Source organism: Dendropsophus ebraccatus, chromosome 6 (assembly GCF_027789765.1).
Source record: "Dendropsophus ebraccatus isolate aDenEbr1 chromosome 6, aDenEbr1.pat, whole genome shotgun sequence".
Classification (NCBI taxonomy): Eukaryota; Metazoa; Chordata; class Amphibia; order Anura; family Hylidae; genus Dendropsophus; species Dendropsophus ebraccatus.
The window spans coordinates 99345431-99417519 of NC_091459.1; positions in this window are offsets into that span (position 1 = coordinate 99345431).

Below are 72089 nucleotides of genomic sequence, written 5' to 3' on the forward strand. Positions count from 1 at the left end.
TAATAGAAAGGATGGGTAATGCCAGGTACATAACTACCCTCGATCTCACTAGGGGCTACTGGAAGATCCCCCTCACTCCTGAGGCTAGAGAGAATACTGCATTCTCCACCCCTGATGAGCTCTTCCAATATGTAGTGATGCCATTCGGGTTACATGGAGCCCCTGCCACTTTTCAGAGGTTGATGGACTTGATTCTGCGACCACATCGTGATTACTCCGCTGCCTACCTCGATGATGTGGTCATTTTTAGCCCGGATTGGGAAAGTCACCTCTCTAAGGTCCAGGCGGTGTTAGATGCCATAAGTGATGCAGGGTTAACCATCAATGCAGAGAAGTGTGCACTAGCCTTAGAGGAGGCCAAATACTTGGGCTACATTATTGGGAGGGGGTTAGTGAAACCACAACTAAATAAAATTGAGGCAATACAGAATTGGCCTCAACCCCTCACAAAGAAACAGGTCAGAGCTTTCCTGGGTATTACGGGCTATTACCGAAGGTTTGTGCCGAATTTTGCTTCAGTTGCAGCCCCACTAACTGACCTGACAAAGGGTGCGAAGTCCGCAATGGTGACATGGACTCCAGAGGCCGAGAAGGCTTTTCAAAGCCTTAAGTCTGCCTTGTGTCAACAACCTGTGCTAGTTACCCCTGACTTTAGGCAAGAGTTTCTAGTACAGACAGACGCCTCTAACACAGGGTTAGGTGCTGTCCTCTCACAGGTCGTGAATGGCGAGGAGCACCCGGTGATGTACTTGAGTAGAAAGCTATCCCCGGCCGAGAAAAACTACGCCATTGTTGAGCAAGAATGTCTGGCAGTGAAGTGGGCCCTAGAGTCCCTCAGGTAATACTTGCTAGGCAGAAAATTCAAGTTAGTGACAGACCATGCCCCCCTAACGTGGATGAAGATTAATAAGGAGAGAAATGCAAGGGTGACTAGATGGTTTCTGTCCCTACAAAACTTTAATTTCAGTGTGGAACACCGGCCAGGAAAGTTACAGGCAAATGCTGACGCCCTATTAACCCTTAGGGGACACAGCCAGTTTTCATTTTTGCGTTTTCGTTTTTCCCTCCTCGTGTATATAAGGCCATAGCGCCTGCATTTTTCCACCTAGAGACCCAAATGAGCCCTTATTTTTTGCGCAACTAATTGTACTTTGCTATGGCAGATGTAATTTTTGCCTAAAATGTTTCGGGAAACCAGAAAAAAATTATATGTGTGGTGAAATTGAAAAAAAAAATGTTTTTTTTTTTATTTGGGGGGGGGGGGGGTTGTTTTTACTATGTTCGCCCTGGGGTAAAACTGACTCGTTATATATGTTCCTTAAGTTGTTACGATTACAACGATATGTAACATGTATAACTTTTATTTGATTTGATGGCTTGTAAAAAATTAAAACCTTTTAAAGAAAATATATGTTCCTTAAAATCGCTCCATTCCCAGGCTTATAGCGCTTTTATCCTTTGGTCTATGGGTCTGTGTGAGGTTTCATTTTTTGCGCCATGATGTGATCTTTCTATCGGTACCTTGATTGCGCATATATGACTTTTTGATCGCTTTTTATTACAATTATTCTGGATTTGATGCGACCAAAAATGCGCAATTTTGCACTTTGGGATTTTTTTGTGCTGACGCCGTTTACCGTGCGAGATCAGGAATGTGATTAATTAATAGTTTGGGCGATTACGCATGCGGCGATAGCAAACATGTTTGTTTATTAATTAATTAATTTATTTTTATTTATAAAATGGGGAAAGGGGGGTGATTCAGACTTTTATTAGGGGAGGGGATTTTGTGTTATTAAAAATACTTTTTTCTTTTACTTTACACATATACTAGAAGCCCCCCTGGGGGACTTCTAGTATATGCACTCTGATCTCTCATAGAGATCCATGCAGTATAGTTATACTGCATGAATCCATGAGATCGGTGTTCTATTACTTTTGGCTGCTGCAGCCAAAAGCAATAGAATGCCGAGCCGGGATCAGCGCCATTACGGCGCAGACCCCGGCCCGGGATGGATGCGGGGATCGCCCCCCCCGCAATCGCGCCGCAGGGGGGCGATCCCCCCCCACTAGACCACCAGGTATGCATATCAGCAAGTATTTAGAAGCAGCTGTCAACTTTGACAGCTGCTTCTAAGTACTTAATTAGCGGGCACGGCGATCGGACCGTGCCCGCTAATAGCCGCGATCCCGGGCTACATGCGGCACCCGGGATCGCGGCAGTTCAGAGGGGGGGGTCGCCGCGCGACCCCCCTCTGAACTCCCATAGCGGCACGAGGACGTTCAATAACGTCCTGGTGCAGCTATGGGTTAAGGGTACACTGTCTGTGGGGACAAAATGCTCAGCCCTCCGGTCTGAAAAAGGGGGGGGGATATGTAGACATGTCACTGGTAAAGTGTTTGAGGGGGTGTACATCTCACCTAGACTGATACATAACGTGAGGTGGTAATTAATTTTCCGGGCCGGATTTACTGGAATGGCGGATAGGTTGGTAGTGGCATCTGCCATTCTCTCCCCCTCGATCCAGTGTGGGTTTTGGGATCAGGTGAGCTCTGATCCTAATCAGCCTGAGAAGGAAAAAGGTGGGCTTAGTGGCAGGGGAGTGCTCTCAGCCAGGAGTGAACAGCCTGGATGCTGTGTTTGGTGGGAGCTGGGAATACAGCCGCTGCTGAAGCCTATTCACACCCAGCGATGGTGCTTATCCAAGTGTCAGACAGGTGACCTGTATGTTAGTAAGTGCCCAGATGGGCAAGACCTTTTTGTTTGTTTTTAAAGCACGGTGTTGCTATATTTTTGTTTCTGGACTGTTTATGCTGCAAATAAACGCCAAGCTTTTATTTTACAAAGCCAAGTCTGCTGTGAACTGTGTCCAAACACACCATCCCCCGGGAAGATCCCTACAATATATATTAGTTAAATCTTTGCAAAAAGGTCAAACTCCCTTCAAACAAGAGACATGTATTATGAAGGAAAAACATATATTTGTATAGAAGAGGAAGGAATAAAGAAGTTTGGATACATTTGGAAAATATCCAATACACAGGGAACAGAAACAATGATGTTTTGTGTTACTGGCTCTTTTAACTGTTACCTTATAAAAAAGGAAAAATGGGTTTTCATATCCTCTATTTAAAGTAAATGTATTGAAACCTAAGAGGTGGCGAAAGGTGTCAACTTTCACCATGTAAAAAGGTTTATTTTTCATGGCACCTTGAGGGTAGATTTAACCTTGCTTATGTAGATGCTGAATGACTATTTATTATCTACTCCACCTAGGCTTAAGCCAGAACACTGTTTCCTTCATCTTACAAGTTTTAGAGTTGAAGTGAGGTTAATTTGAGGGTTACACCAAAAAGTAAGGTTAGTTGTACTGTATGTGAGGCTCGGGTCATTTCTTCATTTAATGCATCTACTGTTACTAAAATAAAAATAATGCTCTATACATTTACTATACAATCAAGTTGAAACACGAAATGTAAATTAGGCTTCCAGTGAATCAAGGAAATATTTTTTGTACATTAAAATTATTTGATCAAGTTACACTATGACAGTGATTTGACCGTCTATCAGGGCTCAGCAGCATGTGGCCGGCCCTCTGGTAACAACCAGCATGCGTCTGGCCCTGTGGTGACAACCAGCCACCAACACCCTGATGGCGTCCCTAACTACCGGCCAGCCAGGTTGCTGGGACGCACGGGCTAATGTTTGTTGCCGAGGCTGGGGCTTCAACCGCCCCCAGCCGAGCGGCTTCGGTGTATGTAATTGTAATTATGCTAACTGGCGGCCGACACCACCAGTCAGCTCCAATATGTGCTGGAGGGCTGGATTCCCAATCCCTAATCATGTCCTGGGGCTGGGACTCCAGCCTCTTGTTACTGACTCAGACCCCTGACCCTGATTTATTATGTTGGGTCTGTCTTGTCTTTGTTCTGTGTTCACACTTATACAGGATTAGGGATCATCGACCAGTTGTCCGCTGCCACCTGGGGCTGTTGAGGCAAATGGGCAGGGACAGCAGGGCTGGTGCCAGAGTTAGGGCTACACCTTTCCTTTTGTCATCCTGTTCCATATCCTGACACAGTCATACATTTACCTATGTTCACACATACTATTTTGGTCAGTTCTTCTGTCAGTATTTTGCTCAGTATTTGTAGCCAAAATCAGGAGTGGAACAGAAAAATTATTATGGAAAGATTTGGTTCTGGGCAAAAATAAAATTTGGCATCAGCATTTGTACAACCATGAATTTTATTATTTATTTACTTCCTGAGTCCAAAATTAGGCAATTTTTTTAAAAATATTTATTATTTAATTTAATATTTATAACTTATTATTTGCAGCTGTGGAGTCTGGGTAAGTCATTCATCTGGCTAGAGAAGAATATTCCTCTAGAGAGCTGTCTTTCTGACAGCTCTCTGCTCCACCCCTTCTCTCTGTCTAAGCAGGAGGCAGGCGATAATACGCAGCAAATGTGGAGAGTAGAGAATAGTGCAATAAGGTAACCACTAAAGGTCCCCATACACTTTAGACCTGCACTTCTCAAAGTGTAAGGTGCGCCTCACTGCTGAGGTGCAGGTCTCAGGTTGTTGAGGCACGGAAACATAGACAAACACACAGCGCCTGTCAGCAGTGGGGCAGCGGCATACTTGCAAGCTCTGAATGTTGCCTGCCTGCTCACTTGCCAACATGTCTGCTCGCCCGCACCACTCACCTGCTCACTGTTTCTGTCCATTTGCATTGATGTTCCTATGCATATACATGAATATGCATAGGAACAGAGGCCTGATAGCTGTGAACTTCCCTGAGCTGGGGGCGGGGGGATTTGTTAAGGTAACTTATTTAAAGTGAAACAGGTCGGCCAGTAGCAAAGGTTAATCCTCCTGGGGGCCAAGGTTCGTTCTGTCTGTTCCACCTTAAATGAGCTCCCTTAACAAATCCCCCCCTCTCTTCTGCTCTGAAGCTTTGGGTGTTCACAGGTCCGGTGGTAAGTGAGGGCAGGGGATTTGTGCAGACAGTGCACACACATCTCTGCCCTCTGCTGTCTGCTCCCACATCCCTGCCCTCTGCTGTCTGCTCTCCCATTCCTGCCCTCTGCTGTCTGCCCCCACATCCCTGCCCCCTGCTGCCTGCCCCCCAATCCCTGCCCTCTGCTCCCACATCCCTGCTCTCTGCTCCCACATACCTTCCATCTGCTCCCTGCTCCCACATCCCTGCCCTCTGCTCCATGCTCCCACATCCCTGCCCTCTGCTCCCTGCTCCCACATCCCTGTCCTCTGCTCTTACATCTCTGCTCTCTGCTCCCACATTCCTGCCCTATGCCCCCACATTCCTGCCCTATGCCCCCACATCCCTGCCCTCTGCTCTTACATCTCTGCCCTCTGCTTCCACATTCCTGCCCTATGTCCCCACATCCCTGCCCTCTGCTCCCTACCTCCACACCCCTGCCCTGTGCCCCCACACCAATGCCCTCTGCTCCTACATCCCTGCCCTCTGCTCCCACATCCCTGCCCTCTGTCCCCACATCCCTGCCCTCTGCTTTCTGCCCCTGCATCGCTGCCCTCTGCTATATGCCCCCACATCCCTGCCCCCACATCCCTGCCCTCTGCTCCCTGCCCTCTTCTCCTTGTCCCCACATCCCTGCTCTCCGCTCCCACATCCCTGCCCCTGCACCCTGCCCCCACATCCCTGCCCTCTTCTCCCTGCCCCTACATCCCTGCCGTCTGCTCCATGCCCTCTGGTCCTATATCCCTGCCCTCTGCTCAATGGCCCCACATCCCTGCCCTCTGCTTTCTGCCCATACATCCCTGCCCTCTGCTCTCTGCCCCCTGATAATCTTTTAACTGTTTTTCTCTTCTGGCTTCAGCATCCACCAATGGTGAGACCCGAGCAACAATGTTGTTTGGCTGGTGAGGCCCGAACTGAAAAAGTTTGAGAAGCACTGCTTTAGACTATTGACAGCCATACCCACTGCTTACGGCGGGTTCAGCCATCAATCTAGCGTATATGGGGCTGAACTGAACAACCACCAACATAATGTCAGTGGTGATAGGGGTTTGTCGTGATGAAAAGCACAGCTGACCCCTTTATTCAGAGAGAGATAAGCCTCAGCGAGAGCTCACACTGTAGCTTACTTCTCACCTTCCCATCAACAACACAAGAAAGCGAATGTACTTGTGTATAGGGAGGATGGGCTGTAGACAGGAGAGATGACTGCCGGATGAACTATTGTTCAGCCATCAGTTATTAAAGGTGTATGGTGGCCTTTACACATAGCATGTAAAGATAATTCTAATGTATTTAAGGGCTATGATACTTTTGAAAAGCATTTTTTTTCCTTGTTTTGCACTTCTTATGGTAATAAAAAAAAAAAAAATTCTTTCAAATTTTTTCTCTACTGCTTCTATTGTTAGCTGTGTGAGCTCTATTTTCTCTCTACACTTGTAAACAACACAAGATGATTCTCTCATGAAACCTCCTTGTATCTGCTCTTTTCAATCTACAGTGTTTATCTAAGATTTGTGAATTACAGCAACAACGGATCCTTTATTGCTGCAGTAAGTTGAAAGTATAGGTGATCAGAATCTGTACATTACTGAGCTGCCGCATAAGAAGGCTGCCGCATAAGAATGGTCAGTTGCCCATTTTTACTAGAAAGAATACATTCCAGTATCTGGTATACCACACAGCTGTACAATTCAGTTCTGAATTTATTGTATTCTATTTATTGAGATATTATGTTGATGGACATTTTGCTAGATTTGTTTATATACCTATAGCTTATGGTACAAACCCGCATAATGGTAACTCTTTCTCACAACATCATTTTGATGAATATTTTACATTGGTATTTTAAGCTAAACAACCCTAGTGTTGGGATTACCCCTAGCTATGACGTACAAGTTCTGGTGCAGATTCCTTACCAAAACACTTCTGTGTTAGGCTATCTTCCCACAATGTCTTTTTTTAGGCAAAATAAAATTCTTTGTTTTTTTTTTTTAAATTACCATATTTTTATAATGACAGACACAAATATTGTATCATGATTTCATTATTATTAACTGAATTTTTGTGTGTATGTTTTTTTATTTTACCTTGAAAAGACATTGTGTGAACATAGCATCAAAGTGTTGCTGAGAAGCAGAATGTACCTCCACTGAAGAGGTTAGGAATATAAAAAGAGATTTAGTGGGCTTGCTTATCATAAGGTTTACTTATCCATCAGGAAGACTGCTAAGTGACTCTGGTATACTTTTTTTGTATAGTTGATGTGACATACATACAGGGCAGTTTCTATATCATCTTGGCAACAGGGCAAATCTTGATAAAAGCGAGAAAAAGGGGCGCTTTTATCAGGAATCGGGTTATTAGGAAGAAGCAGTGTGTGTATTACGGCATAGAGCGGTTTTGCACCCCTAAGAGTTCAACTAAATACAAAATCATCATACAGGGACTCACAAGTGACGTCTTCTTTGATCTGAGGCGCGATTTTCCTTTTCCTCTCCAACCGGCCCGGACCACCATGATGATTGCTTGCAGCTACAATTTGTGTCTTCAGAACCTGCCAGACAGACATCTCAGGCTCTGCACATTTCCAGCAACTTCCTTCCCTTTTCCCTCCTATAGGGTCCAAAACTGTAGTAATTCTGCTGCTTGGTGCTGTAAAGTCTGCAAGGTGTGACCTCCATTACACACTGACATACACGATGCTGGGCGAGCTGGGTGACCTCCATTACACTGACATACAGGATACTGGGAGAGCTGGGTGACCTCCATTACACTGACATACAGGATGCTGGGAAAGCTGTGTGACCTCCATTACACTGACATACAGACAGGATGCTGGGATAGCTGGGAGACCTCCATTATACACTGACATACAGGATGCTGGGAAAGCTGGGTGACCTCCATTACACACTGACATACTGCATGCTGGGAGAGCTGTGTGACCTCCATTACACTGACATACAGGATACTGGGAGACCTGGGTAACCTCCATTACACTGACATACAGGATGCTGGGAGAGCTGTGTGACCTCCATTACACTGACATACAGGATGCTGGGAAAGCTGTGTGACCTCCATTACACTGACATACAGGATGCTGGGATAGATGGGTGATGTCCATTACACTGCCATACAGGATGCTGGAAGAGCTGGGTGACCTCCATTACACTAACATACAGGATGCTGGGAAAGCTGTGTTACCTCCATTACACTGACATACAGGTTGCTGGGAGAGCTGTGTGACCTCCATTACACTGACATACAGGATGCTGGGAGAGCTGTGTGACCTCCATTATACACTGACATACAGTATTCTGGAAAAGCTGTGTGACCTCCATTATACACTGACATACAGGATGCTGGGAAAGCTGGGTGACCTCCATTATACACTGACATACAGGATGCTGGGAAAGCTGGGTGACCTCCATTACACTGACATACAGGATGCGGAGAGCTGAGTGACCTCCATTATACTGACATACAGGATTAGGAGAGAGCTGTGTGACCTCCATTATACTGACATACTGGATGCTGGGAAAACTGGGTGATGTCCATTACACTGCCATACAGGATGCTGGAAGAGCTGGGTGACCTCCATTACACTAACATACAGGATGCTGGGAAAGCTGTGTTACCTCCATTACACTGACATACAGGATGTTGGGAGAGCTGTGTGACCTCCATTATACAATGACATACAGTATTCTGGAAAAGCTGTGTGACCTCCATTATACACTGACATACAGGATTCTGGGAAAGCTGGGTGACCTTCATTATACACTGACATACAGGATGCTGGGAAAGCTGGGTGACCTCCATTACACTGACATACAGGATGCGGAGAGCTGAGTGACCTCCATTATACTGACATACAGGATTAGGAGAGAGCTGTGTGACCTCCATTATACTGACATACTGGATGCTGGGAAAACTGGGTGGCCACCCCCTGTGCTGTCCTCATTGTAATACCCCCCATGCTGTCCCCATAAAAAACACTCATCAGTGTCAACACTTATCAGTAAATCAAGCAAAATTCCGCAGCGGAGAGTTCCCGGGAAGAATCCTGGCTGCCCCAGTGTGCCATAGCCTGTCTATGGGATAGCTTGTGCGCCTCCGCTGCCGCCGCTCTCCACTCACGGAATTGCATTCCGCCTGATTTACTCAGTCTGAACATACTCTTAATGACCAGCTGGAGTGACATCATTGCAGAGTGCTACCTCTACATTCATGAAGAGGGGTGGATGGATTGGTGCATCAAGGGCTTTTGTGCGACCTCAGTGCGCCAAACTGCCTACTTAACATATTAAAGGGGTTATTCATGCTGCAAAATCAGCTTGGGCAGGGTTTTGCTGCTCAGTTCCATTGAAGTGAATGGCGCTTAATTGCAAACCACACCTGAACTGGAGACAAGAGTCGAGTTGTCTCTGAAAGAAAGTGGCCATGTTTTTGTAGCACTGGATAACCCCTTTAATAAAACTAAGGATTGCAGGAGAAGGGTACTAAAGAACATAGCAGCAGTTTAATTACTTCTATCCTGCGGTTACTTTCCCTTTAAATCGTCTACTACTTGTAATAAATTATATTTTGTTGGCATGACAAAATATGTTTCACCAAACCTAACAAACCAGCAAGGAAACATTTTCTTTTTTGTGGTGTATTTATTGTATCATTTTACAGGCCAGCTCTCCTTCCATCTATGATCATGACAAATGCTACATCAACCACTGAGGCTTATCATGGAAATGCTGACCACATCAGTCTTTCAGAACCTAATGTACTCTGTTCTGCTTGGTTGACTGTTCTGTCTGATTAAATGATTTAAGTGTTTGGGATTTATGATCAGGTGTTGAACTACTGTCCTGTGAGCATCTTGTGCTAACCTGTGAAGGAAGAGTGGAGAGGCCTAATAAAGTGGAACCTATCTATTTTTGTTCGTGTTGACAAATAGAGTCACAAGGGATTTACCATGAGCCATTAGAATTCTCCAGACAATTTGTCGGTTCCAAAGGCAGGAATACCCAGAGAAAACCAGTAATGAATACCTCTAAATTACCAATTACTGTAGATTCAATCTTTCCAAGAAGGGATAAGTCTGACTTTTTTTTCCCTATCACCTCTTTTTCCTCTGCGTCCTTACCCCAAATTAATTACAGAGTGGCTTTAACCCATTCCAACCTCTAGGACTTTGGAAATCTCTTTTGCTTCTCCAAGAAGATTAGTACCTATGAGATATTAATTTGGCCTATTGACTTGATCTTGTTCTTAGTGCAGTTAGTTTTTGCTGTAGGAGAGTGATACGACTCTTAGAAAGCAAGACTGCAACATCAGTTGACTGTTCCCTGTGTAATGTCACCAGATAATGTTATACAGCTCATTGAGCAGATTGTAATCTTGCAAAGGCACAGAAATAAAACAGCCAATTAACCAAACCTTGTTCAGAAAGATTTATTTGTTGTACACTCTCTAAATGTTTCACTTAATCCCTATTGACTTTTTTTTCCTTTCGTTCTAACAAATGATTAGAGCTTTTCAATGAAAAAAAAAAACGAAACAGGGCAGCATGAAAAGATTACAGGATGGCTCACAACCAGCACAATGTTACTGGACTGCTTCGTACGACACCTTGCCGCTAATTGGTTTCAAATTAAGAGTCAATGAATATTATCAGGAAAATAATTACAATGTATTTATTAGTCACAATAAATAATTTACAGAGTAACAATACTGAGCATAGATGTCTCGAGTGTGGCTTTAAAGCGACTCTGTACCCACAATCTAACCCCCCCAAACCGCTTGTACCTTCAGATAGCGGCTTTTAATCCAAAATCTGTCCTGGGGTCCGTTCAGCAGGTGATGCAGTTATTGTCCTAAAAAAATACTTTTAAACTTGAAGCCTGTGCCAAACGGGAGTATCTGTGCCCTAACTTTACACCACCCCTCCATCACTCCTCCCCACCCTCTTCATCATTGGGAATGCCACTGAAACATTTTCTCCATGCTGAACATTGCACAGGTCCTTAACGATCCAGCCCATGTGCCGGGCTGCCACAGGTGGGGAATAGGAGGCAATCTGCCTGGAGCATTCCTAATGATGAAGAGGGTGGGGAGGAGGGACAGAGAAGTTGTGCAAAATTAGGGCACAGATACTCCCGTTTGGCATGGGGCTTCAAGTTTAAAAGTATTTTTTTAGGACAATAATTGCATCACCTGCCGAACAGACCGCAGGACAGATCTTGGATTAAAAGCAGCTATCTGAAGGTACAAGTGGTTTGGGGGGGGGGGGGGTAAGATTGTGGGTACAGAGTCGCTTTAAAGGACAACTCCGGCGGGACCTAAAAAAAAAAACAAAGACACACACACACACACTCCTTACTCACCATCTCTCCGGTGACGATTGCTACTTGAATCTCCCGCCGGCCGCGACTTCGTCACCTCTAGCTGGGGTCTTCAGACCTCCCTTACTTCCGGGTTCAAGTGAAGTGAATGGGAGAGGAGAGGCTGCCGGCAGCCTTTTCATTGGCTGTAGTGCATCACATGGCTTCCAGCAAGCTCAGCCAATCAGGGCTGAGCAAGCTGGAAGCCATTTGATGAGATCCAGCCAATGAAAAGGCTGCTGGTGCGCAAGTGCACCAGCAGCCTTTTCATGTCTCATTCACTTTACCAGAAGACGCTGAGGAGGAAGAAGACCAGGACCGGCCCCTGCTGTGATGACATCGTCACAAAATGGCGCCCGGGAGAAGGGGACGGGGTCGACTGTAATTGGCTATGTATTCTTGGGGGGGCGGAAAGGGGGGGAATGGGGCCACACAGCTTATTTACACACATTACAAAGTCATATACCTTTGTAATGTGTGTTAAGCTAAAAAAGAAAATCGCCAGAGTTGTCCTTAAACATTTTAATATGCATGTTTCCTTCTATACATAATATATAATATTTTAAGGTATATTTCAATACTTCTTCAACCATTTCTTTATGGTATGGACAACGATAGGAGTGTAGCTATGGAAGAGACAGATTTAGCAGTCGCAAACAGACCCCAATGCCGAAAAGGGATCCGTGCACATTTTTATACTGGGCCTTACCTGTTAGAAAATATCTGGGATTCACCACAAATCGTCAGTGTACATGTGATAATTAAAGGGGCTATCCCGCCTGAATAACTGACGGTTCATTCTCAGGATGAGACAGCAGTGCAAGGTATTACAACAATGCTACAGAAGAAGATGCAGCTCAGCACACCTATAATGTTGTCAGACCTGCTCTCTTCTCTGACCCAGCTAGGTAATATTGTGTATCACAATGTGGACAATGAACATGCAGTTCAGAGCTGGCTTTGGGGGCACAAACAGCCATTGCTTTGTTTAGATAACATGACAATCAGCGCTGCTTATGTGTGCATGGTCACTTACATTTCAGATATATAACTTCTCCCAATCATGTCAAAGTGACCATGCACATTACAATACTGCTCATCGAATTGCATGAGAAAATTCTGCAGTACCTTGCGCTGCCTTGCACTGCATTGAAGAGGCTGCAGTGTTTTTTGGCAGTTCAAATAAATATTTGGCACATATGATGGGAATCAGACCCCCATTAATCTAATATTCATGAACTGTCTTGAGGATAGACGATGAACTATACGTATATGGCTAGCTGTGATGGGCAGCAGATGTGGACACTCTCTGCTACCAAACCAGTTTGGCTTTAGGCCACATCAGGGAGCAGAGTCTATGTGCCCTCTAGGTCTTCACCCTTTATTTCACTCCAGGATTCAAAAGCTGGACTTCTGCAGTAGAGAACACCAGGTTGCTGGACAAGCGTGGTCCTGCTATGGGTAGTGGCTAGTCCCAGAAACCAGACAGAGCTAGTGTGAGGCAAAAAGAGCATAGTTACAAATTTGGGTTGTCAACAAGCACCATAGTTAATCAGGCACAGGATCAGGACAGGTGACTTTAGATGTAGGTCAGACACTCAACAACAGGAGAGGCAAACAGTACAGAAAGGGTCAGGCATGGGTCAGGATAAACAGAATAGCAGTGAAATAGGAAGGACAGGAACATACCTTCACAAGAACAAGAGGATCCTGCAACACTCAGGCAAGAAGGAACAGGTGGAACAACTCTAAGTAGGTGCAGGCAGAACAGGATTGGTGGAGGCACAAATAGCTAAAGACACACTGGCCATTAAAATCTCAGGCAAGCTGCTGTGCACGCACCCTAGTGGATGAAGGTGGCATTGCGGTGGCAGCCAAAAGCCGTTAGCAGAGTTCGAAAGGATCAAGAACACCTGTGGACATCTGTGGATCCAGGACCAGCTAGTAGTGTGGCAGAAGAGTAGGCAGGAACCATCAGAGTTTTGCTCTTACTGGCAGATCATTGACTACATGAATGTATCAATGCATTGCAATAGCATTGATCTTAGTAAATAATTTATTGATTGCTTATATAAGTCCCCTAGGTGGACTAAAGTGTGTAAAAAAAAAATGTCTTAAATATCAAGATGTAATGTTACTGAAACCATGCAGTGAATGGCATACATAGAGATGAATCTTTTGAAAATTTAGTTTGCGATGCTCGCAAATTTTCACAGCAAGTTTTTATCACAAATACTCACCTGCTCCCCCAGTGTCCTCTTCAATGTCTTCAGCTGCCTGCAGTCTGCTCCAGTCTATACAAATAATGTATGATGACATGAAAGTGATGAATGACTGCAAACAGAGATACTTTATATTGTATACTGCTATAGTAATGTATTGCAGTGTACTGTCATTTTGAAACCCTTTCATTTCTGTCTGCCCATGTCTAACTGTAATAGTGGACCTAAAATGACAGCCAGAGAGGCCTTCATAGAGCCCTTGGGTGCCATTGCATGTAACTTTCATCCCACAGTTGCTTTGCAGTAGAAAAACTGCCATCTGCCAAAAAACTCCCTAGATGCCTCAGACTGTGGCATCTAGGCAGTCAAACTACCAACATGCGAGTGATCTCCAATGCTGGTCACTGACGATGGGTGGCAGCTGCAGGTGGCAGCCAGCACCCGCCAGGTATATTGAATGCTCAGTTTTATGCCTGTACTGCTAGTATAATATTAAGGATTGCTATATGTATGAATGACTATTCTGCCTTGTGCTTTCATTTTCAGACTAGCAGTAAATCACAATTCTACAATCAGCCAAGACCTTGATATTGCAGTGTATCAATATTTAATATCTGTTCAATCATAAATAGTATACTATACATGTGTGTGTGTGTGTTTGTGTGTGTGTGTGTGTGTGTTCATTCAGTATGTCTGCAAAGGATTTTTTGTATAGTATTGTTGTATTGTTGTTCTCTTAGCAGGGATTACTGTAATTCACACGTACCATATCGCAGCTGGTTTTCTGCTGCAGATTTGACTAAATGAATGAACACAGCATTAAATCTGCATTGCAAAATTTGATGGTGCAGATTTGATGCTGCGTTCATTTATTTAGTCAAAACTGCTGTGGATCTGCTGCGGATCCGCAGCAGAAAATCTGCTGCAATACGGTATGTGTGAAGTTTCCCTTAAATACAATTTGTAGTAATATTACAGGCTCCTTTACTTACTTTACAGTATGAGACTATGTTCTCACTATGGGAACATGCAGTCATTTAGTAGAAAGAAGTGGCCGTCTGTTCATAATGACAGACGCAAATAATGATTGTGATCATTATTTGCGGCCGTCATTAACAATAGAAAATGCCTTTCCCCGCTAAATGATGGTACATTTTTGTAGCGAAAGCATAGCCTTAATGCATCTAAAACAGTAGTGAATACAGAAACTAAGACATTCCTAACCTTTTAGCTGTGAAATTAGGAATGATTAATGTGGGAAATGCAGATATTGTTTTCAAACATTAACTAATATGTTTCTCCATGCTCACACTTCAGGTAACATACTATACACAGTTTAGGTGTAATGTGCTGATTATCACCTACATTTGTAATTACAATTCCAGATGAACATTTAGCTTGGTATGTTGGTGGTGTATGATTTATGATTTATTAACACTTTGATTAATTAAGGTTTAACAAGGTTTTAAAGTCTCAAAGCATTTAAATGTGGATTAAGACAAGCAATAACAGACAGCCCTTGAGAGGTGTCAGTAGAAAGTACTGATGGTCTGTAGAGTGCAGGCATAGGCCTGAGACTGGCCTGAGGCCTGGACATCAGGTCACATACTTGTCTTTTCACACAAAATGTAGAGAGGCTGAAAGCTATGTACTGGAATCTGGGGGATGTGACATGCGACTGATGATGTAAAACTGTATCAGCAGCCGTGATAGTTTGACCTAAATTGAGGACTAAATAGTAGAACCTAGGTTTAGTTTGAACATCTCAGGAGAAAACAGCTGGTTCTGTTGATAGTGGCAGAAGTAAAGTGGGTCCTTGAGTGTGGGGTCTGTAAGAACAAGACTATCCTCTCTTAAATTCTAGAAAAAGGTCTAGGAATAGGTTTTAAAGTTACCTAGCGACAGAAGTATAAGAATATAGCTACAGTATCATTTTGGCAGAAAATGTCAAGGAGGTTAGAGTCCCTAAAGGCATGGGAGAGAAAGGTGCCGATATGCAGGGCCGGATTAAAGGGAGGGCACCAGGGGCACGTGCCTCCCCCACTTAGGGGCCCCCACCAGCTCGAACCCTAGCAGAACGGTGCTGCTTACCCAGGATATCAGGCCATGTAATAGGGTCCTAACACAGTAGGCAACAGCGCGCAGAAAGTGCTGTGTTCTCACATTGCGTTATTAACACAAACACAATGTGGGAATACACTATGATACTTAGTCCACCCCCCCCCCCCCACACACACACACACCCCGCTCCTGTCTCTAGGGCCTTGCATCTTCCCCTGTACTGCAGCCTCTAGTGACCATGTGCATAACAGAAGAGGATGCTGGCCCATACAGCCAGGAGCAAGGAGGGGTCTTTTTTTTGGGGGGGGGGGGGGGATTGTTGCCCGGGGACTCCACCAACCTTAATCCGGCCCTGCCAATATGCATCAGGAAGTGGGACATAAGTCTTAAACCAAGTCAAGTCACAAAGGCCTGAGAGGGGCTCCTATGAAGAGGGAGGGATCAGAAACTGGTTCCAGAAGAGATCAGGGGATCGAACAGAGGTGAATGGGAGCTTTTTTCCTATTCCCTGTAACAGACAGCATGTATGGACCCACTGTCCTACTTAACCGGTTTGGATTTGGGCCACAACAGGGGGTATAGTCTAAGTCCATTCTAGGTCTTCACCCTTTATCATGCTCCAGGATGTGGAAGTAGGACTTCTGTGGGTAGATGGCACCAGGTGGTTTCACAAGTGTGGTCCCGGTGTGAGCAGCAGCTGGTCCCCAAGGACTAGACAGAAAAGTTGCAAGGCACCAGGGTACAGGCTGAGTATACATGGTCAGCAGGAGAGTCAGCGCATTACCAGGGATGACATGGGTATCGTAATCAGACATATGAAGCATCAGGGCAGACAGTTTCAGAGGCAGGTCAGGCGAAAGTCAGGCAGAAAGTGTAATCTGAAGAATGATGTCAGGTGACATGGGAAAACAGCAGAAACAGCAGACGGACACCTTCGCTTGGAATGATAGAATCCAACAATGCTTAGGTAGGGAAGGGACAGGTAGAGCCAGTTTAAATTGGTGTAAGTGGCTCTGGATTGGCAGATTGCAGTTGCAGGAGCAGGACAAGTATGAAGTACAGGCGAGAAGTGAACGTGGTGTCCAGCAGTATTACATTCTCTTCCAAGGCATGTTAATTTTTACCTTATTTAGGGGAACTCTGCAGCAGAAAAAAAACAAGCCAAGACTCGAGTCAATTTATTTTATGTTTTGTGAAAACACTTGCCCGTCCAAATAACAGATGCAACGTGTTTCTACAAACATTCATTGGAATCTGAATATGTACTAAGAAAGTTTCAGCTTTATACCTAATTCCTTCCATCACTACCGCTCTGCAAGGAAATCCCACACTTCATTCTCTAATTAATCATTTCAGAAACAGTTTGCATATTTATTCATCATTTCTTTGGAAAGGCTCAATAAATCTGTATAATTGGTTTCTGACAGCAGTGGAAGAACAGTTATTAAATATCTTGACTAAGTAACAAGGTTACAAGATTAGATGAGTCGTTAGTCATTAAGTTGTTGTTTTTTTTTTATTTCTATTGGCAGTGAGAACCACCCCAGCTGCTTCACTAAATGTTTTTAGATTTAATTGAAAGAAAATATTCTGAGACTCTGTAATTTTGGTTTTGCTGAGTACATTCACAGGCACCTAGATGGCAACTAGTGATCTCCTGAGCTGTATTGTGTGAAGAAGGAAAAAGAACATCTGTCATGTAATGTAAGTCCCAAAGATAGCATGCAAAAATAATCATTTTATCATTGCCGTATACGGCTCCTTCTCTGTAATGTATAGACTGTAGAGGAAGAATATACTACCTTACCTTTTCACAAAATGTATATGCATTGTTTTTCTGTGCAAGGCCAGACTTACAGTACAAGACATTCTATAACCCTTTATCTTGTATCTTTATACATGCCCACTTTGCCAAAGCCATAGCATTGTAAAACTTAAGATATTGTGCTGCTGTTATATATATATATTTAAAAAAAAAAACAACAACAACAACAACAGTAAATAAAGGGAACCTGTCACCCCCCGTGCCGGGGTGACAGGCTCCCGACCCTCCGTTAGAGCCCCACATACTTACCTAATCCCGCCGGGTCCCGCTTCTGGAGGTGGTCGGGTGACGGAGATCTCAGCCGCTGCAGCCCGGCGCGCGCGCTGAGAGATGAGTCCAACGCTCATAGAGAATGACGGAGCGCTGGACTCTCCTGTCATTCTCTAAGGGTGTTGGACTCATCTCTCAGCGCGCGCGCCGGGCTGCAGCGGCTGAGATCTCCGTCACCCGACCACCTCCAGAAGCGGGACCCGGCGGGATTAGGTAAGTATATGGGGCTCTAACGGGGGGTCGGCAGCCTGTCACCCCGGCACGGGGGGTGACAGGTTCCCTATAAGCCATTCTTACATGTACACTGCTCCACTGGGGGGGGGGGGCTGGGTACCATTGGTGCCTTTATGGTAGTTATGCCACTGCCTCTAATATGTAAATATTAGCCTTATAACCCCCTCTAGTATGTATAATACCTTCAAATATACCTCTCTATTATAAACATAGCGGCATCTATGAGGGTATTATATACATATTAGAGGGGTATATGGGTAATTTATACATTTTAGAGGGGTTAGGACTTGAAACACTTGTGCAAGCTGGTGCCTGTACCTGCAGCTCCTCGATATAGCTCCCTTGCAGGACGCTCTGAAATGCTGTGTTTATGGCCGGGGTGGGGGGGGGGGGCTTAGTGCTGACCCCTTGCGCATGCTGTCAGTTCTGAGATGCTGTGGTCTGGGGTAGGGGTGGGTTTGGTTGGGATGTTTCTAAGACACTGGGTGTACATGGTTGGGGATATGGGGTTGTCGGCCGCTGGGACCCGCTGGGAGGAGGCAGGGGGTTTATTGGAACACTGACTCATGGGAACACTTACTGCACCATACTTTTAAGGTCTGTTTAGCTTAGGATTTGGAAAGACACACAGATGTACAGTATATGGATATTGCAAAAAGTTAAGGTCAAAGGGGAACTCCACATAAGGAAAAATGAATTCTATTGAAAGTACGTTGAAAGTTATATAGATGTGTCTATACAATGTATTACCATACCTGTACGGTTCTGCCACACTGGTAGCTGTTTGAAATCCAGGAAGTAAAGAAAAATGGCCTCTGTGCCAATTCACATTGTCTCCTGCTCCCACTGCTCTCCCACCTTAGGAGACAAATATTCCATGCCTCTGTCTCACATTGTGATTCAAACAGGGGGAAGGGTGTGATGTCACAAGAGGCTCCTGGATACAGCCTATTACCTAGGCTGCATTCTGGAATTCCAGGTGGTAATCAGGCTGTCTCCTCCTTCCTCACGGAACGGGAAGGCATCGGAAATCAAATGCTGCAGGTTCGAGAACGTTCAAGTTCGATCGAACCTGCAAAATCACGAGGTTCGATCATCTCTAGTCTACAGAACTGTACTCTGGCCCAGAAACTCTTCCTCACCTTCCAAATCATAGCAGATCCACTTCAGGCTGGGGTTTGCCATCAGGAGATGGGACTGTGGAGGTAATCGCTTCATAGCTGTAGCCCCTCTCTCCCCAGACAGAGAATGCAACTATACTGTGCTCACGTCTGCCCTGCTCATTCCTTCATGTTCCCTGCAGTCTCTGTCAGCCCTTGTGTTTCCCATCCTCTCCATTCCTGCTATAATGTGCCTGCACTTACACTCAGCCATTAACACTGCTGTATAGAGAGGTTTCTGTCACTGTCCTCCTGCACAGCTCTGTGATTCTCACTTCCTGATTGGTCCATGCTGAACACCCCCTCTTCCCCATTGCTGTCATGTGACCCCACAGACCTCTGACAGAAGGCTTGCTTCTCTATTCTAGCCTGTTGTACTACACTACTGCATTGTGGGAATCTGCAGTTCCATCCTGCATTTACAAATTGCCGCTGTTTTTTCAGGTTTGCCGATTGCTATACTGCAGTAACTTAATAAATGATTTTTGGGGTGTGGAACCAATTGTCCCCATTTCAATGATTTCTTATGGTAAAATTTGCTTTGGTTTAGGAGTGAATTTGGATTACAAGTGCAGTCCCTGAATGAATTGTGCTTGAAATCCAAGGCCCCACTATAGTATCAACCTGACATATTATTGTGCTGTGATATTGACTGTAATAAGCGGTCTTCCCAGGCTGTGCATATTTTAGCAGAATGACACAATAAATGAAAGTTAACTTTTCTGCTTAAGCAGACAATTTGCGGACAAAAGGTATTTTAGGGATATCTGGGCAGGAGCTGGAGCCAGGTTCCTTGTTTAAGAATTAAAGCTTGGTATTCTAATTAAGATTGCGTGACATGATGCACATTAAAACAGCACTGTAATGAATACTTTAGTACCATTGTTTAGACCTTAAGTGACCTTTATTTTTCATATAGTTGTTTAGTTTCTGCCGTATTTACCTGTTCAGCCGCATATTTTTGTTACAGACACATTTTTGCAAAGGGTTAAATTGAAGAGCAGACATATTTATACATTATAAAGTCCAATAAACTATAAATTGCTCAGGAATGATTAAAAATTAGGCACAGCTAATAATAATTATAATAATCATATTTATTTGTATAATGTCAACAGATTCTGAAGCACAAAAAGTTCAAGCAAACAGTCGGCACAAGCATCCCACAGAAGCACAGAAGCACAGCAAAATTACAGAGGAGCCCAACGTCCCGCAGCAGCAACCGAAACAGAAGTTCCATGAATAGCAAAAGAGAAGGAATCGCCTCACTAATAAGCAGGTAATTACAACCTTGATGCTATGTTCACACATGGAAAGCAAAGATAAGAGAGGACACCACCTAAATGACTAATTTATCACTGATCATAATAGAAGGATTAGGGTGCTACTGATGAAAAAAAAAAAAGAAGAAAAATACAGAACAAAACGATCAAACAGTTATTCAAAAACTAACAAAAAAGGATCAAAGATTTGTGCACGCCTAGAAATTTATAGTAAAATAGCTTTACTGACAAGGTCTAAGACATAATAAAATTTAAAATCAAGCAACTACTGTACCTGCTCAAACAATACTTGGGGAGGTAAAACACACTGTGAAGGTAGCACAATAAGCTACACAGTGGGCAAGGACACAGGGGAAAAAACAAGCATAGAAATAGAAAATAAATGGGCCATAAGAGCCAGAACAAGAATTGTAAACAATACCACCTAGTTGGTGCTCCAGGTTCCAGACACACAGTAAGTACAGAGACTCCACGCATATCGCTGCACAAGGGCAGCTTCATCAGGAGTGAGGGGATAGCAGCAAAGTAGCCCTATATATACTGTATGCAGATTACAGGAATCCAAAGTTTAAATATGGAACATGTACAGAGATGAGCAACAGTCATTTTGCATGACAGAGTCCGTGCCTCTTCCAGCTATGAAGGTTTTTAACGCATTCTATTTAGAGATGGGCGAACCTTGAGCATGCTCGAGTCGATCCAAACCTGAACTTTCGGCATTTGATTAGCGGTGGCTGCTGAACTTGGATAAAGCCCTAAGGCTATGGGGTAACCATGGATATAGTCACTGGCTGTATCCATGTTTTCCAGACAACCTTAGAGCTTTATCAAAGTTCAGCAGCCCCAGCTAATCAAATGCCGATCGTTCGGGTTTGGATCGACTCGAACCCGAACCCGGTTCGCTCATCTCTAATTCTATTATTAGCTAAATCATATATTAACATCACACTGAAAATGTATTGCTATTGCTCAATGTCTCTTATCATCCTCGATAAAAAGTTGCATGCTGGTAACACAAAACCAATACCCTGTCTCGCAAACATAGAATTTATAACAGAATTTATAACATTAGAAGATTATTTTCTACTGTCTGCTTCTTTATTTTGATGTTTCATATACGTATTGTAGATTGCATTGTTGTAAGATGTATAAACATGTTTGAAAATAAGAGTCTTCTAAATATCCACAGATGACACATAAAAATGTGACTATACAAAGGCCTTTGCTAGTTTCTTGCTTGAAAGTAAATTTAACAGCTGTAAGGTAGATTTTCCATCCAATGAGATCATTAGAATTTCCCAACTCACTAGGTCCTCCACTTCTCATCTCTTGTCTTTGCTTCTGGGGCAAGATGTTGGAGCAGGACCTGCCTGCTCAGCCAATCACTGATTTTAGTTTAGTAAGCTCTAATATCTTGTCTTGGAAGCAGGGAGAGAAGCAATAGGGGATGGGAAGGAGCTGCAACTAGAGCTGTGGGGGAACAGGGCAGGTATGTATCACTTCCCAGTTCCCAGTATAATATAGAACCTTTATACTGGAAAATCCCTATCAGAAGGGAGGAGATAAATAAAACTGCCTGCACAAAAAACTGCCTTACATGACTTACTCTACATTTATGAATATAATAGATATTTTTGTATCTTACTCCTTGAGGAGGTATGACTTATTGGAATGTAACATGGCTGTTGTCTGCTCACATTTCAGTGCACAGTTTTTGTGTAAAATAAACTAATAGATGGTGAAAACTTTGACCCAAACATGTATTTTATCTATCTTTTATGTGAGTTTTTTGTATTTCCTCCAATACTTCCTATCAGCTCGCTGTATCTGTGCAGTTTGATATTGGAATATTAGACAGACGTTAGAAGATTATTTTCTTATGTATGTGCCTTTGTCTTAAGGACTCACATTCGTTGTATCTAAGTAATATCCATTGTGATAATGGCAGAATGTATGCATACCATGGTTTACCCACAGCATGTCCATTAACTTTAATAGACTGAACTTAGTCTATTAGTGACTATGTTCAGTTTTTTTATCCCAAACATATACTTTTTCAGGACTCCAAAGCGTAGTCTAGTAAACAACAGGTATTTTGGGGGTGTTTCTGTTCTTCAGTGGTTTGCACTAGGGATGAGCGAACAGAACCGTTACGAACCAAATTCGTTACAAACTTTGCAAAAAGTTTTGTTCGGTACTGAACCGAACTTTGAGTAAGTTTGTTACGAATCTGGTAAAAATAACAACGGTGATGCAAAATTGTACTTTTTTCACAGAATAAACCAGGATACAAGGGATTATTACTCCTATAATCCCTTGTATCTTGGTTTTCTGTGAATATCAAGATGTGTGATGTCACCACTGTTAGGGTGAGACCTTAAATTAGTCTCCTCAGATATATCTGGGTGCTGCCTAATCAAAAATGTATTGTGACAGCAACTTCAGTGTTCAAGCTTATCGAATTTATTAAGGGAAAACCTCAGTTCATATCTTTACAATAAAGGTTGAAAAAAAGGACATTAGCCGCAACAAAAAAAGTTTTTTTTTTTTTTTTAAAAACAGTCCAAAAAAAAAAAGTCCCATCACTGTCCTAGAAAAAAAAAGGCTCATCAGCTGTCCCATCACTGCACAGTTTTGAAGAAAAATGTTGGCGACTCATTGGGATTCTTGGTGTCCAAGACTGTGCACCCCAGTGCTGATGTCTGGTCCTTTAAATATGGGCAAGGGCAGTACATGTCTGTTACTGGCCATTTGGTCAACATTCTCCCAGAAGACCACCAGAAAGTTAGCCCATTCTTGCCACTGTCACTACCCCGGTGCTTTAGGGGGCCAGTTCTGCAAACGTTCTTCTTCCACCAGCTTGCAACCATCCACCGCTTTGACTGCAGTCCAACCTGCCCCGGTGTGAATGAACGGAGCCACAGTGGGCAGGAGCTCCTTCGGGAAGGAGATATATGAATGGCTGACCCCAAGTCAACTAACGGTGGGAAGTGTTGTAGCCCACAAAGGGAGGAACATTGTCTCTGCAGTGCAGCAGGGAGGGCTGAGTCATTCACCTTGTATGGCACATGTGATAAACCTCATAGTGCACAGGTTTCTTCGAACATGTCCTGCCAATTGTTGATCCCTTTTGAGGACGTGACTCTATTTCTGAGCAGGCATGACTATGGGATCAACGACATCATCCCACTCGTCCGTGTTCTTGAAAGTGCAGTAAACAACCTCATCATCGAGGATTCCCAGGCCACCACTCCAAGGCTGAACATCCTCCTCCTCCTCCGTGAATTGTCTGTTTTCAACCATACTGGCCCGGGTGCAATCAGGTACTGCCTCCTCCTCCTTCTCAAATAGTCTGTTTTCAATCATACTGGGCTGGGTGCAATCAAGTGGTGCCGCCTCCTCCTTCTCCTCCGTCAATTGTATGTTCTCAACCACAATGGGTCCATTACAGTACTATTACTGCTGCTGGTTCCACTGTCAAATGTTTCTTTTCCACCCTACTGGATCCAAGGAACTTTGTGTCCTATGTCCCGTGTAATGACTTACACCTTGGCTTTTTTTTTTTTTTTCACTATTTTTGCACTTTGATTTTTTCCACTTTTTTCATTGTAATAGCAACTGCAATCTGCTATCAGACTCCCACTATTGTAGCTGCAATTATTCAACCGTTATAGCAAGGTTCGTTTTAGGTTCCAAACCAAACTTTTCAAAACCCCTTGAAAAAGGCGGATAGCCGAAACGTACGTCGGGGTGAGGGCTGCCGGGGGACATTCCATTTTACCATCCTTACCTTGGTAATATACCATTGTAATTATTTTGGTACTTTATATTTATCGCTTCTGCAAATAACATATAGGTGTGTGCTTTGATATTTGTAGTAGATAGTACATCACATATTATTTTGATTTTTATCACACCCTATGTGGCCCATCTGCACTACCCCCTGCTCGTATGTTCGTTGTCGTTGTTTTTTAACATTCTTCCAGTTGTAATTCATTGTTCCTTTCCTGCTTATTTTTGTTCACATGTGCTTTTAACTAAATAAAGATTTTTCATATTGTGATAATTCTGAGGTTCAGTTGTTCTTCCATCGGTTTGTTAGTTCATGACTAGAACCCAAAATATATATGTATAAATATACAACACTTAGTCCCCCATCCGTATTATGTGATTATTATTATTATTATTATTATTATTATTATTATTATTATTATTATTATTATCGTAGGCTGAGGGAGATCTGCGTAACTTAATTTTGGTGTATATCGAACTTTTCAAAAGTTCGCTCATCCCTAATTTGCACCTACCAAAAGCATACATGGTCACAGGGGTCACAAGTCAGCATTGCAATGCTTGGGGATCCCGGGGTTCTGAGGTTCTAGTATTCATTTAAATGTTGCACAATCTGTCCTCCCCTTCACAGCAAAGGTATAGCCTAATCGCAGTAGTCTCTTTAAAAGGATAATGCACCCTGACAAATCACAAACATTTTTCAGAAGTACCTTGAGCAACATTAAAAAGAGGTTAAAGGGGTACTCCAGCGGGGGGGGCACCTTTTTGCTGGGATCGGGGAGGAGGTGGCTGAGGGAAAAGACGTCCACTCACCTCCCCGGTTCCAGGTCCACTCAGCCAGTCAGTGAAGGAGGCGGGATCCGTTTCAAGTCCGCTCAGATCCTGCCTCTGTCACTGACTGGCTGAGCAGACCTGAGACGTATCGTCTCGGGCCCCTGTCAGACACCAGGAAGCGGTCGGGAACCGGGCACAGTAGCGCCGCAATGCGGGACGCACGCTGGAACCGGGGAGGAGGTGGCTGAGGGAAAATATGTCCACTCACTTCCCCGATTCCAGCAGCGGGTCCCAGCAAAAAAGTGCCTTCCTACTGGAGTACCCCTTTAAAGTGTGGACTTTGCCTTCACATTCTCCAGATCTTAATCCAATCTTATTGAAGCACATGAGCAACCTATGTAATATAAGAGGGTGCAATACCTTGTGTAATAAATTGAGTTCTAATTTCAGCTCGCTTTATCTGTGAAGTCATCATATGCTCACATCATAGGTTTATGAGATGCATTATGTAGCAAATCAATTTATCAAAAAATTGTCAGAAAACTACCCCTATTAATGGCCTCACTAAAATATTAATATATTCAGAGCTATTAGTGGCTGCTCTGCCAACCTACAGTATAGTACATCACTTCTATTCTCTCCTTTTATTCAGTTTATGTTTCCACTGCTCCACATCTGCTTATTTCTATTATGTGCCTGACCATACAATAAAATGTTATAATATAAGGCATTTAGAAGAAGTAAAAATGTATGCCATGCTATATAAAAATTGTAGATGAATGCATAACACAGCAATAGTTCAAATATAGTACAACTGTACATACGTATAAAAAGTAGATAAATACACAAATATAAATGCATGTAAGTAATTGCAATTAAGGAAATAAGATAGGGAAACAAACTTTTTTTTTTTTAAATGTAGCTTAACTCCTTAAAGTGACTCTGTACCCACAATCTCCCCCCCCCCCCCCCCCCAAAAAAAAAAAACAAAACACTTGTACCTTCGGATAGCTGCTTTTAATCCAAGATCTGTCCTGGTGATGCAGTTATTGTCCTAAAAACAACTTTTAAACTTGCAGCCCGTGACAAATGGGAGTATCTGTGCCCTAACTTTGCACAACCTCTCTGTCCCTCCTCCCCACCCTCTTCATCATTAGGAATGCTCCAGGCAGATTGTCTCCTATTTGTCAGCTGTGTGAATACTGAACATGGGCTTGATCCGTAAGGCACCTGTGCAATGTTCAGCATGGAGGAAATGTTCCAGTGGCATTCCTTATGATTAAGAGGGTGGGGAGGAGGGAAGGAGGAGTGTTGCAAAGTTAGGGCACAGAAACTCCCGTTGGGCATGAGCTGCAAGTTTAAAAGTAGTTTTTTAGGACAATAACTGCATCACCTGACAAACGGACCCCAGGACATCTTCGATTAGAAGCAGCTATCCGAAGGTACAAATGGTTTGGGGGGGGGGGTCAGATTGTGGGTACAGAGTCGCTTTAAGGACGGAGTCTAAATTTACCCAATTGACTGCAACAATTTTCAATTTCGTGTTTTTGTTTTTTCCTCCTCGCCTTCTAGGAGCCATAACTTTTTTATTTTTCCATCTACAGGACCATGTGAGGTCTTGTTTTTTTTTCAGGAACAGGTGTAATTTGTAATGCCCCCTTTTAATCTACCATAAAAGGAATGATGAAATCCCCAAAACATTATTTATGGGGTGAAGTTGGGAAAAAATGAAATTCAGCATATTTTGGGGAGCTTCTATGTTTACGTTATGCGCTTTATGATAAAACTAACATTTTATCTTTATTCAGTAAGTTAGTCTGAGTACAGCGATATGCAGATTATATAGCTTTTCTAATGTTTTACTGTTTTATCACCAGTAAAACATCTCTGTTTGCAAATAGGTGTATTTAAAATGGCCGCTTCGTGACTGTTATAGCGCTTTTATTTTTTCACCTACAGGGCTATTTGGTTCATCATTTTTGCGGCATGATCTTTAGTTTATTTTAGCACATTTGTGTAAATCGGATGTATTGATTGCTTTTTTATAATTTTAAAAAAATATAAAATGTAATAAAAAATCAGCAATCTTGGCGGTTTTTACCATTTTTTTTGTTTACACCATTCACCGTGCAGGAACAGTGATGGTTTATTTTAATAGATCGGACAGTTATGCATGCTATGGTGTATTATATGTTAATTTGGTTTGCACGGCACCAGTCTATTCCCAGGCACAAGCCTGGCCTGAAGCACTGGAGGCAGGCCCACCTACCCCCAGTCTGACAAAAACCCCTCCCCTCTGTGATACAGCTCCTTTGATTCTAATGGAGCCATGACACAGAGGGGAGGGGGTTTCGTCCAGCACCCGTCTATTCATGTAAAAAACTGAAAGCAATGTACTTGATGATACATTCACTTTAAAGGGAATGTACCACTAGGTACATCACTTTGTATAATATGTCAAGGAAAAAAATCTCAAAATCACTAGCATACATTAGAGCATCACAGAGCTATAACCACATAAGGTGAGATTTTGAAAAATTTGCTTGGTCCTAAAAGCCCATATTACGTTCCAGCAGCATCCCACAATTCAAAGATTCAACAGATTTACCTTCCAATAAAACCTCCCGCCGTCCCTCCCATTTATATAGAACTCGTGCCCGGCCATTTTAAATTCACCATTATGGTTATCATAGCACACAGTAAGAACTAAAGACTAGTTTATTACCTAGTCCATCATAGAGGTAAGTGTGCGGCTACAAATAGGATAGTCTTCTACCATTGGGGTCCTATTGTATTAGGCCGGTTTCACACACTGTAAAATACCGGACGCTGTATCACAGAACGGCCTGTGTCAGCATCAGTGTCAGTGTCAGTAAACCTCATTAAACTTCATTAAACTTCAGTAAACAGGGACATCCTTGTGCGCCCACATCCCTTTTCACCATTGCACACAATGGAGAGTGCGGTCGGAGCCACACTTTCCATTGTATGAACAGATCTGTGTGGCCCCTATTTAATGAATAGCGTCCGCACAAAACTGACATGTCATCTCTTCTTGTGGCCGCTAGGGATCCCAGCCAGAGTGTATACGATGGGGGATGAAGTCTGGCGTTTTTTACGCCGGGCTTAAAAATGTCCCCGCAGCTCTGAAGCTCAGGAAATTTATGTAGAGGTGCATTGCCTCTACATAAATCCTGAGCGCACAGAGCCCTCCGTGCAAAATTTTTTAATGCTACGCTAGTGCAGAGCTGGCATAGGTTTCAGTATCATTTTTACACTGCCACACCCCTGTAACGCTCCCTCTCCGCCCCACTGGCGAAAGTGGCGCAGATGGGGCCGATGCAAAAAAAATATTCACAAAAATACCCTTTGAGAATATTTTTGCGCCGATTGTCCCCATCTGCACCTAAAAAAAGCATTTTTGTCTTTTCATATATGTACCCCTATGTGTATACACTCCGTCTGGGATCCCATTGATTTCAGCTCAATGCATATTTTCAATAAATCAGAGCCATTGTTGCAAATCGCAACAATGGCCGTGATTGATTCAAAATATAAGTTGTGTGAACGTGGCCTTAAACAGAATCCTGAGACATTTTAACTTAAAATGTTTAGATGTTATACTGTACATGTTAATAATCTATCAATATGTTACATGAACATCCAATTATATTTTATATATAGTGTATATGTAAAGGCTTGAATGATAATAATATGTAAAAGGAAAAAAAATCAATGACTAAATATGCTTGAATTATAATATTGTCTGGCTGCATGCATTCCCAGACTCTGCTCACGTCTTACAAATTCAGTCCTTGCAGTGAGTAAACCATATCCCATACATCATGCATTTATACTAAATAGACAGTTGTAAAATAACCACATGAAGACATTGCTTTAAAGACTGTGAAATATTCTCTTAGCTGAATGAGGGAAAAAAACATCTAACAAGGAGAGGCAAGAGGCAGACAGAGAATGGCTGAAGACATGTACTTAATAATACATTAGAGATGAAAGTATAAGACTTTTTCACAGAAAGCAAACTGGAAGAGAATAAGGTTAAACTGTACCAGAAGGCTTCTTATGAAAAATGTCAGCCTGAACCCAGCATGATAAAATAATAATACAATGCTATCCGAGCAATGGAAGATGATAAATTATTAGACTAACTGAAAGGGTGGTGGTGACAAAACAGTATTGAATAGTCAGACATTATATATGTCCTATAGTTGACAGGAGTAAGAGATGGGGGAACAATGTAACATTCTTTACTGTGCTACAAAGTATAAAGAAGACGCCATAAAGCTTCGGAACACTAAACTCATGAATGTTAATGACGAATTGTAGATATCATTTTCCTGGCTTCATGCACATTACAAGGCTAAATGTTCCCAAAAAACTGGACTTTGTACAAAGCAGCATCACTGCATCAATAATAAGGAATAATTATTACATACTTTGTAACATACTTTGTGTGTTCACCTTGTTAGGGTATGTGCACACTGAGCAATTCTCGAGGAATTGAAGCAGAAAGTTTTCAGGCAGAATTCAAGCAGAATTTAAGCCCCCCATTGACTTCTATAGGATTCCTCTAGCAGATCTACAGCAGAAAATTCTGCTTGGAAATTCTGCAGTGTGAACAACAGAGCAGAAAACCCATTGAACACAATGGGACTTTGCTCTGTACATATTTTACAGGAGGAATTTCAAGCTGAATTTCAAGCTGAATTCCTCGCCTTTTCCTCAGTGTGCACATACCCTTAAAGATCAGCAAATATTTTGCCAATAGTTGTGTTCTAACAATCCACTGTGCACTGGAGATCGAGCCCTGTTCTTCCTTCTGGTGCTGCGGCCATTTACAGTTTATTTCATTTTTTTTTATGTTGATTTTGCTTAAATTAAATTTTTCTATTTTAATTTTACAATACTATTTGACATGAGACACCAATCTCACATTTGCTAGGATAAGTTATAGGGAAAAGGGTTAATGAACTATATACTTGTAATGAGCGAGTAGTAAAATGCTCGGGTGCTGGTTACTCGAAACGAATATCTCCTGATACTCGAGTGCTCGTTTCGAGTAACGCACCCCATTGAAGTCAATGGGAGACTCTAGCTTTTTTGCAGGGGACCCAAGTTCGGAAGAGGGAAGGTCGTGTGAAAACCTGTCAACCTCAGAAATTGATGGAAACACAACGGAAATGGACAGGAAACAGCAGGGGCAGAATGTATGCATGCCTATGAGGCTAATAACAGCCTGGTTAAAACAGAGGGACAGCAATGCATTCTGGAACCTGTAATACTGAGTACATCTGCTCAACCAGGAAATATAGAAACACAAAACAGAACAAAAAAACACAAAACAAATGGATTTTTGGTAGTTTCAAAACTGGGATAGATAGATAATAAATAATACTATATGCTTCTGCAGAAGTTTCATTTTTCTTGCCTCGATCCGGAGTTCCCCTTTAAGAAAAAATAAGAAAAATGTTAAATTAAGAAAAAAGTACAATATATCTATACATGGTGTCTTGGTAAGGGGTGGTGTGGTACATCATAGTGCAAATGTTTTTGGGGGAAGCACACATCCTTCTAAACTATCAAAGTGGTAAAAGTGAACACAATCTGTGCAATCAAACAACAGCCAATGAAAAGTGAGATAAGTGCAGAACTTTAAACTTTTACAATGTGAACTATGAACTGAAAACTATGAACCCACCAATAGTGACATCCCATTCCCTAGTTGACTAATGTCACAAGTCACAATTCTAAGTGCTAACTGGTTTAAGTGCTAACAAATAAGCATGAGCACAGCTAGATTTCTCTCTCATACTGTGCAAACTTACAATATGTATATATCCCAACTGACCCTAACCCTACTTGCTTAAAGGAAGGGGCAGAGGGCCCTGAGCAGAGTGCGGCATCTGTTCCTTCCTGATCATCACTTCCCGGATAGACAAACAGAAACAAAAAGGTGACGACCTGACCACCTCTGCCCTATTTTGGCAACTGTTGGGGGTAAGGAGGCTGACATGTCAATATGAAAGTTATAGTCTTATAAAGGTGTATAGTTTTATAAAGGTGTACTACAATCCCGGGCAATACAGTGTAGTACCCACTAGTTTAGGGGGGGCTGTACGGTACAATCTGATAGTGGCTGGACCTAGATACACGCTGTGATACCCCCTTACAATGAGCAGTGAAGTTTTATAAAGGTGTATTACAAATCCCAGCAATACAGTGTAGTACCCACTAGTTTAGAGGGGGCTTTACAGTACAATCTGGTAGTGGCTGTGTCAGGACAGGGGAGGCAGGGACAAGACGCAACAGTGAGCCCTGATGCTGAACCCACCAACTGTCCCTACCTGCTTGCCTCAATCGGCCCTAGGCGGCCGTGGACAACCACGAAGACGTTCCCTATACTGAGTACGTGCAACACAGAACAAGACAGACATACAAACACAATATAGAATAGGCAAAGTAAAAAACCAAGCAGGAAGCGCAGTACAAAACAAGTAGCAGTCGGATAGTCAAAAGTCAAAGCCAGAGGTCAGGTAACACAGACGAGCAAGCAGAGGGAGTTAGGATGGGGAGTGCAGGAATAGAAAAGGGCAGCTGGGATCCGGATGTTAATCTAAATAGCCAACGCTGGGTCCCAGCTTTGATTTATGCTGACCAAGAGCCGGTCTGGATCCCCATTGGACCAGCGCTCTGATCTTCCAAGTTACAGACAGGCAGAGAGACCCATCAATCACAGAGAACAGACAGGTGCAAAATCAAGTCCAGAAGCTTCTCAGCTTAACTCCTGCATTGCCGGAAGCTGAGAAGCAATCGGGTGTGGCACACAAAAGCAAAACATCAGGCCCAGTTCAGACCAGGCTACTGCAGATTCCTGAGAGGCTGGACCTAGATACACGCTGTGATACCCCCGTCCAATGAGCAGTAAAGTTTTATAAAGGTGTACTACAAATCCCAGCAATCCAATGTAGTACAGCAGGACCACCAGCCACAGAAAGAGTACACTGAGCACTTCTTAGGGGTCTGTATGCAAAACCTAATGTCCCCTTTCTGCCAGCAGCCGATCACCACAGTGTGCTGCTGAAATCATGGTAGCAGCACTGCAACTCCCAGCCAGCAGTCTGTAGTAATACTATTAAAAAACGCTTTTAAGCCCTGAAAAGGGATGTTTGTTTGTATCGCTAGTATTCCCTGCCTACTGAAACGCTAAATCCTACACTGACACTCTCCCTGAGAAGTAGCAGCTCTGTCCCTAATCTCTCATAGCATGCGTCTGAAGCGAGTACTGCCGGCTGCGCATTTTATATGGCAGGGTCATCTGATCTAGCCAACCAATCGCTGCTATCGACATGTATGGGTCCCACGTGATCGCAGGATGTACCAAAGAGTCTCCTGCATGTTTTTTGGCTGAGAAATAGCACCCAAACTTACAGGAAACAGATGATGAGATTTTCTTGAGTATCACGAGATGGTCGTTCGAGTAACAAGTACCACCAAGTACTCTAATACTCAATCTCATCACTACTATATACTGTACACTATTATATACAGTACTATATACTATATTCAACACACTACAATGACTGTAACAACATCGGCTGATCTGGCTTGTGCCAATGCGGTGTAACTCATCCCTTCACATATTCAATCAGCTGTAACAACAGAGATTGCCCTATGCACGTAGAAGTGCAAACTCCAGGTTGCCCGTTGGCAGATAATGCGTGATGTCTGCCAATTTGTCATACCTGATTGTAATTTGTAATAGGTAGATACTCTGTTGGTAAGGGGCAATGATTATGGTATAAATGACATCAACCCCCTCCCTTGCCTCACGTCATGGAAACTGCATTGAGGAACATCATACGGTCTACCATGTGAACCTGAGCCCAGAGAGGTGTACAAAATGGACCCACACAAACACGGGTCAACATACAAACTCTTAACACAAGTTGCCCTTGGTGAGATTTAAATCAAAGCCCTTAGTTTAGTGATTGCGGCATAAATGACATCATCCCCCTGCCTCATGTCATTGGGTTGGTGAAAGCATTTCAAATTTATTAATACATAAAGTGACACATTTCGTATTTGAAAACTTTGTCATAAACACCAAAACTGGCTTTGTCCCCTAAGGTTTAAACCATTTCCAACACAGACATATATTATCCACAGCAACTCAATGCCTCCACAAAGTCCATAATTCAACCCATACTCCAAAAACAGTAATATCCAGGCACCAATCCCCATGACTATGTTTTTCAAAGAGGACATTTCCTTTGTCGTTAGCCGTGGGTTTTTTAGTCAATGGCACCTGTGAAAAGGAATATTAGCATTTATGTTCCATTTTTATAGACACGCATGGTGACTGACAAGTATTTTTACAATATCACCAGGATAGCTGGATGTTGCACAATGGTTCAACAAAGGGTACTTATTGTGAGAGTTTTTAATGGCTCTCGTGGTTTCTGAAGTGTTTCTTGAGTGTTATAAGGCTATAGAAATGTTTCGTCCTGGGGAAAATATCATGGAGGATGATGTCCTCAAACTGTGATAGAACAACTTTCTCAAGCTACTACCAGCAGCAATTTGTAACCTTGTGTGATTCAGTGTGCATTCGCACTTGAATGGTTGAGGGAGCTAAATAAATTAACAGGGAGCGAGAGAAGTTATTTATATGGGAGATAGTACCACTACTGGTGCTTCAATAGATAGGACAGAACACAAGTGTAAAATGTAACCTAATTGGAGGGGTTGTCCACTGGGAATGGAAAGGGTTGTATACTTTATTGTACAGGGGTTGGAAGGGGTTTGGTGGGGATTTAAATGTGTTTTGTAATATTTTGTCACATGTGTTTTTCAAGACAGTATCACAAAGATTTACATGAAACCACTATCCAGTAATCCGACTCAGCAGGAAATCCACTGAGATGGAACATTGGCTTACCTTGATGCACCACACCCACAAATTAGTTTGGATGGACACTAAATTCACAGCACCCACTGTCTGATAATAGCAATTGTTTTCACAGCACCCTCTGACTGATAATAGGATTTTTTACAATACTTAGTGACTTGTTATGCACACCGAGCACCCAGTGACTTGCTATAATGTGCACCCAGTGACTGAGTATAATGCACAAAACCAGCACTGAGTGACTTGGTATAATGCCCAGCCAGCATCCAGTGATTTGCAATAATGCCCAGCCAGCATCTAGTGACTTGGTATACAGTCATGGCCAAAAGTTTTGAGAATGATACAAATATTAATTATTACAAAGTCTACTGCTTCAGTTTTTAAAATGACAATTGCAATATACTCCACAATGTTATAAAGAGTGATCAGCTTAACAGCAATTACTTGTAAAATCAATATTGCCTAGAAAATGAACTTTATCCCCCAAAACACATTTCAACATCATTGCACCTGCCTTGCCTTAAAAGGACCAGCTAACAATGTTTTAGTGATTGCTCTATTAACACAGGTGTGGGTGTTGATGAGGACAGAGCTAGAGATCAATCTGTCATGATTAAGTAAGAATGACACCACTGGATACTTTAAAAGGAGGCTGGTGCTTGGCATCATTGTTTCTCTTCTGTTAACCATGGTTATCTCTAAAGAAACACGTGCAGTCATCATTGCACTGCAAAAAAATGGCCTAACAGGGAAGAGTATCGCAGCTAGAAAGATTGCACCTCAGTCAACAATCTATCACATCATCAAGAACTTCAAGGAGAGACGTTTCATTGTTGCCAAAAAGGCTTCAGGGTACCCAAGAAAGACCAGCAAGCGCCAGGACCGTCTCTTAAAAGTGTTTCAGCTGCGGGATCAGGCTACCAGCAGTGCAGAGCTTGCTCAGGAATGGCAGCAGGCAGGTGTAAGTGCAACTGCATGCACTGTGAGGCGGAGACTCTTGGAACAAGTCCTGGTCTCAAGGAGGGCAGCAAAGAAGCCACATCTCTCCAGAAAAAACATCAGGGACAAACTGATATTCTGCAAAAGGTACAGGGAGTGGACTGCTGAGGACTGGGGTAAAGTCATTTTCTCTGATGAATCCCCTTTCCGATTGTTTGGGACAACAGCTTATTCGGAGACAACGAGGTGAGCACTACCACCAGTCTTGTCTCATGCCAACTGTAAAGCATCCTGAAATCATTCATGGATGTGGGGTTGCTTCTCAGCCAAGGGAATCGGCTCTCTCACAGTCTTGCCTAAAAACACAGCCATGAATAAAGAATGGTACCAGAATGTCCTCCGAGAGCAACTTCTCCCAACCGTCAAAGAGCAGTTTGGTTATCAACAATGCCTTTTCCAGCATGATGGAGCACCTTGTCATAAAGCAAAGGTGATAACTAAATGGCTCAGGGAACAAAACATAGAGATTTTGGGTCCATGGCCTGGAAACTCCTTAGATCATAAAGGGGTTATCCAGCGCTACAAAAACATGGCCACTTTTCTCCCTACTGCTGTCTCCAGTTCAGGTGCAGTTTGCAATTAAGCTCCATTTACTTCAATTGAACTGAGTTTCAAAACCCCACCCAAACTGGAGACAACAGTAGGGGGAAAGTGGCCATGTTTTTGTAGCACTGGATAACCCCTTTAATCCTATTGAGAACTTGTGGTCAATCATCAAGAGACAGGTGGACAAACAAAAACCAACAAATTCTGACAAAATGCAAGCATTGATTGTGCAAGAATGGACTGCTATCAGTCAGGATTTGGTCCAGAAGTTGATTGAGAGCATGCCAGGGAGAATTGCAGAGGTCCTGAAGAAGAAGGGTGAAAACTGCAAATATTGACTTACTGCATTAACTCATTCTAACTGTCAATATAAGCTTTTGTTACTCATAATATGATTGCAATTATATTTCTGTATGTGATAAAAACATTTGACAAACACACATAAATACCAGAGGGCAGCAGATCATGTGAAAATATAAGATTTGTGTCATTCTCAAAACTTTTGGCCATGACTGTACTGCCCAGCCAGGATCCAGTGACTTGTTTAATGCCCAAAAACCACCCAGTGACTTGGCATAATGCACAAAACCAGCACTCAGTGACTTGCTGTAATGCACATAGCCAGCATCCAGTGACTTGTTATGCGCATCCAGGACCCAGGGACTTGGTATAATGCGCACCCAGTTACTTGGTATAATAGCCAGCACCCAGGGACTTGGTATAATGCACAGAATAAACACCCAGTGACTTTTTATGCACACCCAGTGACTTTTTATGCACACCAAGCACCCAGTGAGTTGGTGTAATGTGAACCCAATGACTTGGTATGATGCACAAAACCATCACCCAGTGACTTGGTATAATCCACAAAATCAGCACCCAGTTACTTGTGATACTGGGCACTGACTTCCCAGCTGCCTCAGAAAACCACCCACAATCTACTGAAAATGTACCCCCATACACCCTCCTTGTCTCTCCTCTCTGTCCCAATCTTTCTGTATTTCTCACCCTGCTCTGCTCAAATTACAGTACTTGACAGTAAATGACAGTACTGTAAAATTACATACACGGCCGCCATCCTGGCCACCATGTTTAATAAATGTAGTAACGAATCACTGTGAATTCGCTTCACCAGACTTGCTTCACTCATCTCTAATTAAAAGGTATTTCCACATAATATTCTATAAAGGTCTGATAGGGGTCCCACACTTAGTTCCTACACTTATATCCAAAATAGGGGTCTTATAATTGCATCTGTTGAAGTAGCTGCTGAAAATGGAGAAATGGCTGGAACTTGCAGGGCTTTCACCATTCTATTTCAAAAAGAACGGTGAGATGGGGTACAGATTCCCTGGGTTCAGTGCAGAGCATCTAGACCAAGGAATGTACTAACAGTAAGCTAGGGATGCATAAAACTTCCCTGACTTACTGTTTTAGCAGGGACTGCTAGTGGCACCCCACACGAATAGCCATGATGTACAGTACCAAGGAAATGACACAAGGGTGCGGGGAGACCTTTCAAAGGATATTGTAATAGCATATCGCACTTTAAATAGATTTGGTCCAACAACTATGAAATTGGTGCCAGCTTCAACTGTATATAGTACACAGTCATGCTATACCCCACTGTTTACTGTATGGACTATGGAGGTAAGTGGCAAAGCTATGTATTGTCGCTTTACTTTAACATATCATGGGTAAGACGCTCTACACCTTGCGCAGAAAATTTAGGGCCAAAACCAAATCCAGGTCAAATTTAGATTTTAATCATAAAAGGTTTTTTTTATAATGTTATTTTGTACAAAGCACTTTTACAGTTGCTAGATTGTCATAACTCCCTCTACATGGCAATGATCTAGTATGAGCAGCGCCTGTAGTTAATCATAATAAAATCTCCTACTAAAAATTAATCAGAAAAAAACTGTCCATTACAGGTTCCTGCAAATAACTACAAAAAAAGTTGTTCTTTGCATTAGACAGTCATCTTTCAGATAACAATCGGATTATAATGATAAATGAGGCTAAGTAGATAGGAGGGGGGAAGGTTAAAGAAAAAGGAGTAGGTTTATAGATTAAAAATGCCTTCTCGAAATTCACTCCCATTGCAATTGTCTGTCAACCCGTAGAAATTTTCATTAAGGTTTTAGTGTAATCTTATGTAACATCTTATAGTCATAAATTGGATTTAACATCTGACTGAAGTGTAAAAGATGAAAAATTAAATTAATGTCATAACGATTTTCCCGTCTACTGGATAATAGCCAGTACTGATCCCAGGGAGACCTCTGATTGGATGAGATTCTCTCTGTCAATTACAAGTCAGTACTCTCACAGCCAGATGAAATAGTAGCATAGTGGAACTAACAGCTTGTATGAAAATCACTTGCACAATATTAAACACATACAATATTTCATGTACAGCTGGACTGTGTCAGATCTCTCACTTGTGTTTTATCTTCATCTCTTCAGTTGTAAATACAGCTCACTGGCCTCGTAAAACATTTTGATAGTAACTGCAATGATTTGTCTTTGCCTAGATGGATAATAGAAGAATGTTAAAGGCCAATAAATCCTAACAGTGTGAGTCCACAACAAGCTGTGTTACGATTTCAATTTAAGACATGAGGTGTCTGCTGCAGTGTAAATATATGTACTGTATCTTATGTAATGAACCCCAGACAACTGTGCCTGCCACCTGTCATCATAATATGTTTTACATATGGTTTTATGCACCTAAACTCCAATACAGAATAAAATATAATAGTATAGGGCTATGTTCCAGCTATGTCTTTTACTATGTATTCTCTGTACCAGTGTTACTGGCAAGCAGAAAATGGGTTACATAATCTTACAAGTAAACTACACTAAACTAATAGACAATAGGGACACCGGCAGTCTTTTATGGGAACTGATATAGTTAGCGTTGGGACCTTCCAGACCTTTCCAGCAATTCTAGAACATACTAGTAGGTGTGGTTGTAGCATGGTAAGCTGTCGAAGAGGACAAATAGAGGGCTGTGGAGAACACCATATGATTAAGCTGCTGAGGAAGGGATCATGGAGTAGCTAGGCATCAGAGAAGAAGACAGATGGAGGTGAGATTCCCTAAGAACGAGTATGTCAGGTGCGCTTTCCCCATCTAGGTAAGGTCTTGCACTTCTACTGATTTGTGGGAATTCTCATTCCAGGAAAAACCTAGGTTACAGGATCATAGTGCCCTCCTTCACTATCATCAAGGGCATCCCCACCATTTTACCAGAGAGCAACATCACGGGTTGGCCCTGGAGAAACTACAGGTACACTTCATCCCACCAAAGACATTGGTGCAGCCCTTAAAACCTTTACACAAGCCTCCAGAAAATAGAGGGATTAAAGGGAAGTGCCAGAGAGCAGTCTTCCTTTGCAGAAGCCCTCATGTCCACCAGAGACCATGACAAGTCAGTGGGTAAGGCTGCTGCACACCACAAGGCCCAGACATCCTGCAGATAACGCTGCTCTCACTCTGCAGCTCATAGTATCCCCTCATTCCAGACCTGAGCACTACACACAAGGAAGGCCAGCTACCTACACCCTTTACTTCTACCACCATCATGCTGACCACTACCCCTCTCACTCTTTTCCACTCCCTGGTCCGATGCAACAGCACACATTTCCAATTTTTCCATTATATTGAAATGAAGTTACAAACTGTCCAACCAATACTAAATAACATATTGACTTTATCGTAATGAAGGATAAAATGATGCAATGCCTTTAAAATACCGGTGCCATCTTTAGGTGAGACTGGAAACTTTACACTCTGTCCTCACACATAAACAATCATTCATTCTGTTCCATAAATGGGTCTATAAACATGAACAAATCTAAAGAATACAATGATATGAGGATAATGCTAGTCTATATTAGTAATAGCACAGTGAATATGAAGATTTCATGGTTACAAATTCCATTTTTAATACATTGGTCTATGCCACCATTCCAGCTACTGTTAACAATATAAACATATAAAAGTCTGGTGTTACCTCCCAGTTATCTACCAGAAACCATATAATATAAACCTGGGTCACTTCTAAATATGAGCTAACCTCGAGTACGTTTGGGTCTGTCCAAACCCGAGAATGCAGCATTTGATTACTGGTGGCTGAAGAAGTTGGATGCAGCCCTAGAGAATCCTGGAAAACATAGATACAGCCCATGGCTCTATCCATGTTATTCTAAGAGATAGATCCAACTTCTTCAGCCAACAGCAAGTTAATGGCGAGAATTTGGGTTTGGATGCACTTGAATGTGATCAAGGTTCGCTCATGTTTAGTCACTACATAAATTAAAGGTGTACAAGCCTGGAGGACACAGAAATGGCTGCACATCGCACCCATGGTTGACTTGTAAGCTTGTTTAGCTACATTAAAAATCTACATCAGAAGTTATTATATAATTTGATTAAACCATATTGCCTCATGTACCACGTGCAGGTCTCTGATACACATGGGTCCCTAACCAAACAATGCTGTGCCGGTCAGCGAACGCAAAGCGTGCCAAGCAGGGAATAAATTATATTAAATGTAGTGATGAGAAATCCCCCAAAATGAATTTAGGGAATGGGCAGCCAAAATCAATTTGTATTTGGTGGCCAATTCCGATTTGTACAGAAGCGGGGACTTTAGTAGTTGCTCCTGTACGCTGAGTAGCTAAGCATACGCTGTATACCTCCTGATCACTTAATATTTGCTGAACCAGATGTAGAGCGCCTGGACCAGAAAATGTTGTAAGTGTAAACAGCAATGCATTTAACACTGCCTTTTACCTATAAATTGTAATTTCCCCAAAACTGATCCCACATGATTTTTGGGAAATTTGGAGAAAAACTACAATGCGGATCTAGCCAACCAACAGGTTTCTACTCTGAGGATACAAAAATCTTTCAATCTTTTACTTAGTCTTCTATTTATATTTATTTCAGGAATCCTGGATATTTGGTGTAGGGTCGCCTTGCAATGACTGTTGACACCTTGTTACACACATATTTTGAAGCAGTTCCATTGTCTGTTTATATTCCACCTGGCTATGTATCAAAGATCAGCATATGTCTTTGTTCAGAGAAAAGCACGTGAAATTGGTTTACTCTTCAGCTAATACTATTAACCGATAGCATCAATATAAATTATTACTACTCTGCCATATTTTAATGACAAAACATGTTATAATGGGAGCAGCTTTAAACGGTGGAATGATGTTAACATTTAACAATCGTTTATGTCATTTGTTACTGTCTCATAAAGTAGTAGAGCTTTCAAATGATGAATGATATAGTGTCATTGCTCTGACAAATATGGACTTTACTATTGATTTATTGAAACCAAATACTGTGCATCAGGTGCAGAAGTACTGACTGGAGTTATCCTGAGTAAAATGTATGTATTCAAGGATTAAATCATTGTTAAATACACTTTGATAATTGTACTTCTTTTTATGGTGCCCAAATCAGGCAGGTCACAAAAAAGTGCCAGGACTGTAGTATCTGAGGCATTGGAGGCTAGAAGCACAGGCCAGCATGGGGGCCGGGGGGGGGGGGGGGGGGGGAGTTAGCAGCACAGGCCAGGGAAGCAGTGGGGGTGGAGCTAGCAGCACAGGCCAGGGTGACAGTAGGGGTTGAGCTAGAAGCACAGGCCAGGATGGCAGCAGGGGTGGAGCTAGCAGCACAGGCCAGGGTGGCAGCGGTGGTGGAGCTAGCAGCACAGGCCAGGGTGGCAGTAGGGGTGGAGCTAGCAGCATAAATGGAGCTATCCAGTTGGTGTAATCTTTGTTGGCATGTATCAGGACTGTATCTCTGCGGAGTGTGATGCACCCCTCGGTTCATGCTGTGCGGCCGAGAAGGCACTGATTTCTTGTATTGTTCTGTTTCTGTTTTGCTTTGCAGTGTCATAACACTGGTTTATCTGCTCACTTGGTTTGGTGGAAACACCCGACTTCCCCTGCTGACATCTCTCTGGCCATGTCATGGTTATTCTGTGTTTTGGTTCTGCTGTGACTGACAGGTCATCCTGACAGTGGATCTGTTTTGTTCTCAGGTGTCTGTGCTTGGAGATCAGGGGGATGGTCCAATCATGTCCTGGACCAGAATACTGGCCTCCTATATAACTAACCCCAGTCTGTGTTCTCATTGCTGGTTATTGACTTAGTCTCTGCCTGCTTGTGGCTTATGTTTATTTGTATTTCCTGATCTTTGCCTTGTATCTTTGACCTCACTTGTTTGCGACCTTCCCCTGACCATATTGCTTGCACTTTGACTACGCCTTTTGGATTGTGATTTTGAACTTTTGCTGCCCGATTGTTGTGACCCGGACTGTTTACTTTTCTTTATTGTGTTTATTGCTGCCTAGGGCCGTTTGAGGCAAGTAGGTAGGGACAGTTGGTGAGTTCAGCATCAGGGCTCACTGTCTTGTCTTGTCCCTACCGTCCGGTTCCTGACAGCATGATCATGAAGATAAAGGCCATCTACAAACTTTCATCCATGCTTCCTGTTTATAACATAGGGTTGCAAACATAATTTATAAAGGTGTCTCAATTTTTAGGGTGCAACATGACAGCCATTTTATACTGTTTTAAATTAAAAAGACTTCTGAAATAGTCATAGGAAAGCACTAGTATTGGTTTTAGTCTGCCAAGTATTTGAAAAATAATGAATAAAAAATTGAATTGAAAATTGAAAGAGAGAGACACAAAGAAGCAAAATAATAATGGAGAAAAAAGTCAGGAGGAAGAAGAGGAGAAACAAGAAAAAAAACAACATCAACAAGAACAACAACATTTAGTTTTTTTTTAACCCTTAGACGACCCAGGGCGTATAGTTACGCCATGAAAGTCTGTCCCCAGACGACCTAGGGCGTAACTGTATGCCCTAGGTGTTTCTCCGGCTATAAAGCGTGCTCCGGAGGGGAGCGCGCTTCATAGCAGGTGGGGGCCGGCTGCAATCAGCAGCCGGGACCTCACCGGTAATGACACGCTGCAGCGATCGCGCTGCCGCATGTCATTAACTCCTTGAACGCCGCGACCACGGCGTTTAAGTGTAAGTGACAGGGAAAGTCCCCTGTCACTTACCGATCGGGACCCCCGCAGTGTGACTGCGGGGGTCCCGATCGGTAAAACGGACTGCCGGAGGTCTCTTACCTGCCTCCCTGCGGTCCGATCGGCGATCTGCTGCACTAAGCCTGCACAGGCAGGCTCAATGAGCAGAGCGCCGATAACACTGATCAATGCTATGCCTATGGCATAGCAATGATCAGTGTAAAAATCTAAGTACTGGATGTAAAAGTCCCCCAAAGGGACTTCAAATGTGTAAAAAAAAAAAAAACCCTCCCCCAATAAAAGTTGAAATCACCCCCCTTTCCCATTTTATAAATAAAACATATACAAATAAATAAACAAATAAACATATAATATACCGTAGCGTGCTTAATTGTCCAATCTATTAAAATATAACAAGTGTCATTGCGAACGGTAAACGGCGTACACGAAAAGAGGGAAAAAAGTGCGCGGATTACCGATTTTATGTTACATTATATTTAAAGAAAATTAATAAAAAGTGATCAAAACGTCCGATCTTCACAAATATGGTATTAATAAAAACTAGAGATCATGGCGGAAAAAATGACACCCCATACAGCCCCGTAGGTGAAAAAATAAAACTGTTATAAGCGTCACAATAGGCCCATTTTATTTATAATTAATTGCCAAAAAAAAAGGATTTCATTTAAAAAAAATATATAACATTCGAGAATCTGTGTATACCTGCATACGGTTGTGTTCGGGCTGACCTATAGAATAATGGTATCATGTCGCTTTTCCCATATAGTGCATTAAGTAGACACAGGAACCCCCCAAACGTTACCATATTGCATTCTTTCTTACGATTTCACCTATTTATATCTTCATAAATAATATATTTGGGATTCCATCATACATGTTATGGTAAAATGAAAGACGCCATTACACAGTACAAAAAAACAAGCACTTACATGGCTTGTAGATAGAAAACTGAAAGTGCTAGAGCTCTTAGAAGGGGAGGAGGGAAAAACGAAAACACTAAGATCAAAATTTGCGCGGTCCACTGGGTCATTTTGGGCCTGGTCCTCAAAGGGTAAATTTCCAGATGCTAAAAACAGCAAAAATAATTATCCTTTCTAAGATTTGAAAATATAATTTTGTTTAAATAGACAATGTCACTGTAAAAAGAGTTTTAGATGTCCTAGAGATATGTCAGTCGGGATGTTCTGCGTTTAAACCCCCTCATCAGAACCTGGAGAAGCAGCTGGCTAAGCAGTTCAGCCACTCATCCACCCCCATCCCAGCTAGCTGCCTTTTCCATTTCACTGCAGGAGACAGTATGACTTGTAAGTCTATGGAAGCTGTCTCCTGCAGTAAGATGGAGATCGAAGCAAGAGGGAGTCAAGTGCTTAGCTAAGTGCTTCTCCTAGCTCTATCTAAGAATTGGCAGGAATCTAATCACCCAAATCACAACTCATCAAAACGTTTGACATGTATTCTTTTAATATATACAAAAAAGGTTCACAGTAGAGGGACTGAATCACCTTCAATATAAATATGGTACAGCCCTAAACTGTAGCCCTAGGTGTCACTCTACCATATACACAGAAAAAACCCACCACAAGGATGAATACACGATAAAATTATGGGCATAAGTTCTGAATCATTACAGAAATTTTTTTATTTACCATGATTGTGTTAATAACATGATAAGAACAGTATAAAAAACACTAAAAAATATATTTAAAAACAACCAAATCTTAATACAATTCCATATATTACTGACAAACAACATAGAATGAATGGATTAACACTGGGTGCCTCACAGGGGATTGTCTAGTAAAATGCCACTATATTTGTTACCATGGATTAAATAAAGTGAACTACTATTAAAGCAATATTGTAAAAAAGACAAACCACAAACCCTTAGTCTTATCAGCACTCACCCATTCTTACTATGAGGGTCACAGCCGTCCCTATTCTTTTAATGTTTACTATTATCAAGTTGTTACACAATGTGACACTTTTAAACTCTATCTTTGAGTCAACATCAGCAATGTCAGCGACCTTTTCACCAGGTTTGTCTTTCAGCATGATCAGTATGAGACAGCACCCAATTAATATGTCTAATCAAGTAACTGTGCGAGTTCTGTCTAGTAGCTGTAAGGATTCTTCACAGATACAAGGCAGACCTTGAGAAGAAGGATAATTCTTCAAGCGCTTCATACATTAGAACAAGAGCTTTTAAAAAATAAGTTGACTCAAGGCGCTCATTAGGTCAGTATATTTCGATCTCACACCCACCTACAGTATCCTGGGACGCCTTGCTAAATTGTTTGAATATGACAGAGTAAATATACTAGATAACCTGTACAGGCAGTATGGGACGGTTACGGTCTTATCCACTGTGATAATGCTGCTAAGTACCAGTCTTGGTAATGTCCTTCAGTACCAAAGTAACTGCATTCTATCCTACAACAGAATCATGAGCTGCCAGTTCTAATCTATGATTTTAACAAGGCCAGACTAGAAGGAGTTCTTTTCTGGCTTTTACTTTTAGTAATTTGTCCTCTATAGACTTTTTCCCAATCATGACACTGGTTAAATCAGATGCAGACCCTACTAAGTTGTCTTTTAAATACTCCTGTATGGCCATACAAATGTAGAGATTTTGGTTAACAGTGTGGTCAGGTAGTGGGGGAAAGAAGTCCAGTGGCTTGCTGTACAGCTATAGGTTTTAACCTGGAGGAGGGGGGACACTGCGACCCCACTGTATCCTCGATTGAGACCAATCTGGAATACTGAGAGAGAAAATAGTGTGTGTGCCAGAATTTTGGTGCAGTTAATGCAAAACAAAGTGGTGCATATGTTAGATTTTTTAGGAAAAACAGTTACACACAATAAAAATTTTGCACACGGCTCTATAAGTCCAAAAAATAGAAAACAGTATAGCACTCCCCACGTAGGCCATTCAGTCATAGACAACTAGATAATTATAAAACAAAGGAGGATGCAATAGTTACCAGTCCCAGTGTCCTAATGGGACAAATTTGTGTGAAGTGCAAGTAAAAGCTTCTAAAGCGGAGGTAGATGAAAAAAATAAATGAAAAAAAAAAAAAAAAACTATTCCAGCATGGAATGGAGGTGAGCCCTATAAAAATGGAGCTAGAGGCCCTTGAGGTGAGCCCTCCATAATGGAGTTAAATTCCCTTCAGATGAGGGCTGAGTTCAAGGGCCTTAAACTAAATTTTTGGAGGGCTTCATAAATTGAGTTTCAGGACCTGGAGGTGAGACCTCCAAAAATACCCTTGTGCTGAATACCCTGTCAGAGAGAACGCTGGTGGCAGGGCAGGGCAGGACATCACCTCCAAGGTGTAACAGGATAGTTGTAGTCATGTTTCCAGCTTGCAGATCCAATAATTGTAGGGTGTAGAGGGATCGGGGAGGACAGGGTTACGGTCGGCCCTGGCAGACCTGGGGTACATTAAAGAAAGCGCTGAACCACCAAGTTAAAAAAAAGGGCCCAGGCATTTAATTGAAGTTGGAATAGAGTTATTAAAATAATTGAGATCTAGAGAAAAAGAATTGGCTGCACCTCACACGCCTGGTTGACACTAATGCCTCTAGCCTATATTTAAAAACAAACACCAGAATGTTGGTATATAATGTGATAAAACCATATTGCCTCATGTACCCTGTGCAGGTCACACGTGAGTCCCTACACTAAAAACAACACTGTGCCGGTCAGCGACCGTCAACTCCACCAAGTAAGCGCTAACAGGGAAAGGGGGCCAAAAAATGGCCCTGCAACCCCACTGTCACAGGACCAAACTTCATGGCCCCCCCCCACACCCCGCCAGCGGAGAAGGCGACCGCAAAGCAACACAAGTGTGAATAAGATGTTACTATTCACCAATACACCAGCAGGTAGAATGGAAGAAAGAGGAGGTACTTAGCATATGTGCACAGGTACACTTATGGTCTGCACTGGAATAATGGAAGCAGCTCATTTTATACTCAGAATGATTCCATCATACTTTTGTTGGAACCAGCGCATGGCTTTTTTTTTAGGCACTTTTATTAAAAAAAAAAAAAAAAAAATTGTATTAGATTTAACTTGAAATTGAAGATTAAAAAAACACCCAATAAAGTGGCTTCTAGTCGACCTGACAGCTTCTGCCTTTAAAACAGCTACTAAATCCAAAGAAGGTAAGAAGGCACCAAAATTATCAATATCCACTCGGAAGAGGCGTTATGTGAGAGGTGTCTTTTTCTTCTTCTTTTTTTAAACCTAGCGCAGAGCCCAATAAAATACTGACACAGTTGTTATCACACCAGAAATAGGCCAAGCCTGGCATACACTGTACTGTATATATTTGAAATTTTATGTATGCCAGCAGGCAATACGTGAGAGGTGTCTTTTTTTTTTTTATATAAACCTGGTGCAGAGCCCAATAAAATACTTCCAGAGTTGTTATCAGACCGGAACTAGACCAAGCCTGGCGTATAGCTGTATATATAAGAAATTTTGCTTACATGAGTAAGGCGGCCAATAAATGTTGACGCTGTTCTCGCGATGTCACCATGCTCCTAGGGCCTATCACCCCCTCCCCCTTCCGCATAGTTATTGGTTAAAAAAAAAATAAGTGGCAGTAAAGGTGGGAGGGGAAATTTTTTATGTGTTTTCAGTCAAATGACCGAAAAAAATTAGTATTTCAAATATGTTCGTATTCGATTGAATAGCTACTTGATTATTTCTAGTCTCAGGCTATGTTCACATTATGTATGAGACCAGCCAATCCGTGACCCGGCCGCAGCCGCTCACTCCATAGTGTGCACTGACAGGGCTTTATGTGAATAGCGGCCACAGAAAACTGACATGTCAGTTTCTCGCGACGCCGCTAGGGATCCTGGCCAGGGCATTTACTATGTATATATACTCCAGCCAGGATTCCATAGGCAGTAATGGCACGTATATTTTCACATAAATCACGGCCGTTGTACAACGGCCGTGGTTTTACGAAAGTATACCTTGTGTGAACATAGCCTCATAGTGCATAGTAATTGTTTTCTAACATTTGGGTTTTCCAAAGAAAGCATATGCAAAAATAAATAAAATTCTTGGCTGTACTCACTTTAACATTGTCTATACAAGTGTTAATTCTGTACTTGGTTTTCTACTTTTAATTCTGACTTGCTATTATTTCCACAGTGGGCATCAAGCCACATTAGCTCACCGAATGAAGGCCCATCCTTTATTTTTTTGTATATTTTGGGGCATGTCCTGTAAATACCTGTCCAGGTTTAATTAAGATTATAGCAGTCAATAAGGACCCACCATACTGGATGAATCTTGTCAGTTTCTAGCTTGCCACTGAAAGAGTTATATGAACAATTATGTTTTGCAGAACAATTGTTTGTTTGTTACTGGAATCCTTTATTTTACCCTAAAATGTATCATAAAACCATAAAAAAAATATTTTGGAAGCAAAACTGAAAATAAAAATGTAATTATGCAATTTTGTGGGGTAATTATTTATTCTGATAGCACCACACATAAAACCTACATGTTACCTTTATTCTATGGGCAGAACAAGGAACAAAAAAGTCAGAATAAAGATATATAAATAAATAAAACCAATGTTCCTCTCCAGTGTTGTCTATGCTCACTGCCATGGAGTTTCCCAGACAGGAACAGAAAGATTTGGTGCACAATATGTTAGCGGGAATGGGTTGTGTGGAGGATCAGGTTGGCTGGGAGTGGGGGGAAAGGGGATAGACTGCACAATGAAAATCCCATTAGTGAAGATAACACTAAGTTTAGAGTGACCTTGTACCCACAATCTGTCCCCTCCTAACTGCTTGTACCTTCTTATAGCTGCTTTTAATTCAAGATCTGTCCTGGGGTCCGTTGCAGTCATTGTCCTAGAAAAAAACTTTTAAACTTGCAGCTCGGTGTCAAATTGGCATGGCCTAGAGTGTCTGTGCTCTAGGCTTGCACCACCTCTCCGTCCCTTCTCCCCACCCCCTTCCTGATTAGGAATTTCACTGTGCAAGATTTCTCCTATTCATCACCTGTCTGAACAATCCAGCACATGTGCAGCATTCAGACAGGTGATGAATAGGAAAAATCCTGCCTGGGGCGTTCCTAAAGGTGAAGAGGGTGGGGAGGAGGGACGGAGAAGTGGTGCAAGTCTAATCTGCAGACACTCTAGGCCACGCCTATTTAATAGAAGGGCTGCAAGTTTAAAAGTTGCTTTTTATGACAATAACTGCATCACCCAGGACAGATCTTGGATTAAAAGCAGCTGAAAAGGTACAAGCGGTTTGTGGGGGGCAGACTGTAAGTACAGAGTTGCTTTAAAATTAGTGTTAGAACTTTTTCTTAGCTTCCACGCCAAGGTAAAAGGGGAAGCATTCAGGATTGTAAAAGAGGCTACAATAAATAACTGGCGTGGTCATGAGACATTGTCCTGGTCAAGTTGTCTATGTTTTGTTCAAGTAGTTCAGGGGAAGGATTCCCCTAAACATTTCATCAGCCTTCACTTGTGCATGCTCCTTTCTGCATCTTCATATGAATGTTCACCATACTTGCTACTTTTAAGACATATACAGATGTCTTCTAAAACACAAATTAAATATATTGACCTAGGATATTTTACCCTAGTGTTTCCACCTACCAAATTATTTGTTCACATTTGTTATGTTAAAGCTTTCTGCTTCTATATTGGATTAAAGTCTCACTGTAGTTATAATATAAAATTCTAAATTGACAGTATATGTGATATAAAGCAAATCTGAGCGCTCACAGATAGAAGGCAGTCACGTGACTGATGGACACATTGAGCCGTGACTCTTTACTGACCAGAATTCCTGTGTTTTTTTCCACCAGCACAAGTCAGAAAGTCTGCTGTCAGGAACCGGACAGCAGGACAAGACAACACAGTGAGCCCTAAGCTCAGCCCCGCCCACTGTCCTCTACCTATTTGCCACAATCCGCCCTAAGATGGCGGCGAGCAACTGGGCGTCAGTCCCTGCACTGGCTAGGTGGGACACAAGGACAAGACAGACAGACAAAACACAATAACGAATGGTCGACAGTCCGGGTCACAACAATCGGGCAGCAAAAGTACAAAATCACAATCCAAAGGCAAGGTAAAAAAACAGGCAGTATGGTCAGGGGCAGCAAGCAGGAAAGGTCAGAAATACAAAGCAGAGTCAGAAAAAACAGAGCAAGAATAGCAAACACAGAACCAGGCAGAGACAAGCTCAATATCCGGCAAAGATATCCCAGACTGAGGTAGTTATATAGGAGGCCAGGGTTCTGATCCAGAACATAATTGGACCATCCCCCTGATCTCCAAGCACAGACAGCTGAGAACAAAACAGATCCACTGGCAGGAAGACCTGTCAGTCACAGCAGAACCAAAACACAGATTAACCCTGACATGGCCAGACAGAACTCAGCAGGTAAAGTCGGGTGTGTCTCTCAAGGTGAGCAAATAACCAGTGTTCACACACTACAAAACAAAACACAGAAACAGAATGCAAGAAAATCAGCACCTTCTCGGCCGCACAGCATGAGCAGAGGGACGCATGACGCTCCGCAAAGATACCATCCTGACATCTGCCTTCTGGGGGTTGGACCTGGATTTCTGGTAAGTTCTGCTTTGTTTTACAGCATGATGACAACAACACAAAAAATAATGTATATTGCAAACGTATTTCACATTTACCATTGATTTAGATTTTGAAAGTTATAACGACAGTGACACTTTGTTTTTTTTCCACTGTTAGGTGTTCTTGCATTATATCAAAGACAAGAGTGGGGAATGGGTTGGTGGAGGGGTTGAGGCTATCTTTAATTATTGTATATTCCAATGTGATTAATTGTGACCAAGGTAAAAGCTGGGGAGGGCCTAAGTTTTGGTTGCTGACTACTTGAGTATTAGCATAATTCTGTATGAACATTTTTTTTATATTGCAGAATTTCTAATCATCAATATAAGGTAATGATCCCTCTTCAAATAAGATAGCACATTAAATAATATACTGAGTATTAGTGATACAAACAAGAGGACCCAGCACAAATAAGAAGATGGCAGAGTTAAGGGATACAATAAACAGTATCTCAAAACCTTGGTAACATAAACAGATACAAGGTCCCAGTCATGGCCAAAACGTTTGCTAAATAATTAGATACCAATCTAAAGTATGGCTAGATCTTTAAGTTAAATAACAAAGCTCTGGTACAAACAGAGACATAGAGCAGTAAAGCAACAGTCATACAAAATGGTTTCCAAGATAAAGGCTTCAAATAGCCACAAACTAGTCCTATCATTAAACTCTCCATCAGTCTGGGATTTATGGTACAGTGGGCAAAAAGAAACCTCTCTTTAGTGAAAGACATAAGAAAGCTGCCTGGAATTAGGGACAACTCTGAATTTATACAAATTTATCCTTAAGTAAAAAAATACATAGTCTTTTTAGTGCTTGTAGTGCTTTAAAGAAAGATAAATAATTATTAGAATTAAGCTGAATCCACACAATTTCATTGCCTACTAACTGATAAATCAAAGCCGGGGCCATTCTGTACTGTAGAATGAGGTTCTATACCATAACCTATAATCAAATTATAATTTAATTGTTTCCTGTTCTACACTGGTATGAAAGATCAAATGGACCATTAAACAACTGGTGAAGCCTGCAGCAGAGAATAGCTGCCTAATAATGTATACTAATTTACTGTACAGACATCCTTTACAATTCATGTCTGCAAGTGATATTTAAACACATCCTGAACAATAGAAACTGAATAATGTAGTATAGGTGAGTGCACATGCAGGATGTGATTGATAATGACGTTCCTGAACATGTAAAACGGAAAATGAACTGCAGAGCCGTCACATTGACTGAGCTGCATGTGTTTACAACAACATTGCTGTGTTTTTTTAACCCTTTAAGATGAATGTGTTTTTGATGCGCAGAGCAAATTTTTATTTTTTGGTATGCGATATGTTCTTAAATTACGTTTACCCTAACTATTCTTATTTAATGTCTAAATATGTCTTATTATTTAATATTCTGCCTCATACTGTATATAGCTTATATACATTCAAGGGGAAATGGTCAAAAAATTGGGAAAAAAATATATATTTGTTTTATTTTTTGTTATTTTTTTATGAAGCATTTTAGTTTAACAAAAAACGTCTTTTTAGATGTTTTTAAAATAACGGGCATTATTTAAAATTGACGTACGCAAGTTGTGATTGTAATCATTAACAGGATCATTAAAAACAAAACAAAAAAACAAACATTGTGTCGCCTAAGACAGACGTTGTGTGAACATGGCCTAAAATGTAAAAAATTTATTAGATAAGCATTAAAATTCTAGATACAAAATAATACAAAAAGACTTATTGTTAAGGGACCTATTATATTTTGTATCTAGAATTTTAATGCAATCTAACAAATTATAAGTTTTAGGCCATGTTCCCACGACGGGAAAAGGTTATTTGTCCTTCTGGACGTCCGTCATTTTAGCACCAAAGAATGGCCGTCTATTGTTAATGATGGCTGCAAATAATGTTCATGATTAGGGATGAGCAAATTTTCAGTGATAGCGAAGTGAAGCGCTTTGTTAGGTTCAGCCGTTGGCTTTTTAGCCTGCTGCCTTTAAACTCCATGCTGCTTTGATCTGGGTGCCTGAAAAAGCTGGATCCAGTCCTGGGAAACTTCTTCCAGTTTTCTAGGATTGGATCCAGCTTTTCCCAGCATCCGAAGCAGCACTAAGTTAAAAGGCAGCAGGCTGGCAAGCTGATGGCTGAGCCAAGCGAAGCGCTTTGCTTTGCTAGTACTGTACACTTGCTCTTCCCTGTTCATGATCATCATTATCAATATATGGCCGTCTTTTGACGCTAAATTTACAGTCGCCCAGAAAGATTGCTGTCATTTTCCTGTCGTAAGAACATAGCCTTAGGGGGGTTTCTGATAAGTTTTGAAACAAAATGGTTTGGAATCCTAAAAAATGATTTTGTTTGAATTAAGCATTTTAGTTTGCTTAATCAATAATTTAACCCCATACCTAAATAGTTTTAATTATCCTTTGCCTATTGACTTTTCACAAAGTCCTTGTCTTAGATTTACAGATATTGCCCCTCTCAAATCTAAATAGCATCCAAGCACAAATATATATATATATTTTTTGTGATGGTACAAAAAACAAAAAAAGCCAAGGCAGAAGAGGCAAAATCTGGTAGCTAAGGATAATTATTATATACATTCTACATGATAGGAATGCAACATATACATTTGTAGAGGTATACACATTTTGGGGAGAAAGGGAGTTTTTAATCTTTTTTTGTCAGTCTGTTTTATTAGTGTCTAATAGTGTTGAGGGAGCATGCTCTATCTATATTACATTTTAGAGTGCATGCACACTACAGAATCCGTGCGTATGATCTGCCGTGGATTCCGTTGCTTGTTCTAGCTCGTGCCCGCATGCATTTCCGCATGTGCTATAGACTACATTCTATGCACAGGCGGATTCTGATGTCCGCCGAAAGAATTGACAAGTCAATTCTTTCAGCGGACAGTGGAATCCGCCCGGCCATAGAATGGAGTCTATGACACAGGCGGAGATGTGCGCGGGCACAAGTGGGAACAAGTGACGGAATCCACAGCAGATTCCGTAGTGTGCATGCATGCTTACTATGTGGTCCTGGTGCCACCAATGGGGCCTATTAGTTTAAGGTCCTAATAGCCTCACCCATACCACAAAAAAAAGTTACTGTCTCACTATTATGCTACTGGAAACCAGTTATTGCTATCTTCAAGCAGAATGAGGGTGTCCAGGTCAGACAGTAATTTTCTAATCACAACCTAAACCAGTTTAGTCCCCATGATTGAACCCAGACCAGAGGAAACTCCATGGAGCAGAGCTGTTGTGATTGACTGTAATTCTATGGCAGCTCTGTATTCTGACACACTGCAAGCTATAGCATACATACATGAACTGGTGGGGAAGGGATTAAAGGGCATCTTTTAGCTTGCTTCTTCCTCATAATTTGAAGAGAACATATGACCAACGGAGAGCACCTGTCACTTGCCTATTACACTGACGTTATGTAATGGCTCCAGGTTTCTAGCATGTAATTCTGTAAGGAGCTTCTCCTGACATAAATAAATCACTTGACCTTTAGATCTTTGGTTTGTAAAACCACAAGCCCTACTTAGAAAAATTGTTCTACACAAAAATAATGCAGTTTGATGGCTGTAACTCTGCCTGTTTACATGAGAGTATGTATATTTATGTCTGCTTATGTACAGTACATATATCAAGGTATCGGCCAGACACTGCATTGCTACTTGGGACTGCCAGACTGATTTTTATTATTGGAAAATCTCAGATTTACTTAAAGGGCATTTTATTCCTTCAGCTGTTTTCTGATTCTGCTTGAAATTGTAAGCCTAGTGTTTTACACCTATATCTGCTCATTTATATAGACAATAGGGAACAAATCCTCACATAAGTGTTATACAGTCTGTAAAGTGATGTAAATTTAGTCCAATCCGGAAGGAAAAGGGATTCTGATTGTTGCAACCAAACATAACCTGGATTTTAGGGATGGCCATATTTTCCCCTGTAGATATCAGTTGTACAAAAAAAAAAAACCACCCATGACAGGTTGATTTTTTTGTGGTATTTTTGTGTATTTAAACATATAAAGGATGTTAAAGGCAATTTATTTCTTATATCTGCTTCTTGACCTCAAAGACAAGTGACTGGCAAATCTATGAAAATTTGTTTATTTCGCCACAGGTAATACAAAGCTTTTGAGTTGTAATGCAAAATCTATAGGGCCCCTGACTAGCATTTTTCATTTGTCACCAGGCAGGTTTGCATTTAGTAGCCTAGCCAGAAACAGCACAGCGATGCCAAGACAGTTGGGTACATTATAGATACATTGGTCAAACTAATGATGGCAAAGATAGACATGCAAAATTGCACATACCTATAGGCTGTGAAAAACTGTGCAATCTTACCAACTTAACGCTGGTGGTGTTGGGACCCCACTAAAAATTGTGGGTAAGAGCCTGTTGTAACCTTCCTTATAATTTTGGGTCAGAGCTTGTTGTGACTCATCTTATAATTGTGGGTAAAAGCCAATTGTTACCCTTTTAAAAATTGTGGGTAAGAGCCTGTTGTGACCCTCCTTATAATTGTAAGAGCCTGTGGTGACCCTCTTTATAATTGTGTATAAGAGTCTGTTATGACCCTGTTAAAAATTTGGGTGAGAGCCTGCTGTTACTTTCTCAAAAATATTGTAAGGCGAGAGCCTGTTGTGACCCTATCAAAAGTTTTGTGGGCAAGAGCCTGTTGTGACCCTCTAAAAATTTCTGTGGGCAAGAGCCTGTTGGGATCCTTACAAAAATTGTAGGTGGGTGCAAGGAGGGAGGTAGTGGTGTGACCCACAGGTGCTCCTTGAGAAGCACGGCCTTTATCTAAGTTATTTGGGTGCTTTGCTGACATGCGTCGACGCATGCTGTAGGAGGTCAGCTCACAACACAGTTTGCAAAAGACTAATCGTTGTTCTTTGGCACTCTCCTTAAAATAATGCCACATGGCAGAAGACCTTCCACTCCAGGAGCAGGTGCTCCTGGAAACACTTTTGGGACCATTTGATATGACCTGCCTTCTCCCTCTTTCCATACCATTGCCTCTTGCAGCTGGTGTTGCAGATCCCTTTTCCACTGAAAATGCTGGGTCCAGTCAGTTCACTAGTCAGACCAGTCCCTCACCAGCAGAAGGTGAACACTTGAGGGATCAGTGGACACAGTGCCTCCTGCACCATAATTTTAGACTGAGTGATGGCAAACTGACTGGCCACGTTATCTGCACTCTACTCAACACCTGCTTGTGCTGTTCTGCATTTAGTAGTGGTGTACTGCGTGTCCCTGCTAACCAGGAGCGGTGGCCAGGAATCCTACATAAACCATGTTCTTGCTCTCCTTCAGCAGCAGCAGACTCTGTTTCAATGCCTTGTGCCCACACCTTTATCAGTATGCCCACATTCTCATCCATGTCCTCATCATTTACAATAGTCTTTCCCATGTTTTCTGTTATTAGCAGATTACACACAGTATGCAGTTCATACTCAGTTACTACCAATAGACTGTCACACTATGATACTGGTTAGACCGTAAAATACTAAAATCTTAAAAAGGACTTTTGGATAGTTGTGGATTTATGCTATTCTGTATAATACTGGTATATTGTATGAAATTTTCAGTCACACTGACAGAATACTAGTCCTTAAAAGAACCGTTGGGTGTTTGGTAAACCTAATCGCCTGCCTGACTAACTACACCAATCCTACACTACCTTTTTCACTGCTCCAGAAGCTCTCCCTGACAGAGTTTCCCACTGTTCACGGTGTTCTTTAGCCGTGCATTGGCCTGGCTCTATGCACTGGGGGTGGGCCTCCCCCCAATTATGACCATATGCCCTCCCCTCTGAGACATGCCTCTGATTCTCATGGAGACGCGTCACAGAGAGGATACAGTCACCGGGAAGGGGGGGGGGGCAGCTGTCCTGCCCCCAGTTCATAGAGCTAGCTGTGTTGTTTTTAAAAAAGAGAGCACCACAAGAATCCCAGCTAATAGAATCAGCTAATGGAAAAAAAAGAGAAAAACAAAACAATGGTACATTCACTTCATATGAAAGCTCTTCAACCTCTGATCTATTTTAACAGTTATTCGTTTTATCTTTATCAGACTACATACTCCCTTAAACTGAAATGATTTAAGAGCAGACATACAGTAGCTATCAACATGTTGTAAATTAGAGTGTCATACATATGCAGTTACATAGTTACATTTACCTTCTTCCTAATGCATTAATTTTCCTTTTTTTTTCCCCAAGTTGCATGATTATTTTTTTGTTGTTGTTGCTTGTTTTTCATACTCTGTTAACCATTCATTGGGTTTGAAACTTAAAAATAAAAAAATAGTAAATTTTAGTCGGTGTGGTAGAAGTTAAATTAATTCTGTCAATCAGTAAAATCTTAAATTTAAATAGTTTGAATTAGTAAAAATAAAAAGTATAGTATTACTTAAGAAAAATAAAAAACATAAATATACATTAAAACATTCTTTGTATCGTTATAACCTGATCATTATAATGATTTTATTTTGACATCTATGTGAGAGCTCATTTTCAAGGTTGTCCGGTAATTTTTATTCAATTTAATTATATCAATTTGAGGTGCATATATTATTTTGCATTTGGAAACAATGAACTAGACAGGATTCAAAATAAAGCAAACACAGTTCAAGTTCGGCACTCTGGAATCCACGGTGGTGCACGTAGATAGGAGCAAGTCCCACTTATATTGCTCAGGATTAAAAATAAGTCATATATTAATAGTTTACACATTTTTGATGATACTATGCTTATTTTTTCTAGTAAAGATTTATTTAAAATGTTGGGAAAAGGCAATTAATTTGTCACATTATGGTGAGCAGAGGCCAGAAGGCATGACTACCCATGTAGCTGCCTAGATGCCATTTGCTATTAATCATGGCATCTGGGGAGTTAAACATCCTAGATACTGGTGTCGGTAAAAGCCAGTTTCCAGTGTGTGTATGGGGACAGCTCAAGTACTGTACATAAGGTCCTTAACCTTCCAAGGACCCAGATTACCCAAGCATTTTGTGGACAGCCAATTTATTTTAGAAGACACTGTGCAATTCTGCATTGCCCCTACAGGAAGAATTAACCTGGAATTTCCTGAAGGTGCAAACAGCTAATTTTGAGGGGTCCTAGCAGTAGCTCATTGTACAAAGACCAGAATTAGGCTAAGGGAGTTGTCCAAACAGAATATTATTTTTAAATTAAAGGGTTTTACCAGGTAGCTATCAGCCCCTTCTCTCTTCCATGTCATGCTACCCTTACTACTGCGACTTCTACTGAGCTCCAATATTAGCCCTGCCTACAGGCAGAAGGCTAAAATCAGTATGGAATTCTAGCCAGCCCATGTGAGGGACACCTGCCCCACCCACCTGTGATCATGTTCAGGGGAAGGAACAGAAAACAGATACAGAAAAATCCCAGACCACCCCTTTAAATATAAAATGTTAGTACTATACTTATTGCAATAAAAATGGATAAATATACATCCATTATTTAAGTATTGTAGAATGCACAATATAAATGCACTTTTTAGTCTATTTAAATCACATTACTCTGTCCACAAATATTTATCTATGCTCCAAGAAAATTGTGAAAGGAAAATAGCATGATATAGGTCCCGGCTGGATTTTCCTAAGAGCTACCTCATGTGTAATCACTATTCTATTTTATTTTATATCATAATAAAATGAAAGGACTGTTTCATGTATTGGAACATTATTACAGCTGTCCAGTAACATCTGTTTCATTAATAGAGCTCCAGTCGGGAATAGACAGGTTGGTTTTTTTTAGGGAAGGTTTCTTTTGATGTACTGCACACATTGATTTCACAGATTGATTTTTTTATGTGAATAGCAATAATACAGTAATTCATCTCTTTTGTATTTATGACTCCATTGACCCTGACATAATGCCAGGTTAAACTATAAGGCAAGGTTCACCTGAAATATCACAATTGCTTCAGACTGCTACATTTATTAGTGAAGCGAATGATATTTTTTAAAGGGGTAGTGCAGCGCTAAAAAATTATTCACAGAATAACACACATTACAAAGTTATACAACTTTGTAATGTGTTATGTCTACATTACCTGATCCGTGTCGAGGTCGTCCGCCATTTTGTGCCAAACGTCATCTTCGGATGGACGGCCGAATCCCTGCCGTCGCCCCCCCTCCGCCGCGTCACAACTGTGCTCAGCCGCGATTGGCTAAGCACAGTTATGCTCAGCCAATCTTGGCTGAGCAGCTGATGTGGACTTCACCACAGAAGATGCCGGTATGGGACCAGAGGGCCACCAGGAAACACCAGGGTGAACCACGGACAGCTGAAGATATCATTTTGCCAAACCCCACTGATCTTTGCAGAAAGTTTGGTTCTGTAGCTAACCAGATTTTTGTGAAAAGTTCGGTTCGCTCATCCCTATCCAGAAGGTCTTCTGACACATCATGGATTTACTGAACATAAGAAGACCACATTAGTAAAGTCTGGGCGCGTGCCACCACTGATTTTCAAAATTAAAGTTTTGGTCTGTGACTGGCGGAGCAAGGTGCGGGACATTATACATAACTGAGAAGAAGAGAGCATAGCTGGAGCTGCAGGGAAAGCAGAAAGTTTTCCAAGAAAATCCCTTATGATATTCATTCTGAGTTGAAGAGGCACCAAACTACACCTTTGCCCTAGTAAAAAGACATTAGGAACCTCTTATTTATAACTACTAATAATTACGATTACTATAATCTTTTTATCCTAAAAAGGCTATCTGCTAAATTCCCATGAATATTGCTACATACATGTCATACACATTATGTTGAGTGAGATAGTGATTACAGTTCTGCAGCTGTTGTTTAGCCTGGTAGAAGTATAAATAACACTATCGCGGAGGGGAGATCCCTTCTGCTTACCGAGCGGGGACTCAGCGACACTCCGACGCTGATCCCGGCTCAGCATTCAACTACTTTAGTCTGCTGCAGACCAGAGTGACACAGCAATGATCTGATCGATCATTGCTGTATAAAGTATACTGCAGTGATCTCTGTGGGAGATTACTGCAGTAATACTGAAAGTCCCCCAGAGGAACTAAATGTTAAAGTATAATGTTAAAAAAGTGTTATTAATAAAAAAAAAAAATCCCCTCCCCTAATAAAAGTCAGAATTACCCCCTTTTTTCCATTTCATAAATAAAAATAAATAAATAAATAAACAACCATATTTGGTATCGTCCCATGCGTAATCGCCCGAACTACTAAATTATCATGTTCCTGATCTCACACGGCAAATGGTGTAAGCACAAAAACCCGCCAAAGTGCAAAATTGCACATTTTTTGTCGCATCAAATACAGAAAAATTGTAATAAAAAGTGATCAAAAAGTCGCATATACGCAAGTAAGGTACTGATAGAAAGAAGAGATCATGGTGCAAAAAAAAAAAAAACACCTCACACAGCTCCATAGACCAAAGGATAAAAGTGCTATAAGCATGGTAATAGAGCAATTTTAAGGAACATAATTTTTTTTAAAAAAGGTTTAAATTTTTTAAAAGACATTAAATAAAATAAATGTTACACAACTTACATATCGTTGTAATTGTAACAACTTAAGGAACATGCATAGTAAGTCAGTTTTACCCTAGGGAAAATGGCGTAAATACAAAACTCCCCCAAATTAAAAAAAAAAAAAAGCTTCAATTTCATCACACATTTATTTTTTTTCTGATTTTGCAGCATATGTTATGCAAAAATTTGGCATGTCATTGCAAAGAACAATAAGTGGCACAAAAAATAAGGGCTTATGTGGGTCTGTAGGTGAAAAAATGCAAGCGCTATGGCCTTTTAAACACGAGGAGGAAAAAAACGAAAGCACAAAAAGGAAAATTTGCTGCTGTGCTAAAGGGGTTCATAGTTCGGGAGAGACAACAGTAGGGGGGAAAGTTGCCATGTTCTTGGAGTGCTGGATAACCCCTTTGATCAGAAGTCAACCTGGGGGACTTCTCTCATAGAGATCAGTGTGTTATAATTTATACAGCACTGATCGATTAGATCAGTGCTGTATTGCTCTGGGCTGCAGCAGGATCAGCATAATTCCGACGGCGGAACAATAGATACGCGGTCCACGGCTACTGATAGGAGCTTGGAGCATGGAGGTTCAGAGCGGAATCAAGGCATGACCCCCCTCTGAACTCCACTAGTGGTGCCAGGACATACATGTACGTCTTGGGTCATCAAGGGGTTACATTCATCAAGTCAAATTTTACATTCAGGTTTGGTCACAAAGGATCAAGAAAAGCCATTTACATTATGTAATCTTCCCAGGAGAGCAATTAACTAATAGTTAATTTATGAATTACTGCATGTCCCTGCTTACCCAGCATTAAGTGAATTTATTTGGAAAGAATCAGATATGTTCTGAAGTTTTTTTTTTTAGAAATATATTAGATTTGGTCAGATCCAACTTTTTCTGTGATTCATTTTAGGAATCTAAGTAGTTTGCATATGCTTAGTCCTGGAGGCAGTAAGCAGTGCAGTTAAGTGGTGAGGCTGTGCAGGGATATTTAATACATCCCTGGCTTACTGTTAAAGGGGATATCAAAAGTTAGAAAAAAACATGGCTACATTTTCTAGAGACAGCACCACTTTTCCACTCTTGTCTCCAGGTGGAGACAAGAGTCAGAAAACCCCTTGATTACATAGTTATCCCCTATCCTGTGGATAAGAAATAACTTTGTAAGATGGGAACACACTTTTATAAGTATACAGTAAGCTATCGTTATTATAATAAAGGTTAAAAATCCCCTTCTTTGATTAAAAAAAAAAAAAAATATCCAGGTAACAGAATATTTAGCTTTACTGTAGTCATCAGAAAAATATGAATAACATTGTAATAATTGCTGTTTTTGGTTTTATGGTCGTGAAATACTTTTCTACCTTGGAAGGAGGGAAATGGCTGCTAGAATTCTGTTTTCCTGGATAGATCTGTACAGGGGTAGAGTGTGGATTAACAATATAGTCCTTGTCAGTTTCTATAATCAGATGTAAATAAAACCAAGCCTAGTGAGAGTTTATTTAGATTTGACGCTCATTAGGTGGCTGACTGCACAGTCTTTGAATAAACAGTCAGCAAGAACGCCAAGAGTCAGATAATACAAGAACAACCTCCCAGATCATGCACCGCACAATATTTCTACAGTATGGCAGAACACTGGAGTTCTTTTATACAGATGTTAGAGAAACAAGTATACAGCAGACCCTCAATTATATTCCTACATTTAGGTTGAAAATAGAGGTGTTTAATCAAAGGTGGCAAATGACCAAGTTCTTCAAGTTGCTGCCAACTTTTAAAGGGTCCTCTCTTTTGGCACATAAAACTTGTAGATGACAGTTAAATTCTGTAAATAACCTGTAAAGAATTAACAGCTATTAAGCAAGTACAGGTCAAATGTAAAACTGCCACACTCCCTGTACAAACAAACTGCAAGTATTCTTACTAATCATCCTCTCTGATATTGAGACTTAAAGGGATTATACTACTTTATTGAGTGTTGGCATATTGCTAGGATATGCCATCACTTTATGATTGGTCCTACCTCTGGGACCCCCCACCAATCCTAAGAATTAAGGGGCCAAAGTGCTAGTTTTTGCTGAATACTCTTTACTGTTTTTTCATTGCAGGGAAAAGTTAGATTTGGATGCAACGCTTAAAGTGTCCCTGTCGTTCTAACATTCAAAATCTAAATCGACAGTAGATGTGAAATAAAGCAAGTTTGCCATATACATGTATTATTATTATTATTATTATTATCATGCTGTAAAACAAAGCTATACTTACCAGAAACCCAGGTCCAGTCTCCTGAAAGGCAGATTTTTAGACTTGGCTGGTAGAAAAACTGACTAAACATATTAAGTCTTACCTGTACAGAGTGTCACGGCTTAATGTGTCCATCAATCACATGACTGCCTTCTCTCTGTGAGTGCTCAGATGACCTGGGAAACACAGGACTTCCTGTTTTCTGACTCTTTGTAAAAAAAATAAAAAAGAGTCAGAAAACAGGAAGTGCTGTTTTTTTCCATGATAACTAACAAAAAATAATGAATGTATATAGCAAACTTGCTTTATATCACATCTACTGTTGATTTAAGTTTTAAAATTTATAATGACAGGTACACTTTAATGGTGATGGCATAAAGAGATGGCATACGTAGCCAGATTCATTATTTTATAAGGTGATAACATACACTTAAATACATTCACTGCGAGAAATCATGAACTTATTCTCATTTTCATTTTAGGTTTAAAGATGCTTGTATGTAAGTAAACCAACAAAAGATCAACACGTGTAATTAAAATCAACCAAGCAATTGATATGTACATCTAGCTAATTCATCCATGGTAAACGTTAAATCCTTAAACACACTGCATTAACATATGATGGTTTGAAGCTAGCATCAATTCTCTTGTGGATTTGAAGCCTTTCTGCTTCAATAGCTCTATCTTTTTTTGCTTAAGGAAACATTTTAATTTACTTTTTTATCTTTAATAACTTAATAAATTAGATTTCTGGTTTAATGTCACTGGTCTGGCTCAAGGCAAAATATATCCTCTTGTAAAAATTGGATAAGTGACTGTATGTGACAGATATTGAAGTCATATTTAGGCATGTGATTACAAATAAATGCCGGCAATAGAGATTTGATATTTCAGATACTGCTGACTTCATCTGATTCAATAGCAATAGATTTAGAAGAGATAAACATGGAATGGTTGGCTTAAAGGGGTACTCCGGCGGGGGGCATTTTTTCCCTGACACCGGGGAGGAGGTGGCTGAGGGAAACGACATCCACTCACCTCCCTGGTTCCAGCGGCGGGTCCCGCATTGCATCACAGCGCTTCGGTCCCCGTTTCCCGGACGCTTCCTGGTGTCTGACGCGGGCCCGAGACTATATGTCTCAGTTCCGCTCAGCCAGTCAGTGAGAGAGGCGGGATCTGAGCGGACTTGAAATGGATCCCACCTCCGTCACTGACTGGCTGAGCGGACCTGAGACGCCACGTCTCAGGCCCGCGTCAGACACCAGGAACTGACAGGGGACCGGAGCACTGCAATGCGGGACCTGCCACTGGAACGGGGGAGGTGAGTGGACGTCTTTTCCCTCATCGCCACCTACTCCTCGATGTCAGGAATAAAATGCCCCCCGCCGGACTACCCCTTTAACCTTTCTTTCCGGTGCCAAAAGTGCTTCCTCTTTCAGAACATCTTAGCTATTTAACAAAATAGATTAATATTTCCATTTTGATTGTCTTTTCAGTTGGTATTGTTTATTGTGTATTTTTTTTATGTAATAGTCCTGTTAGTGGATGTTTAGGATGGTAATGACTTTCATGGTCACTAAAAGTAAGAATTTTGATGTATTTTATGTATTATGCAAATGTGAAAATAATATTGTTTGATCACTTCTTTCTGAAGAAATCATCTCTTAGCCCAAGGCCACCACTGCACAATGCACAGAAGCAAGGCTCCTGTGGCCATCCATTGGTTTCACTGGAAAAACCCTTTATACTGCCCTGTTTTTTCATAAGACGTGAAAGATTTTGTTATATTAACCATTCACAGTGGTGACAATGATTTTAGTGCTCTCAGCGTTGTTGTTAAAGGGGAAGTCCGGACAAAGTAATTATAAGATATGTTATTGCCCAACAAAAGTTATGAAAATTACTAATAGACACTAATTATGGGAAATGCACCTATAGTGCATATTCCCTGCACTTACTACAGCATGGTGTGTTCATTTTTCTGTAAAGTTGGTGATGTCACATCACATAAACTGCCAACTCCTCCTGCAGTGGTGGGACAGACTGGAGCAGCAGGTGTCGGCAGTTAATGTGATGTGACATCACCAACTTTACAGAGACCTGGACACGCTATGCTGTAGTAAGTGCAGGGAATATGCACTATAGGTACGTTTCCCATAATAAGTGTCTATTAGTAATTTTATAACTTTTGTTGGGCAATAACATAACTTAAAATTATTTTGCCCGGACTTCCCCTTTAAGCCCTTAAGAGTCACCTCCATGATGCATAGCTAATTCTCATTCTTTCTATTTCAATTCCTGGGACCATAGCTGGGCTGTTTGGCGAGACAAGTAATGGAAAGGAAGTCCCTATGTGAGCACTGCTGGCAATCACAGGACAGCACCTACCCCTCACTATTCTGCTGATATAGGTGCACCAGATTAAATTGGCTGGCACTGAGCTAGGGGAGGATTTACAGTACACTACTATGGATAACATTTAGAAATGAGGAGGGAATTATTAAAGGGAAGAAAGCAAGCAGCAGAAATACAGCAAGGGAGGCATTACCCTAAGCACTGAACTCCTGTTAAAAATGATGATGACAATTCTACAGACTAGAGGCAGTGGGTGGGGGGAAGGTGGTAGCACTGTGTACGTACAGTAGTAGGAACAATGTTATTTATATATATTTATTTAAGGGACAGCTGACCAGAGCTACAGTACAGTATATGGGTGGTAATAAATAAGAAGTATATTTCACTTTGGACTCTCTATCCCTCCCAAAAGCACTAACTAAGCCCTGTCCCAACTTTCTCTGTTCTGTCTTTGTTTTTCCATCATGATGGACCTAAGGAAGAGGAATAATCCCTAGAAACGCTTTGTCCTAATAATTGAATGTGTTTTCACTATCTCATCATCAATGAGATTGAAGCCTTTCAGCCTGCCAATCAGCACCTGTATCTTCCGGTTTTCTTGTTCCTGTGGACCTCCCCTTGGGTGACATTCTCAAACAAATATAAGAATTTTTAAGCATAGTATATATTAATAAAGTAAATGCCTCTTTGTTTTCTTTTTCTGCTCTACCTTCCCTCCATCCACCATGAGAAAATTGGTAAAGTTTTGTGTTTCCAGTTGCTAATGGAATTGCTCCAATTGCTCGAAATGGAACAGCCCATTGAAATATCAGGATATGCTAATTAGAGATGAGTGAACTTTTCAAAAATTCGGTTCAGCAGGTTCGCTGAACTTTAAAGCAGAGTTTGGGTTTGTCTGAACTGAACATTAAAGGGGTAGTTTACAAAAAAAAATTCTTTCAAAATAACTGGTGCCCGAAAGTGACAGATATTTGTAATTTACAGTACATCTATTAAAAAACTTGTCTTCCAGTACTTATCAGCTGTTGTATTCTTTCCAGTCTGGAGAGCAAGAAAGGTTTTCTATGCTCTGTTCTGGACAGCTCTGGACTGCTCTGGGCAGCTCCTGTCATGAACAGAGGCGGCAGTATAGAGCACAGTGTCAGACTGGAGAGAATACACCACTTTCTAAAGGACATAAAGCACCTGATAAGTACTGGAAGATTGGTGATTTTTTTTTTAATATATATAAATTGCAAACCTCTGGCACTTTCTGGCACCAGTTTGATTTGAAATAATTTTATTTTCTTTTTTTTCTGAACTACGCCTTTAAATGAACATTGTCAGCATTATTTGATTAAAAACATGGTGTCATAAGTAAATATACACAAAAGATGCTGGTGGAGGAGCAATCATTATACAAAGGGATCGTGTCTATGCAAAACTACTGCTTAATCATTCAAAATAATATAGTTAGGTAAATAGTAGGTGGTCTATCCGCACTCCTATACCCAACAATAATACCCCTGCTTTACAGGTCAGTATCGCAAATTCTTGCCAGTAGAAGTAACGACTAACCTTATGACATATGCAGTAGGTCTAAGTTGTCAGACAGAATGTCTAGGCTGTATGAGAGTGTTGTTCTACTGCTCGACAAATCTTTAAATCTTCTTTGGAAGGAGAGGGCCATGGTGGTGGTATGTACTTCAGTCACTGGTATAGCGCTTTCAAAAATTTCAAGTATGGTGTGACTTCACCAGCAGGAAACTTCTCATACATCCCAGACATCTCACCTGACAACTTATACCTACTGCACATGTCCTAAAGTTAGTTAGTGGTTATGTATACTGGCAAGAATTTGCAATACTCACCTGTATAGCAGGGGTACTATTGTTGGCTATAGGAGTGTGGATAGACTACCTACTTTTTACCAATCTATATTACTTTAGGGGATTAAGCAGTTGCATACAGTTCATTTTCTGTATGCTGGCTTTGCATAGACTCCATTCCCATGTATGCTGAATGCTTTCTTCCACTTCAGCTTCTTTTGTGTATATTTACTCATCGCAGCATGTTTTCGTTCCAATGTTGCTGTTTCTGTTTCCGACAGAAACATTGGAACAATAACATGCATGCGATAAGTAAATATACATAAAAGAAGCTAGTGGGGGACACCGGGGACCGGTAGGAGGACACCAGGAGAGTGCAGATAGGTAAGAATAGGCTCTTTTTTGTTGATGTGTATTAAATTGTGCATCTGCCATGTTTACAAACATGTTACAAAAGAAAAAAAATGTTCGTAACAAACCAAACTTTTTGCAGCGTTCGCAACAAATCTTGGTCCATGATTTTGGTCCGCTTAACTCTAATGCTAATATCAAATGCACCTAATTTATTATATCCTTGTTAAATGTATTCGAACTATTTCCTTCATGGTTTTGTATGACACACATTAAGTAAACTGTGACAAGTAATAAACTCAACATCTGTGAAAAAGAAAAACTAGCAAACAAGGTGCAAATGCACAAATATATAAAAGCATAACAAATATGCTGACATAAAAATGGCCTGAAAAAATGGCAACTTAGAAATATAAGCAAAAGAATAAGGATAATTTCCTTCAAATGTGCCTCTAAAATATATCAACTGCTGTGTACTCACTGCCACCCCCTCCTACAGCGGTCCTTTTATCTAATCATGTGCGGCAGCCACAATCCTCCTGTTCAGCACCAGGTTCTTGCTGGTGGTTGTACTTCCAGTTGTAAGCTGCATTGAGTTGCTTGGCTATCTTGTGATTCTTTCTCCATATTCTATGCTGCAACTTGTGTCTTTATGGTATTTAGTATTAGTTTGCCATATCTACCTTAAAGGGGAAATATCAGCAGCTCCCAAGTGTTCACAGGGTGCTAAGGATGAAGGTATGTCTCTAACCTGTCATTCCTGTGCTGTTTGTTCTGCAATCCTTGGTCCGGTAAGTCTGTTAGGAGCACGAGGGGCATGGCTACTTCCCCCACAAGCACCAGTCCAGTCCGGGGCTGGCTGGCCCACTCCCTTAATGATCAGTGGCCATACTGGACCAAGGATTTCAGAACAAACAGCACGAGAACGGTGCAGAGAATGAAGGTAACAGACATACCTTCATCCTCAGCGCATCGGGAGCTATCAGCAGGTTAGATTCATTAAGCCTTCAGTTGTTAAAACCTGGTTTTAGTCCTCACCACTTCTCATTATACAGCGCCAACACTGTCAAGCCATGATTTCTTCTGGGACCATAACCTGGGAAACCCTCTGCAGCAAACTTCCATGTAAGTGTGAAGTGTTAAAATCAGGGCCTGACTTAAACTCCACAACCACAGAATATCCTGCCCAAATGGATTGCAGTTTAGGCAGTCCACTATCTGTTGTGTGGCCATAACACTCACATGTATGATATATTGCTTCTCCAGGAAGAGATGAAGAGACTGTTTATGCTGTATATTGGTCTTAAAGAGGCTGTAGTTACATGTAGTGTTTCTGATTATTTTTTTGTGCAAAACAACAACAGCAACCATATAATATGCATTACACACAAGCTTCAATTTGTAGAATGTTTGTTTGGCACAATTATATAATGATTTTTACTCTGCTCCATGCTAACTTAAATGGTTTATTAAAATTTGAGACATGCAAAAAAGAACACAAAACATTCAGCCTAAAAGGTAATAATAATAATGAAAAAAAAATCTTGTAGAACATCAGTCTTTCTGCAGCTTCAGTACAGTGCTAAGGCTAAACACAAAGCAATCCCTTATGTGAACATAGCCTTCTGGATACAGCTAAAGCAGATGAAAGGACATTGCAAAAACTCTGACCATTCAATAAGATTAAAAAAAGAAATAATAATGAAAACCCCTTTAATGAATTCATTACTTTGACTGCTTATTGCAGCATCAATATAACAACTTATTTTCATGTTGGTTATAAACAAAGGCAATTACCATCCGTTAACACTCCCCAAGAGGTCATACAGGATATCACATTAGCATTTGAGAATTGAACGTGGCTACTTTTTATACAATCCTTGCAACAATTGAAAATCTAATTACGATGCATGAACATCAGTGTAGAGGGGACAGGCATGATCCTCGAAACCATGCCACTGCTCATTTAATAGCCTGAAGCTCACATGATGTCATTTGTGCTAAATAGTAACTGAACTTTATACCTTAAATTCAGATGATTGAGCAATGCTTTTTCTCCTCCTTTCCCCCTTCTACTGTGGGATAGCAAAAGGCAAGGGCATTCTCAGTCAATCACAAGCATTTGTTAACATTATAACATGCCCTCTTTTTCAATATTCATTATTTCCAGTTAGATGGCTTTAGTGTTACTAAACAAATGGACAAAGCAGGGAGATTACTGTGAGTTCCTCTGCCACTGTCAGATTCATATTATGAGGGTCAATGAATATGGACGGTGTGCTTCAAATAAAGTTCGCTGCAAGAGTTCAAATGATATTTTTAGTTCTGGCACGTAACAAATACATGGCACAGATGAACTGGTTCAGTAGAGAGTGAATGAACTGCTCCACATCTGAAATACACAGCAACAAAGGGTTTAGGAAAAGTCACACATTTTGGTTTCAATTGTTATATGCAATGTTATATATCAACAGGGCAATATTTTGTCCCATCAAATAGGTGGGGGTCCCACCTCTGGGAAAAGGGGGTTATCTGACCCACGCTGGGCAAACTAAGGCACAGCATGGCATGAAGTAAAGGGAACTCCTAGGCACAGCCTAAATGGTGGAATGAGTGCTGACGCATGCACAGCTATCCCCGTCGGTGATAGTTACAGGAACAGCCAAGTCTGCCCATTCTCCCAATACAGACTGATAATGAACAAGGTCCAGGATCACCACTGTAACCGGTATGTAAAGAAAGCATTAACATCTAAATATCTAAATAATAGTAGCTACAATAGTGTTAGTACAGGGGCTCTTTTGCTGTGAAAACCTTGTATGAAACATGCATTTTTCTGCTGCTAATTTTTTGGCAGCTATGTCCCATTGATTTCAATGGGAGAAGCAGTAATAACACAATGCTTCTGTTTGCTCCAGGCATTAAAAAGTTAGTGTGGCAAAACAGCACTAAAAAACACAACAAAAACTGCACCAAAGAGGCATGGTTTTTAATAACGGTGTGAACAAAACCTTACAGAGCATTACTGCTGGAGTTCATAGAAAAAGGTCCAGCATTCCAAGGAGATACAATGTGAATACTTCTTTACTGCAAAACCAGCATAAAAATGGGAACAGGTAAAGCAGTTGACACATTTCAGCGTGCCACACGCCTTGTTCACAACTGAACATTACAATAGGGGCCTCTATACAATTTATAGGGTGGTACAATTTGTCAAATTGTATTCAAAGGGTTAAACCAAACTGACAGCAGCTGATGTACAATCACAGATATTATACTGGCATACAGTAGATGTTTTGATTTAAGGACTGAGGATGTGAGTTGACAAGTGAAAGGGTTAAAATCACCCAGGAGATCTGTGGCCAGTGGTGGAAACTGCGTACAGACACACAAAGTGACTGCAACAATTTCCAAGTTACACAGATTCCCCTGCTACTTTCCTCACAGTTTCTTCTATGTATTCCCTTCTTTCTAACAAAGCTTCTATAACTTTGCCTCTCCCTGATTCTCTTTTATCTCTATTCTCCCTAATTCACTCTCTCTATTCTCATGTGACATTGCAGGGGGGTGGCTTGAAGTTTAGTTTCTTTATCTCTAGACACAATAGTCTGGAGCAGACCATATTCATTTGTATAGGAGAGGTTTGCAGGCGTGCTATGAGACCTGTGCATTGGTTATTGTGAATGGTGGTAGATGTCTGTAATCTATACAATCTGTACCTTGGTGTATCCACTCAACGTACTGCTGTCCGTGATTACAAAGAGAAGACTGGAGAAATTATCTGTACAGAATAGGAAGTCTCATTTTATTAGGCTTAGTAGCCAAAATAAAAATTGAAAGATTTCAGAATTATTTTAAAAAATACATAGTAAAATGGAAATTTAAATAAAAAAAAAAATCACCATGAAGTCTTAAATATATGTTCAGCATAAGAACTTGATTTGAACAGTAGGTTGTTTTTCTGTTGACACATTTCCATTAACATGATCCCTAAATAATCATTTATGAACTTATAAATTATAATTATACATTATTACTATATTATCTGAACATTTTCCCTATTGCTTTTATTGTACTACTGTTAAATACTGTTCACATTAGTGGAATTTTCATAATTATATCCTGTGAACTTTTTTCAATTCTTAGAACCTTTTATTACTAAATTACCTATTATTTGCAGCTGATGTTACACAAAACTAAATAACATTGTCTTGTTTGGTTTTAAGGCAAAAAAATAAATATGTTGTTTTCCTTTATTCAGCCACCAGATGGCATAGCATTGATAAATTTAAGTACAATCTTGTGGTGTATGGTTTACATATTAAAGGGGCTTCCTACCACAGAGCACCATACAGTAATGAGGCCAGTGATTGGCTGCAGTATTCACAGTTAATAGACGTATCATTGGCTCATCCAAGTAAGTACCACTAAAGAGGAACAGAGCAGGGGCAGTAGAGCATTAAAGGATTTATCACATTAATAATTGTTGAAGTTTGTTATTTAACATCTTTTTATTCTTTTTTTACCTTCTTAGGGTACAAACACACACACATACACACCGTATCGCAGCGTATTTTCTGCTGCGATACGCAGCAGATACGCAGCAGATTAGATCTTAATAACTAAACACAGCATCAAATCTGCACCATCAAATCTGCTGCAGATCTGCTGCGTATCTGCTGCGTATATGGTGTGTGTGTTTGTACTCTTAATTATTATAGGAAAAAAGAAGTGATATGTCACTTATTTTGGCTGGAACAAGCACCACCTATGGTATTTTATGAGTAGTTTGTGTGAAAATGCATCAAATTACACGGGACCAACAAGGTAAGGCCTAATCTGCACAAAAATGTGGGGAAAATGTTCTGTTAAACACTATGTAAACCAAAAACATGCAACAAACACGCTCTAAAAAGCAACAACAACAAAAACTCTTGAAAACTACAAACTTGTTTTTCTTGCAAATACAAACCTCAATGGGAACATAGTCTGAGAGTGATTAGTGATAAAACTTCCGTAACTCCATATTTATTCCTATGAGTTTGCAAAATTAGTTACCATTGGCGACCATTGTGGTACCATTGGCGACCATGTTAAAATATTGTATCCTGAAACCAAAACACTATGGACAAATTTAGATTAAAGAAAAATAATAAGGTAATTAATATAGATAAAGCAAATCATTACCAAATTTAATGAAAGCTGCAAGTCACTTTCTATGAAGAGGGCAGGAGCTTTTCAGGGTCTTGTAAAGTTCACATAGGGTCGCAGAAACACAAAAGGGAGCCACCCTCACCTGGTGTTTAAAGGACTAGAACAAGTAGTACTGCACTATCCTGTAGAAAGGTGATACTAGAAGGCCAATCAATGTATGCAATTCACTTATACAGGGGTGTCACCAGCAAAATTCTTAATGGCCCACTTTTAATGGCCTGATCATCCGGCCATTCACACTTGTTGCAGATTCAGATTGTCTATAGCATTGTGCTAGATCAGCATCAGCTAGATCAGCACTCGCTTACCAGTCTATCAGAAGGCTCAATGTGAAGCAAGGGCTGCACAGACAT